Below are 72,089 nucleotides of genomic sequence, written 5' to 3'. Positions count from 1 at the left end.
CAGCTCAGCTCAAATGTCTGGGCTTACCCATAGTCCTTTTATAGCTCCTGACCCGGAAGTGGTTCTAAGCACAACCCACAAGTCCATTTCCTTCCGGGTCAGGGCAAACAGTCCTCTTCGTCATCCTGGGAGCACGTCGCTTCCTCCAGTCACGTGACTATGACGCACTCCCGGGTTATAGGGCATGCAAGAGCCCACTAGCCCCCTACAGCGACTCCCGGCAGCCCCCAAGGTATCCAGCAGGGCTGTGTCACAATACTACAAAGTCCATGAGGCCCTGCTGGAACTCGGGGCACAAATATGCTGTCCGGAGGGCTCCTCCTAGCGGCCTGGGGGTGGCGACCGGAGTCCATAACCGGTCGTCCATCACAATATATATATATATATATATATATATATATATATATATATATATATATATATATATATATATATACATATATATATATATGTGTGTGTATGTATATATATACAGTGGAACCTCGGTTCACGACCATAATTCGTTCCAAAACCTCTGGTCGTAAACCGAATTGGTTGTGAACCGAAGCAATTTCCCCCATAGGATTGTATGTAAATACAATTAATCCGTTCCAGACCATATGAACTATATGTAAATATATTTTTGTAAAGATTTTTAAGCACAAATATAGTTAATTACTCCATAGAATGCACAGTGTAATAATAAACTAATGTAAAAACATTGGATAACAGTGACACAGACACCCAGGCTCCCTGCTCAGCTGCACGAGCAGGCTCGCTCGCTCTTAGCTGCACGTGCCCTCTCTCTCTTTCAGCAGCACGCGAGCCCGCTCACTCTCTCTCTAACATTGCAGCAGTTTGCACTATAGCCTTGCAACTGATCGCTGTATAAACACTTTCTTTTAATGAGTTTTAAGCACAGGGGGAAAAAAGGAACATTTGAAAAATCTGTAATACAAAAACTAACCATAAACCACCAAGAAAACTAACCTTGCATGAGTCAAGGTCTGGCATGAAGTGAGGAGAAAATGGGTGGACAGGAGGTTACAGTTTTGAGGGAGATGGAGGAATGTTTTCTCTCTTGTGATTTCTTGGGTTTCTGGTGTTTTTAGCTGTTTAGCTGGTGGGAGCGAAAGCCTCGTGCAGCCATTCCAAAAACAAAGTCAGTGTGACCCAACCCTTCGTGTTTGCCCTCCATATCACTGGCAGTCTGGCTTTGTTTACATTGTGCTGTTTGAAAGCACGAGGGTTCTCAAATTGGTAAATGAGTAAACTGGTAAACAGTTTTTCCACCTCTTCCAGCACTTGAGGTCTCTGCCTGGTTAACGCTGTAACTCCTTTTGCAACATCAGCTGCTTTAATAGATTCTTTCTGCTTTAGAATAGTCGAAATTGTAGGTTTTGACTTCTTGTACTCGGCGGCAAGATCAGTAACACAAATGCCACGCTCATACTTTTCAATAATTTCTTTCTTTACTTCGATTTCAATTTTCTGCAAAACTTTCTTCTCACCACTCTTCACTTGCTTAGAAGCCATGGTTAACTGCAAAAGCACACAAAATACTGTAGAGCACAAAGAGTTCACAGGTAAAGCACGCACATCTGACTGAGAACAATGAACAGGGAGAGGCTGAACACGTGTTTAAATACAGTAATCAGTGCGTACGAACCGGAAGGGAAATGAAATAGAGCACAAAGAGTTCACAGCAAAAGCACGCACGCACGTCTGACGGAGAACAATGCAACACGTGCGAAAATCATCAGTGCACACAAAGCGAAAGGGAAACTGGCTTGTTCGTATACTGAGTGTGTGGTCATGAACTGAGGCAAAAGTTTGGCGAACTTTTTGGTCGTAAACCGAGTTGTACGTGTACCGAGACGTTCGTGAACCGAGGTTTCACTGTGTGTGTGTGTGTATATATATATATATATATATATATATATATTGTGATGGACGACCGGCTACGGACGCCGGTCGCCACCCCCAGGCCGCTAGGAGGAGCCCTCCGGACAGCATGATGGTGCCCCGACTTCCAGCAGGGCCTCATGGACTTTGTAGTTTATACACACAGCCCTGCTAAATACCTTGGGGGCCACCGGGAGTCGCTGTAGGGGGGCTAGTGGGCTCTTGTGTGCCTTATAACCCGGGAGTGCGTCAGCATCACGTGTCCAGAAGAAACGACGTGCTCCCGGGGTGAAGAAAAGGACTGTTTACCCTGACCCGGAAGGAAAACGGACTTGTGGGTTTTGCCAGGAACCATTTCCGGGTCAGGGGATATAAAAGGACTGTGGGAAGCCCAGTACACTGAGCTGAGCTGGAAGGTAGGAGGGCAAAGTGTCTGGGAGTGGAGGAGTGTATTGTTTATTGAGAGAGTTTGTAGTTGTATGAGGGTGGTGTGGAGAGTGCTTTGTGCACGGTACAATAACAAAATAAATAGTTGTTATTCTTTTACCTCGTGTTCAGAGTGGTACCTGAGTGTTCAAGAGGTGGACAAAGGGCTCAACTGTTACAATATATATATATGTATATGTATGTATATGTATATATGTATGTATGTATGAAGAAGAGAAATAGGATAGAGGAGAGTTAGTAATGGTTTAAACATATTGTATTACTAATATTTCTGCCGAAATAACTATCAAATAGAAATCTAGTATACATCGCTAATTAGTAACTCGGTATGCTAAACTGAAATAGAGAGTCTTTAGCCTGGATTTAAAACCTAAGACTAAAAGGGCATCTGTTATATAAGCAGGCAGATCATTCCCACAGCTTTGAGGCCCCATCCTAAAAGATACCACTTTTTTTTTATTAGTCCCTGGGATCTTAAGTAGACTAGCATCATGAGATCTAAATATGTAATCTGGTTTGTAAGTAATGATAAGTTCAGATAAGTAAGCAGGGCCTTGGCCATTTAAGGCTGTATAAGTTAACAAGAGGATTTTAAAATCAGCCCTAAGTTTAACTGGTGTTATGTGTTCATATTTTCTGGTTTGTGTAATAATTCCTGCAGCAGCATTTTCAACTAAATGAAATCTATATAAAGAGAGACTGGAACAGCCAGTGAGTAACACATTGCAATAGTCAATCCTACTGTGTGATTTAATGTTAGGATGTTCACAAACTAAACAATGTCAACTATCATGCATATATGTTAAGACATAGGCTAGGAATTGTGGCAATATCAGTATTTTGAAAAATTAGTACCTTTCGGCTCTCTTCGATTAATTCATTAAAGTCTTTCCTGGACAGAGTAAGAAATGTACACTAATGAATGAAACTCATTTGCCACCTACTGCCATGCCAAATAATTTAATGCTTGGACATGTAGCTCCAGGATACTGGGTTTGAATCACAGTCAGCGCAGAGTCTGTACTTTTCCTATCTGAGCGTCCTGGTTATCATCCCAAAGATCTGCATGTCTAAACTGGTCAGGTGTCATTGAGTTCTACATGTGCTGGATGGATTAGTTTCCATTTATAAGGTTGTTATCAATTCTGCTGGACTAAGAAGATCATAGACTAGATGGATTTATTTGTAATTTTATTTCTAAACGTTTTGGCTTTTAACTGAAATTAAAGAGTGACGTGCCTACAGTATATGGTGATGCCTCTTCTGTGTCACCTAAATTAAGTTTTTTTTGTTCTAGTACATCGATGTACATTATGTACTATTTTTAACCTGTTGTGCCATTTGAAGTCAAAAAGTGTGCAGAAATAGACAAGGACAGGCACATTGACAGAAGACGCGTTTTGCTTTTCATTTGATGGTGTATGAATAAGGCACCCTGTTGATCTGTTTCTGCCATCTACCAGATATGTAGTGGTATTAATTTAGTATTACTTCATCTGATAAATTCACTACTGATGGCGTTGTCTCAGTTTTGTTCTAGTTATTTATATAAAAATATCTGAAATAATTTTATTCTATATTTGAATTTAGACTAGACCATAAGTAACTGCAAAGTTTTGTACAAATAGGTGCAGTGGTTTTCATGTCATGCTCTAACAGACAGACAGAAATTCAATTTTATATACATAATAGCAATGTTTATAGAGTACAGCATCATCCAATCCTATACAAAGACCAACAATGTTAAGAGTAGTAGTTTTTAAATAGTATTTTTAACAGGATAGTGTCATTAGAATGTTGTACGGTTTAGAAAATACAATAAACTTCAAGCAACAATAGTGGGAGTAGTAGTAGTAGTCGTAGTCATGTCATATGCACAAAGTCCGGTGAATATCTTACTTGCCTGTCCAGCCAACGGGCAGTATTAAGGTTCAGTGAAACAAAATACTAGCAAGTAAACACAGATCACATGCTACATGTTTATTAGCAGCAGAGTAAAGGAAGACATTGCGCTGAGCTTCTTGGAAATTCATCCAGTGATAACTTCAGCCCTTATGCACTTATTAACACAAGCAATTGCTCAGTTCCATGAGATAGTGATTGAAAGTTCATCATTTAACCAGCGTGAGTGGGCCTTGATGCTTTAAATTCTCTTTTACATTAGTAAAAAAGTAATTGAATTTTAAGGCAGAAAGTAACCACAAAAGACAAAAGTGACATAACTTGATTTATCCCAGTTTCCATATAAAGGGCATTATAATTGCATTATCCATGAAGGGTAGGCTATCAAATAAAAATTAAAGGTCTTAGGCCATTGTTTTTTAATTGTAGTAGTTGAATAGAATTTCACATGCCCTTCCCAGAGAACTGATAGTTCAGTAACTTACTTGTCTTTTGGGAAAATTCTGTTCCATGATCAAACATGTGCCTTAAAATGATGGTTGCATCGTCATTGTGGATTGTTGTTGAGCACCAGATTCATTGAATGCAGGATAAAGGCTTGTATAAGACAACTTTTTTTTCTATGAGTTTACCTGTTTTATCTTTATAGGAAAAATAACAAAAAAAAGTTAGTGAGTATACCAATGGAGACTAGATAAAATCAGTGGTGGCAGTGAGACAAAGATGTAAGGGAATTTTAAGATTTGGTGCATCCCGATTATAGAAACATGGATTTAGGTTCTAGGCCATTGCATGTTCTTCAGTGTCTTTATTGTCTTGATTTCCCACATGGATCCTAAAAGTGGTCAACTTTTTGCTTTGTGTGTCAACCCACCCCCCAAAATAACCTATCGTCTCTGGGGGAGGAGCAAAAGCTTTTGATTCCTCAAAAATTTCCATCACTAGTTTTTGATAGATCTCAATGTTTTACAGACAGCTGATACCTAAAACATCGGTATCTTGGGTGTATGTGTGTCTGTATCTGTGTGTCACAGTTTTTTGAGGACGGTCTAGAGCTAAAATGGCTGGGTGGAAAAATATCAAACTCAAAACATAAGCCTGTTATGAGATGACAATGTGCTGATTAGTTTTTGAGCCAAATTGTGCAAGAGAAAGAGGCACTCTAGAAGATCCCTCAAATACTGTAATTGTGGAATTAATTATGAATTGTTTTTGTCAATTGCTATTGTAATGATCTATTTTATGATCAGAAAGATCAGCATCGGAACAGTATAGAATAGTGCGAGTAACTTAGGCACAAAGCCTAATGGCGCTCATGTCTGATTTTTTTTTTTACTTGAAACTAATCAGTTATGTGTTACTGTGGATATGTAAATAAATATTCTCTGTAATTGACTGGTCCTGCGGTGGGTTGGCACCCTGCCCAGGATTGGTTCCTGCCTTGTGCCCTGTGTTGGCTGGGATTGGCTCCGGCAGACCCCCGTGACCCTTTGTTCGGATTCAGCGGGTTGGAAAATGGATGGATGGATGGATGTAATTGACTGAATGCTTCCTGTCCCCTGGTTCAAAGGAATATGTGGTAGGGTTTGGCTGCCCTTAAGACCTATATTGGAATGTGGAGGTTCAGTTAATGAAAGATGTGTTTGTTTAAGTTAAACAGAGTATCATATCCTGTATAACTGGTGTTCCCCCATGTTCTAACCTGCAATACTAACCCAGGTTCACTCACAGGTTTTATTTCCCAGTAAATCATCTAGTCTCCTAGCTTCCTTGTTAGTTAAGCTTTTCTTCCAGCTCACTTTCCAATCCTAAATCCTAGCAGGAAGGGGTCTTTAAACGGTCCCAGCTAGTGCTAGGCAGTATGACCAAAATTCTGTATCATGGTATTTTTCAAAATTACACCAGTTTCACGGTATTCAACGGTATTTTTTTCCCATGCATGAGTGGATGTTAACCAGATTTTCCACTGCAATTACTGCAGTAGACTGGCTAAGAATAACCTATTCCACTGTCATGAGAATTGTACATTGTACAAAAAAAAAACATTTTAATGTGCGCACAAGTACTAATACAGGTTTGCATGGCCCCATAAAGTGATAGTTTTCAAGGGGGTGGCACTAATGAAGAGAAGGAATCACATTGCATGACAGATGCAGTCAAAATATAGAGCCTTTTTATTAAACAAACTTAAACTAAAATTTTGACAACATATTTTCAACCATCCAAAGAGACATTTAGACTTAGTAAAATATACATAGGTGCTTGTCAAAAGTTGTATTGCACTGAACATGTCTTAAAAAAGGAATAAATAGTAAATATTTTTTGTAAACCAGCTACACTTTCTGTTAATGTTAACAATCTCTGTCCACTGACACGTTAAAATGACTTTTTAAACAACTTTACCATCATTAAACTGCATAATATTTAAACTAATAAATAATAACAATAAAATAAATAATAGTGCAACTTCCAGTAATAATACTATTACTTCAAGACTTCAAGGCCAAATGCATTACACATCCATCCATTATCCAACCCGCTATATCCTAACTACAGGGTCACGGGGGTCTGCTGGAGCCAATCCCAGCTAACACAGGGCGCAAGGCAGGGAACAAACCCCGGGCAGGGCGCCAGCCCACCACAGGGCACACACACACACACACACTAGGGACAATTTAGAATCGCCAATGCACCTAACCTGCATGTCTTTGGACTGTGGGAGGAAACTGGAGTACCCGGAGGAAACCCACACAGACACAGGGAGAACATGCAAACTCCATGCAGGGTGGACCCGGGAAGCGAACCTGGGTCGCCTAACTGCAAGGCAGCAGTGCTACCCACTGCGCCACCATGCTGCCCATGCATTACACAGTATTCACCAAATAAAAATAAAAAAGTGCAACTTGGTGATGACATATTTACCAACTGAATCATCATTAAGGCAAACTGCATTAATATGGACCTTGCTTCAAGCTAAGCTATATACAGAAATAATAAAAGTGCAACTTGCATTTATAATGCTATTTGTGGTATAGCCCTACGGAAGCGTATTAGGGCCATGGTGAAGAAAAAAAAATACGGACACAGTGAAGAAAAAAAAACTATATGTCGAGAATAAAGTCGACATATTGACTTTATTCTCCACATTTCCACTTTAATCTCAACTCTTATGTCAAGGTTAAAGTCGACATTTCCACTTTATTCTTGCTGTTTATGTCGAGATTAAAGTCGACATTTCCACTTTATTCTCAGTTTATTTTTTCATTAAAGTAGAATATCGTAAACTAAACTTCATCCTAAAATCAATGTTTAATTTACTAGATTTTCTCAAACCCCGTCATAAGTTAATGTAGCACATTAAATGCTTTGTGTTAAGTGTTCCCCGACCCAATTGTTAATCGCTACACGCTTTTTAAACTGACTTCCTCTTGCACTAAGAGGAGGCGCAGGCAGCGATCGCTGCACAGAATACATTCACTTCATGATATTCCTGCTCTCTGAAAATTTAGAATGCTAAGATAAATACTTGATGTCATTTTCATGATTAAATGCATTAAAGCAGGTATTAAACATGCATGGTAGGTGTGGCGGTAGTGATGCTCCCTCGCAGTAAGGGGTCCCCAGGTGTACGTTCAGTGTAGAGAACTTTATGGCAGGTGTGACAAGGCTTCAAAAACCTGGATGTATGAATGGGTATCGCACAGGTCTAACTTAAATATTGTGTAAATTTTGGGTTCATGATCTGGTGGTCGGAGACACAAACACAGAATTCAATGGATGTTCTTCTGAGCAGGCTTTCTTTATTTCATGCGTGCCATCTCTGTCTGACATACCAAACCCTCAGCTCCTATCCTTCCTTTTTCTTCCTCCACATAACCAATCACCACATGATAAACGTCTTTGTGAAATTAAAACTAAATTTAGTTATAAACTTAGACCACAGAGTGTTCAGAACTTTAAAAAAATCTTCATTATACATATTTAATTATACCATCCATTCAGGGTTGCACCCATCCCAGCAAGCATTGTGTGCGAGGCAGGAGGAAATCCTTAACGGGGCGCCAGCACATCGCAGGGTGAATACGAGCAATACATACACTAGCAGGGTTAATATAGCATAACAAAACCCCACATCCTATATGACTTTGAAAGGAAACTGAAGCACGCCAAATAAACCCACGAGAAAAACATGCAAATTCAAGGCAGGGAACACCCGGGACGCCTTTGCAGCGAGGCAGCAGTGCAACCTCCATGCCACTGTGCCCCCACATGATTAATACATGCTTTAATACATTTCATCATGAAAATGATATCAAGTATTTATCTTAGCATTCTAAATGTTCAGGGAGCAGGAATATCATGAAATTAATGTATTCTGTGTGGTGATCGCTGCCTGCGCCTCCTCTTAGTGCAAGAGGAAGTCAGTTTAAGAAGCACGTAGCGATTAACATGGCTCGGGGAACACTTAACACAAAGCAATTAATGTGCTACATAATTTATGATGGGGTTTGAGGAAATCCAGTAAATTAAATATTCATTTTAAGATATAGTTTAGTTTACGATGTTCTACTTTAATGACAAATTACGAGAATAAAGTCAACATGTCGACTTTAATCTCGACGCTTATGACAAGAATAAAGTGGAAATGTCGAGAATAAATTCAACATGTCGTCACACTATTACATGGTACTGAAAAAAAATAAAACAAGTACAACTTGGCTTGCAGTATTATCCAGTAGTATAGAAACCGTATTCACACATTTGAACATAATGGTCCACATCCAACCTTTTAAAACCAAAGTATCTCCAGACAACAGACACGGCTCCTTTTTTTAGGCAAAAGTTCTTCTGTGTCATCATGTTCAACTTTATCATCTGCTACAGCTTCATTTTCGGAATGTCTGTCCATTTTCACCATTCAATACCTCCACTAACGCATGTACTCTGTTGCATGCGTGTTTAGCAATGCAGCAGTGAAAAACGTCCCCCCTTAAACAGTTTCCTGCTACGCCACGTTCCGAATGTTGTTTAGGCTATTTAAACCGGTGTTACGGTATAAGAAAAATCCATATCATAACAAAAATGAAAAATGGTTTTTGATATGAACCGGTATACCGCCCAGCACTAGTCCCAGCTGAATTCATTGTATCCCTGACAACTTACATATGAATTCAAGGACAGAAAATTAAATTAGTATGGATGATTTGCCCGATGGGTCATAGGATGACATTTTTGCAAAATTGGACTCCTAAGCTGTCACATATCTGCCTATAGGAATTTGGCTACTTGCTGTTTGTCCCACACAAAGTGTGGTGTCCCCACTCCATATTGAGTAATATTTTTCATTTTAACATTTGTGTCTTTCTATATACCTCCGTTTGGTCACAGAGTGTTGCAAAACTGGGATTGTTGACTGGGATTAAAGTAACTGCACTGGGCACCTACTTGAGGGTGGATATAGCTTGAGTCACAAGGGCAATGCACAGTAAGATATCTTTGAGCCTTTTCTGTAAATCTTGATCATAGTCAAATGCCACATTATTGGCTGATTGCCTGACCAGATTCTTAAAGAGTTGAACAGGTGGACAGAATGGTATTATTTAGTTAATAAGGAAGGGCAGAAAGCATATTTAGGATAAAGATATGAGAGACATGACTAGTGGGGACTAATAGAAAGAGTACAGTGGCTCCCACTCCAGATTGTCAATTTTGTCCTGTATTGACTAGAATTGTATAATTGCCTTTTGTGATTTTATTTGAGGTTCTTGCTTCTGTGCTTTTAAAAATGAAAGTGGTCTGATTGATAGAGAGAGAATAATTTTGGGACTGTTTAGTTAATGTCCATTCAATTTGAGGACCATGATCAGTGTTTCCTCCTTTGCCATCTTTTTTCTCATCTAACAGAGACAGCAGTTTGACAGACCAATGTAACCTGCAATTTTAAAGTTCGCTGCATCTTTGTCCAAAATATTTCAAGGGCAAGATTGAACCTGTGAAAGCTGCAATCTAGCTCCAGCCTTACATGGGCCACATGTTTTGGGCATGCACCAAATTAACAACATTTTGGGCAAAAATCTTTGTGTGCCTGTTGGACAGCCTTGTTGTCTCAATCTCTCCTAGTCCATTAACAGCTGTGTTTGGTGTACTCCAAGACGGCCTTAAAGTGGAGAAGAACAAACAAAATGTAATTTCCTTTACTACAATACTAGCACATAGACATATCCTGCTCAACTGGAAGATTCCTACCCTACCATTCTTAAGTCTTTGGGTAACTGATGTTCTATACTACTTGAAATTGGAAAAAAATCAAATTCTCACTTAGGCGATCTGTTCAAAACTTTTTAAAAATATGACAGGATCTAATAAATAACATTTTAGAATAAGCTTCCATTTCAAGGAAAAGAATACTCTTCTTTTCTTGGTCCTTTTATAGAGTAGCTTCAGTTGCTGGCTTTTCTCTCTCTCTTTTGGGTGGGGGTTGAATTTTGCTTTGCTTTGTTAAACTTGACTGTATGGAATGTTATCTGTTTCTAATTAAAATCAATAAATATATATATAAAAAAAGAATTAGCTGCATCTCTCACACTTCCTCACATATTACCACAATTCTGATTTGTGTACCTTAAACAAGTAATAGAAAAAAATATATATTTACTTTCTGAAACTGCATTAATGAATGTGCAGAGAAGGTAAAAATGTGTCTTTAGTTGTGTTATTTGAAAGCCTCTATTTAACATATATTTTGTAGCTTCTATACTATAACACATAATATATTACAAGATTATGTTATAAATCATACATATCTAAAGTCATTGTAGTTATAAGCTTGAAAATATAGATTTTTTTTTTTTAAATCTTGTTTCAGGACTTATGCTGTACAGTCAAAGATAACTACATTTTCTACTCCGATTTGACATCATAATAAAAACACTCCTTGGTAATTATGAGAGCAACCGTTTTGTCATACACAGAGTGCCATGATTGGTCTTGTTATGCCAACAGGATTAGTAGCTCATTAAGAAACAGTCATTGAGTTCATTCACTTGTACTCACTCTAGCACTCCTTTTCCTGATCCCACTAGATACAAATTCAGCATTTAAGATGCAAGGTGGGATGGTCTATGATGTTTTTAACAGGGGCACACTCAGGGGTCCTTAAAAGTAGTTCTTATTTTTGACTGCTAACCAAGGCAGACAAATGCAGTATCACTGAGGAGCATATGGGATCAAGGTGATTTACATATTCAGATGTTTCCCAGACTAAACCATGGAATTTTGCAAAAGGGGATCATAGTGCCAATCTGGCAGTGTCTTAGCAGTAGCTTTGGCTTGCTATGTTAAGTGAGCAAGTTTTGTGATCAAATTACTGCAACTCCTAATGTTGGCTGCAGTCCATTGTGGAACAATGCAGTACAGTGCAACGAAAGAAACATGTTGATTTTATTTCTTTATGAAAACAGCCATTAACATTTTTTTTAATTAAAATGTACTAATTAGCCGCAACAGCATGTATTGTGAGTAACCTAAAGGCCTATGTACATTAAAATTAGCTTATATATACTTTAGCAAAAATATTTTTGTTCTTCTACTATTAATGTTATAATGATCAAGGAAATAGTATGTCAATAAAATGGAAAATAAAATATAATGAGAATAATTATAAGACCCTGTAACATTTTAAACAGTTTACAATAAAACGTTTCCTTTTTTAGCATTCTCTGGTATGTTTTGCAAACCTGGGCAGTACTCACTTTTTCTTACTCAGTCCCGTCTGGTCTCTGATTTCATCCTAAGTTTGAAGTTTTATTAATCACTGCTGATTTCCTTAGGTATTCTGTGAGAAATTCCTAGGATAGATATGCTAACATGACATTCTTGCCAGCATGCCTGTTTTGTTGAATTTATTGGAAGAAACTAGCAGTTTCTCCTTGAAGGAATTTTGACTTCTGAATAATTGGCAAATTTCTAACTTACTCAGTTCTTACAAACAACTTGACCCAAATACTTAAAAAACTGTCCTGCGGCAGTTGGGGGAAAGGGTGATGTTGCAGATATTTCTGGCGCTTCACTCGATTTGTGCTCCAGTTCATTTCCTGACTGAGCTTAACTTCTGTATGGAAGTTGAATGCTTTTATTTGTATGTGTTGGTTTTTCAGGGATCGGTGGTTCCCAAGGAAATGCTTTTAGGTTGCTTTGAGTCTCTGAATTAACTGAGACTATATTAAGACTATATTGTCTATATTAAGTGATTATAGCTGTGTGCATGATTGAGTCCTGTGATGTACTTTGTCCCATCCTGCTGGGATTTGCACCTGCTAAATACACCTTTGACCAAGATGGATTTGGAGCAGTGCTCCTTTAAAGCATAAACCGGAATGAGGAATCATGCTTCAATATTTTAGAAAAGTGGAAAATAAAATGTTATTCAGAGTTTTATGTTGAGAACGTGCAGTTGGTAATTAGTTCTTTAAATAAAGACACAAGAAACTGACATGGATCAAATATAGGTCAGCAAGTAAATTAATCAAACCCAACTAGTAAAGACATTTTTGTCTGAAAAACTTAATTTTTTAGAGGGTGGTACAAGGTGATGGGTCCACGAGGTCTCCAATATCTATTTTGCAGGGGTTTCTACTTGTATCCCTAATTTAATGTGCACATTTAACAATTTTACTTTGTGTGTATATAATATGAAATTTAAAAATTTCCTCCATGTCCATGTAGCAGTTTATCTTAATACTGTTTAGGGTAACTTTTAAATTAAACAAATAGCATGATATAACAGTATAATAAGTCCTGAATCCAATAAGATTCTTGGAAATAATTAAGAAAATGTACATTATTAGAATATTGAAACTTAACTGCTCACCTAAAATAGTATGAAAAAGAAAAGATGTCTTTCAAATGACTAGAATGGTATCCCACAAGTCTTTCTGCATGATGTGTGGCTTTAGCTTCTTTTTATAGAAAGAGTTTGCTGGTGACATATACTGTACACGGAACTCACATTTTATTCTCTATAGTAAATAAAAACTTTCTTTTTTTGTGCTTTCATTAACTGAGGAGCAAATTGTTACTTTAACAGAAAAACAGTTCTGTCAAGAAATCCATAGAGGTGGAGTTTAATCCCGCAAGAGCAGACACAAAGCAGAAACCTGGTGTTATGAATACCCTGGATAATGCTGATTTCCATGATAATTTTTGGAGTGAGCTGGAATTTTATAAAGGGGTAAGACAGAATCAATAACAAAAAGGAAGATCCGTCAAAATCCAAGTCTAATAGTAACCACTGTAAAGTTTGACAGTATCTCGTAACTCTTTCCCATAACTCATTCTAGGTTGTTTTCTTTTAATTGAAAACAATACAGAATATGTACACAACCTTCTTATACAACTGGAGTACAACAACAAGTTGTATCACATGATCTCCATTTCAAATGACTGGCAACGAGCACAGCAACTTTAAATAACATGGCTGCATCCATGCAAAGATAGTCACAAAATAACAGTGACACTAAAAAAAGAACATATAGTGGTGTTGCCAGAATAATGGTAAAATTAATAAACCATTTGAAAAAAATACAAAAATTCCAAAATTAAACCTTTTGAATAAGAAATGTTAAATGTCAAAACAGTAGATTCCCCACATAGTGATTCAAAGCCAGCCCAACAAAGTGCACAGACGAATTTGATTAATGTGAATGTGATGAACAGAAGGGCAAGGAAGGATCCCAGCATGGTACTAAGAAATATCTGTGGTTAAGAAAGCACCATGCAAGTGAAATGAATAATTTAGATAAGTTAAAAAGAGTATATGTAGAGACATTATAGGGCCATTATTGTCACATATACAGAGTCAGTGAAATTCTTATTTTCTTATGCTAATCAAAACGCAACACATTACCACTTCTTAAGATTAATGAGTATAACTACCTTACCTTGGAACCTCTATCTTCCAAGCCTAAAACATTTCAGAACATATTTGTTATATGAGGTACATATACTGTAAGCTCTATACCACTTTTGCATTTGTTTTAGGTTTTATAGTAGCAAATCATTTAAATGTGAATATTCAATGATAAAGAGCTAAGTGTCATGTATTGAAATAATCATATCAGATTCTTGAAATCTCTGACCATACCCCCCTCCCCCCAAATTCATTTAATATGTTGTATAAAAGCCATGTTTAGTAGTAATGAAGTGACACATGTGTCTCTCATCCTGGGGACCACCAAAGGTATATTTGTTAATGATGGCCACCAAGAGACTTGCAGCACTGTATAGAGTGAAGACTCATTGTAATGTGGCAGAGGGCTGGAAAGAGTAGACATTTTTTAAATCTAATAACGGTGCGATCACAACCGGACCCAAAACAGGGCAGTATATTTTTCCTTCATTGTAAAATACTGTAATTTCCAACAGTCAACATGATCTTTAATAGAATTTAAGATTCACATACAACATGGTTGTTATTTCTTCTGTCTTTTGCTGTAGACTGGCCATTATTACAATTAATATACTTGCTGTAACTTTATAAGTGTTGTGCTACTCCTTTCCATTAATTATTGATTGATCTCTACGTTTTTATTTAACAGAAAGAGACCCTCCATTAAGCATTCCACCCTAATCTGTGATATAGACCAGAAAGTGGGGTCTCCCTTCCAGATTTTGAAACATACAGTTGAACTTTTGCCCAGTGCATCCAGTCTGGAAATGGTTTTCTCCGCATTATTACCCCATCTTGGATTGCCACTGAATCCAATATTGCTGCTCTAGATTTCCCTCTTTCCTCCTTCCTGTGTTACTAACTTGAGACCTTTAATTATATTTTAAGATGGTGTTATGGTGCAAGTTTGTAAAACTCCTAGATGATTATCCAAAGTGGCATTTGTACATCCACATCTTTCAACAGACATACCTACATAAGTGGTTATTTCATCTCCTTAGCCTCTCAAGGCACATTGACTCCAGATGACATTTTTAGCAAAGCAGACTCTTGACATTACAGTCACTGAGACCCAACTTGAAAATTCACCATTCTCTTTTCTTCTGCTTACAACTAAGGTCTGTCTTTAAGGTATGCAGTACCTTGCTATCTTTCACTCTATTCTATATTCTTACCCTGAGGCCAGTGTCATCACCATATGCTTGTCTATACATGGTTTTATTTTCAAAATTTTTGCTTTGTAACGGTTGAGTGATTAATTTTGCATAATTAATGCTAATATTGGTCTTTAAGTTATGTTGGATATGAAAAAGTTTAGATATATTTGTTTAGCTCCTTCTGTTTGCATCCATTAATCCATGAACATATTCATTTATCAGTTTATTGAACCAGCTTATCCATTTCAAGGTTATTGAGAGTAACAGCCTATCCTGGCAGCCATGAGCCCAACATAGGATCCAGCTCTGGATAGGGTGGTAGTCAACTTGCTCATACTGAACAGAAAAATCCACACAACACAGGAAAAATATGTACTGTACCCAGTAACCAAAAAAGTGAAGAGGTTAACTGTAAATATTTATATATTTTAAACTTTCCTTTTGAAATGTACATTTGCCAGTTAGTTAAAGACAAATTTGTTCTTAATGTGTGAATGCTTCACATAAATGCTATACTTTGAATTGTTCTCATACATTACTTATGGTTGATAATTCTTGATGTCTTACATTTTAAATATAATTAATAGATTCTGTCTTTATTTTCGTTTGTTCTCCTTTTTTAAGCATAGACAGTCCTCATCTATTTTTAGAAATTTCAGTTACTCCAAGTGTTTTTGTGTTTTATAGCCTTGCTGAAGCCAGACGTATAGGTGCTGGTCATAAAATTAGAATATCATGACAAAGTTGATTTATTTCAGTAATTCCATTCAAAAAGTGAAACGTGTATATTAGATTCATTCATTACACACAGACTGATGTATTTCAAATGTTTATTTCTTTTAATGTTGATGATTATAACTGACAACTAATGAAAGTCCCAAATTCAGTATTTCTTTTAATGTTGATGATTATAACCGACAACTAATGAAAGTCCCAAATTCAGTATCTTGGAAAATTAGAATATTGTGAAAAGGTTCAATATTGAAGACACCTGGTGCCACACTCTATTCAGCTAATTAACTCAAAACACCTGTAAAAGCCTTTAAATGTTCTCTCAGTCTAGTTCTGTAGGCTACACAATCATGGGGAAGACTGCTGACTTGACAATTGTCCAAAAGACAACCATTGACACCTTGCACAAGGAGGGCAAGACACAAAAGGTCATTGCTAAAGAGGTTGGCTGTTCACAGAGCTCTGTGTCCAAGCACATTAATAGAGAGGCGAAGGGAAGGACAAGATGTGGTAGAAAAAAGGTGTACAAGCAATAGGGATAACCGCACCCTGGAGAGGATTGTGAAACAAAACCCATTCAAAAATGTGAGGGAGATTCACAAAGAGTGGACTGCAGCTGGAGTCAGTGCTTCAAGAACCACCACGCACAGACGTATGCAAGACCTGGGTTTCAGCTGTCGCATTCCTTGTGTCAAGACACTCTTGGACAAGAGACAGCGTCAGAAGCGTCTTGCCTGGGCTAAAGACAAAAAGGACTGGACTGCTTCTGAGTGGTCCAAAGTTATGTTCTCTGATGAAAGTAAATTTTGCATTTCCTTTGGAAATCAAGGTCCCAGAGTCTGGAGGAAGAGAGGAGAGGCACAGAATCCACGTTGCGTGAGGTCCAGTGTAAAGTTTCCACAGTCAGTGATGGTTTGGGGTGCCATGTCATCTGCTGGTGTTGGTCCATTGTGTTTTCTGAGGTCCAAGGTCAACGCAGCCGTCTACCAGGAAGTTTTAGAGCACTTTATGCTTCCTGCTGCTGACAAACTTTATGGAGATGCAGATTTCATTTTCCAACAGGACCTGGCACCTGCACACAGTGCCAAAGCTACCAGTACCTGGTTTAAGGACCATGGTATCCCTGTTCTTGATTGGCCAGCAAACTCGCCTGACCTTAACCCCATAGAAAATCAATGGGGTATTGTGAAGAGGAAGATGCAATATGCCAGACCCAACAATTCAGAAGAGCTGAAGGCCACTATCAGAGCAACATGGGCTCTCATAACACCTGAGCAGTGCCATAGACTGATCGACTCCATGCCACGCTGCATTGCTGCAGTAATCCAGGCCAAAGGAGCCCCAACTAAATATTGAGTGCTGTACATGCTCATACTTTTCATGTTCATACCTTTCAGTTGGCCAACATTTCTAAAAATCCTTTTTTTGCATTGGTCTTAATTGATATTCTAATTTTCCGAGATACTGAATTTGAGACTTTCATTAGTTGTCAGTTCTAATCATCAACATTAAAAGAAATAAACATCCAGGCTACAAAAAGGACATAGCAGCACTAGAAAAGGTCCAGAGAAGAGCAACTAGGCTGATTCCAGGGCTTATGAGGAAAGATTAAAAGAGCTGAGCCTTTACAGTTTAAGCAAAAGAAGATTAAGAGGTGACATAATTGAAGTGTTTAAAATTATGAAGGGAATTAGTGCAGTGGATCGAGACTGTTATTTAAAATGAGTTCATCAAGAACACGGGGACACAGTTGGAAACTTGTTAAGGGTAAATTTCGCACAAACATTAGGAAGTTTTTCTTTACACAAAGAACGATAGAAACTTGGAATACGCTACCAAGTAGTATGGTAGACAGTAAGACGTTAGGGTCTTTCAAAACTCGACTTGATGTTTTCTTGGAAGAAATAAGTGGATAGTACTGGCGAGCTTTGTTGGGTTGAATGGCCTGTTCTCGTCTAGAGTGTTCTAATGTTCTAATTTGAAATACATCAGTCTGTGTGTAATGAATGAATCTTATATACAAGTTTCACTTTTTGAATGGAATTACTGAAATAAATCAACTTTGTCTTGATATTCTAATTTTATGACCAGCACCTGTATAATGCATATGTATAGTACTATATATAATATATAAAATGTAAATATATTACATACTGTATATACGTCTGGAGACAACCATAACTACATTTTGCTTAAAACTGGGTGGGAACATTCAGATGGCTCACTGAGTGTCACATTTTTATAAACCAATCCAATGCCTCGTGAAGGTAGTTTTTTTGAACTGGAAAAATCAGAGGTACTCTCATTAACTTGGTCCAACAGAGAGCAAGCTTCTGTTTAAGATGAACTGTCTACAATCAAAAAGTCTCCTAAAAAATCCTATCAGACATATAAATGTGTATTGCCTGTGCAGAGAGCACATTGCACATTAAGAGAAAATGAAGAGCCATAATGAAGTGGAGATGTCCATTTCAGTACTCAAAACACCTGAATCAACAAATCTGTCTAACAACACTAGTAGATGCACAGATGAGGCTACATAACATCCACCTTCTAAACGAATATTTAAAGAAATTTAACATAACTGTCTAATTGGAAATGCAAACATGCCACAACAAAATATCTAACATTTTAACATGTTTTATATCTATAGACCACCATGCTTATCTAAACTCTATTTGCTGTTTTTATGTCATATAGTAATGCAGTAGTTAAAATGATAGAAAGATATTGTAACAGACAGAGGCACTTCTCAAACGTGTGGAGCCCAGTAACTGTGGTAGTCTACATGTGTGTATGTCTGTCTCTTCTTTCACAGCGCACATTAGAATGTGTAAATTAATTATTAAACTTCAGTTACTTTGTTCTACTGAGTTCCAGTTTTAGCTTTTTATTTTGTCTCAGTGTCAAGTCTTTTTTTGCCCACTGTCTTTTGCTGTGTCCCTGATACCCGGGTGGCAGTTTAAAATGCATAGACTAGAGAGATTGCGGGCAGGTTTTTTTAGGAAGAAGCCCTGTGTGTGGCTTTTGCAGTGCAAATTCACTACACACTTTTTATCGGGTTGTCCTAGACGTGTATTCGCATTTGAAAATCACATCTGGCCCAGTGAGACTGTTTTTATGAATACTAGGGCACTCTGACCCCTGCTCACTTTTCTCGCCCACCCCCGGGTTTGGTTATCCGGATATACAATTTAAAGAGATTGTTATATTCATGGGAATTGTCTTGTACAATACAAGATTATTGTAGACTTGGATATTTTGCCTGTAGTGTTTGTGGATTTCACTTTCACCAAACAACAAATCTCTTTTTGCTGTTCCGTTATTTCACTGAGTAATAATTTCTGTTTGTTTGTGCTAATGTGATCTTTACTTTCTTTTTTTTTTTGATACTTTCAAATTTTACTACTTTCATAATCTGTAACTTGCTCTGCATGTGTATCGCACCGTTTTTTTTGAGCCTTTCGAATTCCACTGCTTTCATAATCACTATCTTGCTCTTCATGTGTATCACGCCAATGTTTTTGAACGTCTTTATGAAGTCTTTTATTTCTGACCCCGATTGGACCTATGAGGTTTTCAATCCCACTTGGTCCGGGTTGATTATTACTTTCCTTATTTTCAGAATTTGCACGTAGCTGCTCTTTCTTCTTCGCTTAGTCGTTGATGTGCCATCTAGAACGTATAAAGTTTTTAAGACCACAATTACTTGTTCATGTAATTGTCCACACACAATGGAAGCTCTGCCTGCTTTAAGAACCTTATGGCTTCTACTCATTTAACTTGCCACTTGCTCTTTTGCATACTGTTTCTGGAATTTAAAATGCATCTACTAATATTTCTTTGCCCGAATTTAATTTTAGAAGATTTAATTTGCTACTTTTTTATCTTCCTATAATATTATCATTGTTCTATAACTTTGAAAAGACAGTAAGAAAAAGATTCTAACCTAAACAGATTAGAGCTTAGCATGTATCTTCAGGGATGGTACAACCTGTATTGTATATACTTGTCCACTTTGTACAGTAGTCAACCAAAAACATATTGAAGAACACAAAATTGCTGTCTGTTCAGTTCTGCAGTTTTACTGCTCAAACGCTGTTGTTAATTACTGTTTTTATTATTATTATTATTATTGTTATTAGTAGTAGTAGTAGTAGTAGTAATATTAGTATTAGTATTATATGTTTATATAATGTATTGTTTCCAGTTGAATCAGACTTTAGAAAAGAATGAAATCTGCAACATTTAAGTAAGCTTGGCTTAAAGATTTATGTTGAACCAAGCAAAAACACAATTACCCATGTACTTATATTGGCAGTGTTATGAAATTGGGTATATTTCATCCTGAATTGAATGTTGCTGATGAAGTGGAAAAATTTTGGTAAAATATATACTATGTACCTAATTTTTTTTTATAGTTCACAAATCATTTGCTTTGAACACTTGAAAGGAGGGCACAACCTGTGTCTACAGTGTTGGTTGGTCAACAATTCATCACAGGGGGCATTTACACATAAGGCCAGCTTATTAAACTAATTAAACGTTGTGGTATGGGAAAAGTACCTGGAGAATATTAACACAGATACAGGGAGATTGGGTATACTCTACATGGTAACCCAATACTATTAAATTATTTATTAACTTTCTAACACAGAATTTAGTAAAATATGTAAGTCATGTAAACAAGGTAACTTTCCCAATGCTTCTGTTTAATTCTTATTCTCACCACCCCACAGGCTCCTTCCAAGTTTTTCTTATTAAGACATCTATGCATTCTTTGATAGTTGGAGCTCTGACACTTGTGGAATTTCTTTGTCTTTTCAATCATTTTCTTAACTTTTCTGCTTGTATGTATTCATACTATGTGTGAACTACAGTGGCATGCAAAGATTTTTGCACCCTTGCTTAAAATGTTTGCTACTGAGAATAGTTAAATGTGTGGAAGATAAGCTGATTCCCAAAAAGCATAAAGTTAAGGATGACACATTTTTTTTATATTTTAAGCAAGATTGCATTTTTATTTCCAAAAAAAATTAAAAGGGCCTGAAGTAAACATCTGGGTACCCGACATGGTCAGTACCCAGTAACACTCCCTTTAGCAAGTATCACAGCTTATAAACACTTTTTGTAGCCATCTAAGATTCTTTCATTTCTTACTTCAGGTATTTTCACCCATTCGTCCTTGCAAAAGGCTTCTAATTCTGCAAGATTCTTGAGCTGTCTTGCATGCAGTCCTTTCTTGAGATCTACCCACAGATATTCAATGATGTTTAGGTCGGGGCACTGTGAAGGCCATGGCAAAACCATCAGCTTGTACCTCTTGAGGTTATATCATTGTAGACTTTGAGATGTGTCTTGGATGGTTATCTTGTTGAAGGATCCATCCTCTTTTTTTTCAACAGACGGTGTGATGTTTGCTTCCAGAATTTGTTGGAATTTTTATTTATTTGAATCCATTCTTCCCTCTACAAATGACGTTCCCTGTAACACAAGCCCAAAGCATGATTGATCCACCCTCATGCTTAACAGTTGGAGAGGTGATCTTTTCCGCACTGTTTTTTCTCCCAACATATATTTTCACATTGTGGCTAAAAAGTTCTATGTTGACTTCATCAGTCCAAAGGACTTGTTTCTAAAGTGTATCAGGTTTGTGTAGATGTTCATTTGCAAACTTCAGTTGCTCAATTTTGTGGCTGGGATGCAGAAAAGTTTTTTTTTCTGCTTACTATGCCATGAAGGTCATATTTGTTTAGGTGTCACTGCACAATAGAACAGTGCACCACCACTCAAGAGTCTGCTAAATATTCCTGAAGGTCTTTTGCTGTCAAACAGGGTTTTGTATAAACTGCTAAAAATCCATTATTTTAACATGGCTTTCTCATTACTACATTTTATCTCTGTTAAACTGTATGTGCCTTGAATTATCTTTTTCATTAAGGCTCCACAGTCCGTTCTAATCCATATTATTCTCTGTTGTTCTTTTTCCAGTTTCCTGTGGTGGAGTACTGCACAACCACCACCTGATCAATGCAACATGCAGTCCCTACATTGATGGATTGAAGGCAGTACCCCAGATGGCCACATGACCATCATCATCAAATTCTTTTACATGAAGCCTGAAAGCCACAAAGACTGATTTAGACCACTTATGTTAGGTAGAATGCCCAGTGGGGTTTGGGCAGTCTCTTGGACATGGAACCTCTGCATAGTTTGTTTTTTTTTTCTCTGGCCCATCTGGAGTTTTTTTTTTTTGTTTTGTTTTGTTTTTTTCTGTCCTCCTGGCCATCTGAGCTTACTTTATTCTTTGTTACTTAGTAATGCCTAATCTTACTTTTTTGTTTCATATAAACTTTTCTTTCTTCATCTTCTAAAGCACTTTGAGCTACACCATTTGTATGAAAATGTGCTATATAAATAGATGTTGTTGTTGTTTATTTGCCTTTCTGGCAATCCAACGAGAAGTTCTTTGAGAAAGTTTTCTTGGTCTTCCAAACTTTAACTTGACCTCCACCATTCCTGTTCACTTCCATTTCTTAATAACATTACGAACTGAGGAAGCACCTACCTGAAAAGGCTTTGCCATCTTCTTGTAGCCTTTTCTTTCTTTGTGAGCATCAATTATTTTATTTTCAGAATGCTAGGCAGCTGCTTAAAGGAGCCCATGGCTGCTGATTACTGGGACAAGGTTTGAGGAATCAGAGAATTTTTAAGGCTTTGCAATTTTCATCACCTGGGGTTTACTAACGATGACTGTAAACAAGCACGAACAATCTGATTAAGGTCTGAGACCTTGGTAAAAGTTACACGAGACCTCAAATATCTTGGGGTACCCAAACTTTTTCATGGTTCTCCTTTCCTTTTTCACTGTACAATTGTACAAAATAAAAACAATACATTAATCTTATATATAAACGTCTACATGTGGAAGTGTGTCTGTCTGTCCGGACTGGAAGTGATGGGTGGTGTCGGGGTATGGGCTCCACCTCTGAGGAAACAGACAACTCGCTCAGCCACTAATAACACAAGCGAGGCCAGCACGTCAGCAAAATGAAACCTCAGAAGAAAGACAACATCGCTTAGCCGCTAGCATCGGCAAACTGGTATCCCTTTTACTTTTCCATCTATCATCCAACCCGCTATATCCTAACTACAGGGTCATGGGGGTCTGCTGAAGCCAATCCCAGCCAACACAGGGCGCAAGGCAGGAAACAAACCCCAGGCAGGGCACCAGCCCACCACAGGCCATTCACACCACACACCAAGCACACTCTAGGGACAATTTAGGATCGCCAATGCACCTAACCTGCATGTCTTTGGACTGTGGGAGGAAACCGGAGTACCCAGAGGAAACCCACGTAGACATGGGGAAAACATGGAAACTCCATGCAGGGAGGACCCGGGAAGCACACCCAGGTGTCCTAACTGTGAGGCACCTTTTACTTTTCTGCCTGCCTCTAATACACAAGTGATGCAAGAACGTGTGCAAAACCAAACCTCAGAAGAAAAACAAAGTCGCTAAGCTGCTAACATCAGCAAACCGGCATCCAGCATACCTTTTACTTTTCCTCCCGCCGCTAATGCACAAGCAATGCGAGCACGTCGGCAAATAGACGCCCAGAGTAGTTCCTTTCAATTACCTGACATCTCTACATTTCAATTTATTTTCTGACAATTTCAAGTTTCTAGAATCCCGGGCTTTTTACAGCATGGGCTTACACAGCTAGTCTTACGTAAAATGCTGAAAAGAAATATCATCTTTAACTTCATGCCTTTGGTGGTCGCTTCATCTTCTGCTCACTTAACTAAACTTAAACCAAACTTTTGCATGCCACTGTATTAAAGTATGTATTGTGATATGAATTGCTTTATGAAGCACATACATACTGTACATGAATACAAGTTCTATCTAGTTAAAATCATCAGTGAATTGCTATCAAAATGTTAGTGCTATTCATTAATTTTACAGTGAACATATCATATACAACAGTGGTCCCCAACCTTTTTGACAGCAAGGACCACTTTACTAGAAGCAAATTTTTCCAGGGATCGGTGGGGGCGGGTTTGTAGGGCAGTTTTATACACAATTTTACATTTCATTTCTATTATTATTACGTTATAATATCGTAATAGAAATTATACCACTTTCATGACAATGGCGGCGCGCTTAGACGCTGCGGCTGTGTGCTCTCCGACTCAGATTGTGCTTCCAGAGAACCGATTGGGAGGTTTTCTATCACCAAGACTTGGAGTACCACACTACGGCAGTCCTGGATTACATCAGGTTCTGCACGGACAACGTCACCAGGGACAGACACATAAGGATTTATCCTAACAGGAAGCCCTGGATGACGAGGGATGTCCAGAGTCTGCTGAAAGCTAGGAATACTGCTTTCAGGTCTGGGGATGGGGCTCTTTACAGTGTAGCCAGAGCGAACCTGAAGAGAGGCATCCGAGAGGCCAAGGCAGCATATAGAAGGAGGATAGAAGATCATCTGAGGAGTAACAACACCAGGCAGGTGTGGCAGGGTGTCCAGCACATCACCGGATACAAATCCAGCAACTCCTTGGCTGCTGAGGGAGACGCTTCTCTTGCAGAGGAGCTGAACATCTTCTTTGCCCGCTTTGAGGCGACACCAATAGCAGCTCCATCACAACAGCCTGTTCACAACAGCAATATATCACAGTGGAAGAGTGTGAGGTGAGGCGGGTGATGAGGAAAGTGAACCTGAGGAAGGCTGCAGGACCCGACGGTGTGGCTGGACGGTTGCTGAAAGACTGTGCAGATCAACTAGCCGGAATCTTCACCAGGATTTTCAACCAGTCCCTGTCCCAGGCCACTGTCCCATCCTGCCTCAAGTCCTCAATCATTGTTCCGCTGCCGAAAAAATCCAACACGAACAGTCTGAATGATTTCCGCCCAGTGGCACTCACATCTGTCATCATGAAGTGTTTTGAGAAACTTGTGCGGAGTCATATCATCGCCTGCCTGCCAGCAGACCTGGACCCATTTCAATTTGCTTACAAAGCAAAGAGATCCACGGAGGATGCTGTGGCCACAGCCCTTCATGCTGCCCTGACCCACCTGGAGCAGCAGGGGAGTTACGCCAGACTGCTCTTTGTAGACTTCAGCTCGGCGTTTAACACCATCCTCCCACAACGACTGGTGTCCAAACTGGCAGATCTGGGACTTCCATCACTCACCTGCAGTTGGATACTGGACTTCCTGTCGGGTCGCTCCTAGAGGGTCAGGCTGGGTCTCCACACATCCACTGCTCTCAGCCTCAACACTGGGACGCCGCAGGGTTGTGTGCTCAGCCCGCTCCTCTACACCCTCTATACATATGACTGTGTCCCCACTCACCATAGCAACAAGATTATAATGTTTGCGGATGACACGACGGTGGTCGGACTCATCTCGGGCAAGGAGGGTGAGCTAGCATACAGGGACGAGGTGGAGCGACTGTCAGAGTGGTGCACAGTCAATAACCTGCTCCTCAACACCAAAAAAACAAAGGAGCTTGTTATTGACTTTAGGAAAAACAAAACTGACATCCAGCCACTCATCATTGGCGGGGCCTGTGTGGAGAGGGTCCCGGTGTTCAGGTTTCTGGGTATGGAGCTGGAGGATGACCTGACCTGGAGCGCCAACACCAAGGAGCTGCTAAAGAAGGCGCAGCAGAGACTGTATTTTCTGAGAATTCTCAGGAAGAACCACCTCCCAAAAAATCTGCTCCTTGCTTTTTATCATTGTTCCATCGAGAGTGTGCTCACGTACGGACTGTGTGTGTGGTACGGCAGCTGCACTTCCTCAGAAAAGAAAGCGCTCCACAGGGTCGTCAGGATAGCGGAGAGAACAATTGGTTGTACCCTCCCCACTCTGGAACAAATCTACACCTCCCGAAGCCGCAAAAAAGCAATAGACATTTCACAGGACTCGTCACATCCCGGTCATTGCCTCTTCCAGCTTTTGCCATCGGGCAAGAGATACAGAGCTATGAAAACTAGGACAAACCGCCTTAAAAACAGCTTTTATCCGAAAGCAATCATGGCCCTGAACTCAAAATAAAACTGCTCCATATTATTCTTCCAATGTGCAATATAGACCTTAAGTCAACAAGTGCAATTTGTATATTTATTACTATTCGGTTTGTTATTATTTTCTCTCTTCTTGTCTTTTTAACTCTTATTCCTCACACTGAGTCGATTGCACCTTCAATTTCGTTGTTCCTTTGTAAAAGTGACAATGACAATAAAGATCTATCTATCTATACAACTTACCATAATGCAGAATCAGTGAGAGTCCTGAGCTTGTGTTCCTGCAAGCAGACGATCCAATTTGGGGACAATGGAAGACAGTGACACACGAAGTGTGTTGCTTATGTTCAGTCTACTCCGTAATCTTGTTTTGGTTGCTGTCACTGCAGAAAACACTGCCTTACAAAGATAGGATGTTGAAAATGGAAGCAGACTTTTCAGTGCTTTTGTGGCAACCTCAGGATATTCCGCCTTGACTTTAATCCAAAACATATGGAGATTTGAAGTTTTTGGTCACAGATCCATTCCTTCCCATTTCAGGGGTCTTTTATGGTTGGGAGTAATGCTCAAACTCTATTGAAAGCTGAGATAGGTGATCATACACCAGCTGGGAGAAAGAAGGCCCTGGCTTGGTATCTTTAACAACCTCTGCTAACGTTTGAAACATATCAGAAATCCCAATGTTCACTTGTCGGCCCCATAAATCAAATTTGGCTTTGAATGCAGCCACTTTATCTGCCAACTTGAACAACGGGTATCTTCTGCCTGTGCCCCACATGCTGCTGCTCCACTGCTGCCTCAGATTTTCCTCCTCAGGCTCCTCCAGCACTCCTCCAGCCTCGCTGGATACTGAGTCTGCAGAGTGGGTAAAGGTGGGGTGCCTGAATGCCAGTTCATATTGTGAGGTTTCTGAACTCTTTTGGGATCCCCCCCACCCAAAGGGAACATCACGCTGAAGTGCATCCCGAAGCACGATTGCTCCACAGTAGAGCTGTGAGCCTGCTGTTGCCCCAGCAACAGATAAACAGTCTTAAACAGACGTGGTGATCGCACTTCAGGATGCTCTTCGGCGTGTTGTCCCGTTGACGGAGGTCCCAAGAGAGTTTAGAAACCTCACATTTTCTTGAATGAGTGCCGCATTAATAGGAATGTTTCTTGAACGAGCATCACTGAACCACATAAAAATTGTCTTCAAATGCAGCAGTTCGCATACGTTTGCAACCTGAGATTTTTCTTCTTTTTTTGCATATAACAAAGACATATGCATTGCATTTGTCATTCCAACAGATTGCACATCACAAACATTAACACCGTTATTATTTTTTCGTGTCAGCCGTTTCTATAGGAGGGTGACAGTAAGTTAAATTCCAATGGATGTTTTTCAAATGCGGACAAGCAACAAGCAAAAGGTATCACTGAAAACCACAGAAAACAAAAACAGCAAACAAAAAAAAAAACAGTACGAGGAAAGTTCCAAGAAAGAAATTTTTTTTACAATGTTACTGTTTGTGGATCATTGTGCAAATGTGCACAACTGAGCTGCAACCACAGCAAACTGCTCTGTGGATGATTCATTCAAGCATTTCAAGGTCACTTCATTGTAATGAAAGTATCTGCTGAATGTACTTCGTAGTAACAAGATTTCTATAAACTCATGACATTTGGGGAAACTGTCAGGACCAAAAAAATACTTTTTTGTAATACTCTCTCACCTCTGTCTCTCTCCTCTGTCTGCGCCGCTGTAAAGCCCCACCTGCCAAGCATTCTGAAAAGTCTTGAGTGAGTCTCTGTTGCCAGCAGTTCTCTCGCGGCCTGGCTGTCAGATGGCTGCGGCCCGGTAGTGGGCCGCGGACCGGGGGTTGGAGACCCCTGATGTACAAGCACTGTTGCTGGAAACATTGTAGGGTAATAACGTACATTTTCTTTACATTCCATGATGATGCCTTCCTCAGCTCTCCTAGTCATTTTAGATAGAGATGGTGTGAAACAGTATATTAGTTTCATTTTGTTATTTTCTTGTATACTGTAGCACAGTGTTTGTTCTTTCTATAGTGAAGAATCTCCCGTCTGGGGGAGTTTTGGGGAATACAAAAAACACTGTTTTCTTTAAGATTGGCGTGAATGTTTGAGTGGAAGAGGTTAGTCAAAAATACAAAACAAGGCAAAAGCTCAGACCAAGGTGTCTTAGAGAGCTAGAGATCAGGAACACACAAAAGTCCAAACAAAACAATAAATAGCCCTTAAAGCTTATTTTTTGAGCCCCCAGCCTCTAAGCAGTCTCCTGGCTTAGAGGGACCTTACACTTCAGCTCTAATTTCTTGAAGATGAACATACACTAAGTTAAGTCTTTTTAAGTATGTCTTTTTACATGCTTTTTATTTAATTAAATTAGTTTTTCCCTTATATGTTATTAGCAACTCATATAGTCTCCTCTTGAACTACATGTACTTGTATATACAAAATGGCTGTGAAGTCACCTATCAGAACGAGTATGGAAGTGACGTGTGACATTTCACACTGCGGGGAGTACAATGACATGAAAACCCCAAGCACAAACAAAATAAGGAAGACAAACCAAGAAGGACAAAATAACTTAAGAAAAATAGCAGATAACATTACAAAACCAAACAGCCCAAGATTTATAAACCCTCAAGCTATGCTAGTTCTCAAGCTGTTTTGTTGATTTTAGTTTTATTTATCATTTGGCTTCCAAAATGGAATTATTGTGACAAATTTAATTAAATGAAACTGGCACACTACCCACATTGCCTAAAACTCGGATTAAGTGAATTTAGAAAAAGGAAGAGTGTATATCTAATTAAACTGACTCATTTGTTAGAGTGCTGAAAACAAATCAGTGTTTTTTTGTTTTTTTAATTTTCAGTTAGCGTGTTTACATGTGCTTCAAAAATGTGATTATTCACAGAAACCTGATTTCTAAAATGCCATGTAAACCCTTATTCTGGTTAGAGAAATCAGGATATTTAGTCTCTGAGAAACCTGATTAACAGAGGTAGATTTTTTCAGTGAATAATCCAGTTATGTGGCCATGTAAACCCTTAACCAGGTTATTGTTGAGGATTTTGTAGTCTGCACATGTCCATTGCACTCTGTCAGCAGGCACATGTATTTGCTTTGGACACGCTTTCAGCAGCCATAGGTAGAAGCATCCACAAAATACATTTCCAGTGGCAAATGTTCAGGCATTAACATTATTCCTCCCCCTAGCTAAATTTAATCAGGCTCAATATTTCAGAAATTGCTAAATTTATGTTGATGAGCTGAACATATAGTACTAAGGTCAGCAACACAATCTCGAGAACAGTAGGTTAACACATTAAAAGTAACAACCGTTAAGTAGTCCGATTACTTGTTAAAGTAATGAGTAACCTAATACATATCTCATCAAAATAAAACTCCTTGTGTTATTATTAATTCTAGCAGCAATGTGTACCTGGTAAGAAGCACACCTTTGCAGGACTCAATTCCATAGCCAAGTAAAAAAGAGTTTGCTGTGTGCAATGAGGTAACAGAATCATATAAATAAAGCATTAATTTGACTAAATATATTACATTTATAACACAAAATTATTACATGCTTATTTTAAAATTCACGGGGGCCAATGATGACAAATAACTCTTTTTTTGTGTGTGCATTTTAATTACATCAGAGCGTTTTGCCAAAGAAGACCTCCATTACTTGTGCATTTAAATGCAGATTATTAATAAACCAGGTTCTTGCCTTAAAAAGATTATACACCTTAACTTGATTGATGTGTGTACATGTACTGTAAATACACTAAGTGAAACAGGTTTGTGGGCTTAGTACCAACATTGAAGTGATGACTTATTATACAGTGGTGTGAAAAACTACTTGCCCCCTTCCTGATTTCTTATTCTTTTGCATGTTTGTCACACAAAATGTTTCTGATCATCAAACACATTTAACCATTAGTCAAATATAACACAAGTAAACACAAAATGCAGTTTTTAAATGATGGTTTTTATTATTTAGGGAGAAAAAAAAATCCAAACCTACATGGCCCTGTGTGAAAAAGTAATTGCCCCCTTGTTAAAAAATAACCTAACTGTGGTGTATCACACCTGAGTTCAATTTCCGTAGCCACCCCCAGGCCTGATTACTGCCACACCTGTTTCAATCAAGAAATCACTTAAATAGGAGCTGCCTGACACAGAGAAGTAGACCAAAAGCACCTCAAAAGCTAGACATCATGCCAAGATCCAAAGAAATTCAGGAACAAATGAGAACAGAAGTAATTGAGATCTATCAGTCTGGTAAAGGTTATAAAGCCATTTCTAAAGCTTTGGGACTCCAGCGAACCACAGTGAGAGCCATTATCCACAAATGGCAAAAACATGGAACAGTGGTGAACCTTCCCAGGAGTGGCCGGCCGACCAAAATTACCCCAAGAGCGCAGAGACGACTCATCCGAGAGGTCACAAAAGACCCCAGGACAACGTCTAAAGAACTGCAGGCCTCACTTGCCTCAATTAAGGTCAGTGTTCACGACTCCACCATAAGAAAGAGACTGGGCAAAAACGGCCTGCATGGCAGATTTCCAAGACGCAAACCACTGTTAAGCAAAAAGAACATTAGGGCTCGTCTCAATTTTGCTAAGAAACATCTCAATGATTGCCAAGACTTTTGGGAAAATACCTTGTGGACTGATGAGTCAAAAGTTGAACTTTTTGGAAGGCAAATGTCCCGTTACATCTGGCGTAAAAGGAACACAGCATTTCAGAAAAAGAACATCATACCAACAGTAAAATATGGTGGTGGTAGTGTGATGGTCTGGGGTTGTTTTGCTGCTTCAGGACTTGGAAGGCTTGCTGTGATAGATGGAACCATGAATTCTACTGTCTACCAAAAAATCCTGAAGGAGAATGTCCGGCCATCTGTTCGTCAACTCAAGCTGAAGCGATCTTGGGTGCTGCAACAGGACAATGACCCAAAACACACCAGCAAATCCACCTCTGAATGGCTGAAGAAAAACAAAATGAAGACTTTGGAGTGGCCTAGTCAAAGTCCTGACCTGAATCCAATTGAGATGCTATGGCATTACCTTAAAAAGGCGGTTCATGCTAGAAAACCCTCAAATAAAGCTGAATTACAACAATTTTGCAAAGATGAGTGGGCCAAAATTCCTCCAGAGCGCTGTAAAAGACTCATTGCAAGTTATCGCAAACGCTTGACTGCAGTTATTGCTGCTAAGGGTGCCCAACCAGTTATTAGGTTCAGGGGGCAATTACTTTTTCACACAGGGCCATGTAGGTTTGGATTTTTTTTTCTCCCTAAATAATAAAAACCACCATTTACAAACTGCATTTTGTGTTTACTTGTGTTATATTTGACTAATGGTTAAATGTGTTTGATGATCAGAAACATTTTGTGTGACAAACATGCAAAAGAATAAGAAATCAGGAAGGGGGCAAATAGTTTTTCACACCACTGTATATCACTTTTTTATGGTTGCATTCATTCAAAACAATCAGTGATTGTAATTCAATGATATTCCTGGGAAGTGATGCTTTCTTTGCTTTTTGTAAGCATATTCTTACACTGCAAAGACCTGTTTTTGGCACAGGTCTCAAAAAAATACACTTCCATCCAAGAAACTATGAGCTGAACTGATAATTACAGTGCTGTCATATTGTGCACTCAGTTATTCCCACTGTTGCTTCAGAAATGGCCCGTGTCACATGCTTCATTTAAAAGCTCCCACCATTCTACTGCGTATGACTGTCATCACATGCTTCATTTACAAGCTCCCACAATTTCTTTAGCATCGCCTGTCATCACATGCTTCAGTTGCAAGCACCCATCATGCATTTTGTCTTCTTTAGTCTGAGTCCTGCTTTTGACAGTAGTGAATCAGATATGACCTTTGTCAACACACTTTTGACCCACTTAAGTGGCTTAAATTTGTTGTGTGAAATGTGCAGACTGATTTAAAGCTATGATGTTTAGGTCTAATTCATTTTAAATCAAGATTTAAAAAAAAATCAATTTTATATATGCTAAAACAGAAAACTTATATATGTTATTAAATGAGACTTTAAATCAAAGCATAGATTCCATTGGTAAAGAAGTGTTTTTAATCTGTTTTAATTAACATCATAAAGTAAGCTTTAATTTTAAAGTTGTGGTATCTTTAATCTGGTGCCATAAGCCAAAAACTGATTTTATGGCATCAGCAGACTTTCATTAGGAAGAAATCCAGTGACAGAGGTTGGCCTCCCATGCAAAACCAGAACCCATCTCCAGTCCCAAAAATGTCTGCGCTCCTTGTCATTTATGACCATTTCTACCATTCAAAATTAATCATAATAGAGTTCTACTTTTTTTCTGTTGTCTGTAGCATTATTTATATCATGGTGTTCAATAAAGGTTCATATAAAAGTTTTAACATGTCGAAAAGTGTATCTATAGATTTATAGCAGATGGGAACATCCTGACTATTTGATCTCCTTTAGACTAGAATTTTAGTATGCAAAATTACTTGGCCATTTTAAAAAATTACCCCCCAGCCCCCAAAATGTCTATACATCAATCTGTTTACTGAACCCACATAATCCAATATTAAGGAAACAAAGCCTAAAGCTATCCAGCAGTCATCAGTTACAAGATGCAAACCAACTCTGGGATGGAGTGCAAGTTTTCCTAAATCTATATTATTTAAACATTTCATCAAACATTGCCAGAACATATAAAGTAATTTTCTTGACCTATTATCAGGCATATGTAATAAATTGGATTGTCTTACCCAATGCCAAGTTGCTGGACTCTAGTCAGAGCTGTCAGTTTAGACTTTTTTTATAAATGACTTAAGAAACTTGACCCGCCTGTATTCAAACTATTGTATATCCATCCATCCATCCATTTTCCAACCCGCTGAATCCGAACACAGGGTCACGGGGGTCTGTTGGAGCCAATCCCAGCCAACACAGGGCACAAGGCAGGAACCAATCCTGGGCAGGGTGCCAACCCACTGCAGACTATTGTATATAACAAATGCAATGTATTTTATATATAGTGCCTTGAGTTACAGAAAGGCAGCAGTCTGTAAACTACGTATTGTTCAGCATACTTTCAAAAATTATTTTGATCATCTACTTAACAGTAGAGGTGATTAGAAAGGTAACCACATAAGGTAATCATACTTAGGGGATATACTGTATATATTGTCACTCTTGGGCAATTGGAATACAATTTCAGAGTTCATTTGTGGGTAATTCTCCTCCAAACCAGGGGTTGACGTTGTTGCCTAATGCTTCTTCTCTTCCTTCCTCTGTAGAAAGTGTGACTGATGGACAGAACAATAGTGATGTCACTTCCAGTCCACAACCATTGAATATGTACAGTATATACAGTAGAACACAAGGGTTGGCAAAAGTAAACTTACAGTTGTGAGTACCCAAAACACTGAGTTTATTCTTGTGTCATTATTTATTTGTATTGGTCTTCTTATTTATCATCTTATTATTATTATTATTGTTATTAAAGTGTGCTTGAGTGTAGCAAATAGACTACAAGAATGTGTAAATAATGAAGGCTGGCAATTTAAGCACTTACGGTATGAGATTTTATCTAAGTGTACTATGTCATCGTGCCATTCTTTTGAATTAATAGAGCTGTTAAAGCTATTGTAGTAATCATAATCTGCATGTCTTTTTTCCATACAAACAATTGTATGCCTACTTTTGCCCACTTCTGTATATATACATATACTGTACTGTTGGTTACACCTGGGAAAACAAACATGACAAAATCGGTATAGTTTAAGGGAGCAACTATATACTGAGCGGATCTTGGCATAATTTCACATTTTAGATGCCAAGACTAATTTGTCAAACTGTAGACAGCATTCATTTTTCTTTTTAAATCAAAACAAAAAAAGAATAGCCAGTACTGTCCCTGTGCGATTGAGAGTATGACAAGACCCTATGAAGAGCAGTGTCATATTAAGTATTGGTTCCTGTTTTATGTCTGTTGAGGCTTGAATTGTAATTGCGTCTTGGCAATTCTATGCTACAGTACATAAAGTAGATTATGAAAATAGACTGATACCTAACAGGGACCCACAGTAATACTTTTCATTGCAAGAAGTTTTAGAATTGAAAGCATACTGGAGCACTATGTTGACATAAACACCAATTCAATGACGACCAACAAAGTCATCCTTCCATCAGTATTGCAAACCATCTTGTTCCAAATGAGGGTTATTTGGGCATCATGAACAAGGCAAGTGCCAAGCCTATGCTTTGTGGCATTCCAGTAAAGTTGTTCATTTTAAAAATATGACAAAACACATTAAGCACTGTTAAATGAGATGCAAATTCTGATCAAAAGTAGATAAATGTAATAATCAATAAATAAACATGTTTTATGGAAATTTCTGCATCCTGTGTGTAAACCATGTAAACCACATTTAGAGTCATAAGACATTATTGTCAGATTAACAAACAATTAATATCTCTACAGAGGCAGTCATTCACTTCCCAAGATTGGCTTCCTTGATGAGAAATGATGCAGTGTAGTGTGTGGGAAAATGTTAGCCACATTGGTTTTACAGATTGTCCATAATCTAAAAGGACTTCTCAAATATGGACAGGTCATGAGAAACATAAAAGAGACAAGAACAACATACTGTAGGTCTGTTTATTCATATTGCTGAATCCATAATTCAGATCCATATTCAGAAACTCTTGGACAAAACAACTAACTGGTTTTCACACTGGATATAGAGGCACAATATTGGAAAAGCCAGTGCTCCATGTTTATTACAATTGCCCCTTACATTCCTCTCTGCTCAGCATCAGTACAGCTAGATAAGAATGACCGAGGTCAAAGGAGTGGTTGGGGTAGTTCCCAAGCTCCAACCTGACATCTGTGTTACTGGCATAGAAATGACTACTTTAAAACATGAACTGCACAGCTCCTTATATTTCATGAATCATAAACTGATGAATTAAATACAGGCTGTTTTTCTGAGAGGAAGATAGATTAAATAATGTAAACAAGATTTAAAACTGTTTCAGTTAAAATGAAAGTAAACCCATATTTACACTGCTTGTTGAACATGACTGGCTACCTTCAAGCCATAATGAAAAGCTGCATATACTGTAGGTGAATATCAAAGAAGTTGGAAGAAACAGACTTAAAGCACTGTGACAAAAATCGCAAAGTGAAAAAAAAAACAGTCAAAAGAATACATAACACTGCAGTGATCTCCACCATATCAGCTTTTGGGGTTAAGTATGGAAATGGAGAAATAATTTAAACTGTCCATTTCATTAATTCTCCTCTTTCAGAGGGTTTGAATTTTACTATGTACTTTATGTAATTGTCACTACAAGCAACAATTCGGTCCACCTGTTAATTTAATAGCTAGTTCAGTGGCATACTCAGGGAGTTGACTTTTTGTGGGTCAGTACAAAGTTAACTACATTTATTTGCTATATAATTTTTTTTAGCATCCAGTTTAAAGCATCACTTTCTGATTCTTTTGGTATTCAGTTTACAAGTTCTTCCATTTATTTCAGCAGTGTGCAACTGAATTTGCTCAGTTACATTTTATACCTTAAACAGTGTTGTTATATTTAAGGAATGACTGCACTATCATTCAAATTTATTTGTTTATATCATGAAACCCCAGTCTTTATCAAAGTGTAAAATACATAATATATGCAGGGAGACCCAGGGCATACTGGAGGGATTATATCTCTTGGCTAGCTTGGAAACACCTGGAAAAGCTAGAATCTATAGTTGAGGACAGGGAAGTCTGGGCTGACCTGCTTAGCCTGCTGCCACTGCCAGTCTGAGATGGGGTGTTTGTGTATTTTAAATGATTTTGAAAGTAATAGAAATTACAAATTACTACAAAGCATAATATATACAGAAAGTTTAAACTTTTATCTAAGGTTTTAAGTATTGTCTTGTTCTTGGAGAGCTTAAGAACTTTTCCAAAACTGAAAACGTAGTCGATCTTAATTTGATTAAGAGACTGGATTGAATACAAGCAGTAACAGTAGTCTGCCAAGAGTGATGAATTTTTTGATTTTCACTGGAAAGTTCAAATATATTTCCTGCATTCCTTCTACTGTATGGTATATTGACTATCACATCATTGAACAGCATTTAGGGATATTTAAACCTTCATAAAATAATATTGAAAGGTACATTTTGCATTTGACATATTTAAGCACATTACATGTTACATACATAGGCCGAGGCAGGGTTGTATTGCAACATCTATCACACATTTGCAATAGACTACTATGATTGTGTGAGACAGTAATAAAATGACAAGAAACCAAATTGCACAATCTGCAGTGGATGCTCAGTAATAATAATGGCATAGCGTATTTGGTGTCTGAAATGGAGAGCTAACTTTGATTATATATAGTAATAAAAAAAACTATATTTACAGTATATACCTAAATGTGCATGGCCTGTCTCAATGATAATGCTAAAGTGGACTGCATGTCAAGAATTACAACTGTTATATTTTTTATGCATCAGTGCTGTTAATATATTGGAACAAATTACACTGCTGTGTCACTAGATGCATTTTTTGTATGTTGGTTAACTTGTGCTCACGAAACACATGGAGCCTTCATAGTGTTTATTACTCTTTTTATATGCTTTATAAAAGTGTTCTGTACATTCAACAGAAGTTAATGGCTGGGCTTGGTTTAGTGGAAGCATGTCAGATTAATGGGGAAAATTATGCAGATTACCAACCAATTTATGAGGCATAAAATATTTTCTCATACCAACTAAAATATGTGTAGTAAGACAAAAGTTGATTTTTTTTTTTAATTCTAAATTCTGCTTTATCCTATAACACTGACCCTGTGCTCTGATTCCCAAAGGTCATGCAAAAAGACAATTTCCCCTCGAGGGTTAATAAAGTATATCAAAATCAAAAAAACAAGCTGGTAACATAATGGAAGGATGACAATGTAATACCAAAACAATGATGACCAGCTCATTCTTTACACCTTTAATTGTGCAAAAGTCATCATATTAACAGTGCAGCTTTATGGTATTCGAGAAATTAGTCAGATTGTCAGTCATCCAGTGACTGATATGATGAGCAACAAAGATGAGATAATAAGCACAACACTTTTTAAAAATTAAAGCCAGTTTCTACATTTTGTCTTTTTATGATTTATTAATGGTTTAACAAAATTAAAATTTAAGATGAGTGAAGAAAATACCAATCACAGTTTCAGTCTACAATACTACCAGATGACAAATTAATTTATTATAAATATAAGGAGCTGTCTTATATAGTATATGATATGATTATACATTTAGGCTGAAATATGGAAAAGGAATGTTATTGCAAAAAAATTAAAATCTCAGGTTCACATACTTTCTCTATTCACATTTGTTTTAAGTATTCACATTTTCCATGTACTTACGCTTGTAATTTTTTTTAAAAAGTAACTATTTTAGACTTATTATTACTGGAATGTGCTCAGTGCTGTAGACATTTCATATGAAGCCTAGTGTCATCATTGATCTTGGGGTTCTTTTGCAAATGGCTGGTCAAAAAATTAGTTTTAGTTGGATTTGAGAATGTGTTTTCATTCTGGCTGCCCTTCTATAAATATTTGGATTTGTCATTCCTATATTTTAATAGGGCCATTAATTAGCATATGTGTAATTATTTTAACTTTTGACTAATTTATATCCTGTTTATTGATAATTGACTGTAAATGTAAGAATACTTTAAAGCTACTGTATTTGTCATTGTTTAAAAATCTGCAGCTTCAAAAAATATAAAAAATGAACTGGTGCCAGGTCATATATGTAAAAAATAATTACTAGGAAATTAATTCATGTGAATAAGTGGTTTTCATCATATTTTTTCAACTTTATATTTTAACTAACTTGTTAAAAATGTGAACAAAATTATAATTTAATTAAAAATCCATAAATATAGAGTTATGATTTCTAAACCAAAGAAGTATTTTAATTTTCTCTTAAGAAAGCAGAGGACATATTCCTGAATGATATTTAATGTTGGGTGCCTAATCTTTTACTGAGATCCAAAATGAAAATCACAAAAAATATAAGTTTAGTAATAATGATATTATTGTTAAAAGATATCAATTAGTTCCTCTGATTTGCTGAATATTTTAGGAGTGTTAAATTGGACATAAAAATAGTATCTCATCTTAGTTTTCTCAAAAAGACTCCATTCATTTATGCAGAAAAGCATATTTTTGTTAAAAGAAAAAATTTGAATTATTTAATATTTTCCTTTCATAGTATGTTTTTTATTACACTGTTTATCCTATAAATGTCTTAACAGTTTAAGATTCATAATATGACACCTATTCTAAAATAAAAGAATGTGATTCTGGTTACGGTGATTATCTAAAATAAATTATGAATATGATTTTTAGACAGAATTATATAATTTAGCAATACAGATAAAATCACATTTTTGTACAAACATTTCATACCAACAAAGCACATTACAATCTTTTCACTGAATACAAAGAGCCACATTTCTTTATTTGATCCCATAAATTACTGTATATTGTTCCATAATGGGTCTGAAAAAAAAGGACTGCATTACCCAAAGTTAAGACAAAGCTTCCAACAGTTAAATGTTTTTCACTCACATTTTATTTGCTACTAATACATGCCATACAAGAGTGGATGATGGACCTATTTTCTTGTGATTTCGTTTTCTTTTTTTAGAATTATTTTAAGCCTTAGTATTAGACATTTTACATGTCAGACGTACCTGACACTTTATCAGATTTATAGAATAAAAAATAACTTGGAGGTGGCATGGCAGCACAATAGACAGTGCTTTCATTTTACAGATCCTGCATTTTGGTTTGAATCTCATGTCTGTTTGTTATATGTATCAAACTTGCACATACTTCAACATCTATACAAGTTTTCCTTCAAGTACTTCGATTTTGCTCCCACAACCTCAAAAACCTGCTAGACAGCCTAACTGGCAACCATAAACTGGCTGTGGTAATATCTGGGTGTGCTGATGGCTGTGGCTGTTTCCTGTTTTACTAATGCTGCTGGTCAAGCTGTTACCCTCAATTGAATTACACTGGCCTTAGAATGTTATGTTAAATAACTTAGACTTCATACATAAAAATAAAGTTCATGAATATTTCTGTTTGAAAATGAACTTTAATTTGTTTTTCATCTATCTATCTAGCCTGTCAGGTACATCATCATTTAAATCCTTGAGAAGGTTTTTAAGGAAAGACTGACTTGGAGAAAATTTTAATATTTATATTTTATTAATTATGAACCTCTACAAATTAATGTTGTACATTTTTTTTACTGTTTTTTCTTCTCTACAACAATCATTCATTGGCATTATGGTAAAAGTATATGGTGAATTGTTCTGCAAAGAGCTAGCAATTTACTAAATAATTTGAGTGTTATTTTTAATAGTAAAAATTGTTGAAGCTCAAGCACTTTAGTAGAAAAGGAAGAATAACACAACAATTAATTCAGAAAGCAAGCACCTAATTATATCAAGCAAAAAGAACATGAAATTGTATTTATTCAATAAAAATATAGCTATTATTCTTTGCTACTGCAATGGATTAAGTTAAATAAAAAATGATCCTTATCTAAAATAATTTTAATCACACAATCAACTGAAAAAGGTAATGGAACAATAATTCTGTTAAAATCAAAATTGTTCTTCCTACATGAGATATATTGATACTTTGTTTATACTAAACTCACTTTTTAGAATCTAAATCTAACTGTGAAAGAGTTGACCAGAGGGCCCATTGGAAAAGGGCAGAGATGTGCATAACAGTATTAGCTTCCATAGCAGAAAACGCTGTCATTTCACCCAATCTGGGTTCAAGTCCCACAGGGCATGACAGGAATCCATTATGCTGCATATTTTATATTAAAAGCCCTAATTAAATTATTGTTATTTTCAAAAAGAATAGTGTAAATTAGTTGTTTCAAAAATTGATATTTTTGGTTTTAAAATATTTTCTTTTGTCAAATAAGGTACATTTCATTTTATAACAGCACCACCATGGAGTGTAAGGAAAAGCACTGCAGCATTTAGCTGTAAAGGTCTGGCAAAAAGTTAAGGAAATGAATATAAGTAGTAAAAGGTAACAAACTGTGACCTTTTTTTGGGTGACCAAAATTAGCACTTCTGTAATAAATAACAAAACATAATTCTCAAACCCACTTGTTCAAAATCAACACCGGACACAAAGCAAGATACAATGCTAGATACTGGGCTAATGCATCATAGGGCTCATGCACACTTTAACTTGAGCAACTTGAAACCCCCAGTTAATCTAACCTGTACATCTTTGGAAATGTGGGAGGAAACCCAGAGTACCTGGAAGATAACCTACACAGGGAAGAAAAGAATGTGCTAATTCAACACAGACAACATCTGGGCACAAGATTCCAACTGGGTCTGTACTGCACCACCTTACTGCTAATTGTAAATAAATATATAGGTAAATAAACTCCATGTAGTTTCTGTTCAGTTCATGTAGCTTCTGGCACAATTCAGTGCTACTTCATATTGAGAAGCCCCAGTGTGAGAGGCAGGTGTTACAAATGCAGATCCCTATGATTTAGTCCTTTGATTATGCACTGCTGACTTTCCATGAATTTTTGTGCATTTATTTATTTATTAATTGTTGAATTTATTAAAATCAAATAACATTCCATACAAGCAAGTCAAGTTTTACAAAACTAGGTTTGAAACAAATCAACCCCCACCCCTGAGAAAGCGAGCTAGGCCAACAGAATAAAACTTTAATAGTAGGAAAATTAAGTAGATAAATAAAAATAAATATAATAAAAAGGGAAGAAAATTCGCTTCCTCAATTTAAATGCTTATTATAAAATGTTATTGATTAGATCCTGTCAGGTTTTGAAGAAGTTTTGTACACATCCTCTAAGTGAGAATTAGATTTTTTCCAATTTCAGATAATATATAATATCAGTTATCCACTGACTTAAAAGAGGTGAATTTGTATTCTTCCAATTGAGCAAGATAAGTGTACATGCCAATAGTACGTAAATTGCCAATTGTAAAGGCAATTACAGTTTGTTTGTTTGTCCCTCTCCACTTTAAGCCTATCTGGAAGTACACCAAACACAGCTGTTAGTGGATTAGGAGGGATTGTGACACCAAGGCTGTCTGAAAGGAATTTAAAGATTTGGGTCCAAAATGATGTTAATTTGGTGCAAAACTTATGGCCCAATGAGGCTGGAACTTGATTGCAACATTTGCAGGTTGGATCTTGACCTGAAAACATTTTGGACAATTTTAAATGAGACAGATGTGCTCGATATATCATTTTAAGTTGAATAATTGTATGCTTTGCGCATATGGAGCTGGACTGAATTTTGCGCATGGCTGCCTTCCACACCTTTTTTGAAATGTTGAGTAAGAGATCCTTTTCCCACAGTATTCTGGGACCTTTGAAAGTGAGGGACTTTAAAAGGTTTTTATATATTGCAGTAATGCTGTCTGAGTCCTCAAGACTGATCAGTATTTTGTCCGGAATAGAGGTTGGTGGGAGGTGAAGAAAATTGGGCAGGTTTTGTTTAACAAAGTTTCTATTTTGAAGGTAGTGAATGAAATGTATTGCTGGAAAGTTAAATTTGGAGTGTAATTATTCATAGGATGCGAAGACGTTGTCTATGTAAAGATCTCTAAGTGATTGAATCCCAAATATTTTCCAGACAATAAAAACTTCATATGTTTGAGAGGGTGGAAAAAGGTGGTTATCGTGCAGAGGTGCCACAGATAAAAGCTTCTCTATCTTGAAGTACTTTCTATATTGGTTCCATATTCTGAGTGAATGAAGCACAAGTGGGTTGTTAGTATATTGTTCTTTGTGCATTTATTAATATAAACACAGTTGTGATTTTTTTTCTTGTGTCATGGGCTACCAGTGGAACCAAACATAAGATAGAAAATATGCATAACACTTTGTTTAACCCTTTCACTAAAATGATAAGTGTCAATAACAATGAACAATATATAATTTTAATGAAATAACATTGGCCTTAAGTAACTGGCAAGCATCTTGACCAACTTAGATAAGGTCTTTACAGAGCAAACATTTAGAACAGGAAGAAACCAAATATGTGCTTGCTCCTATGGAAAAATATATAATTTAGAAAATTTCTGACTTATTATAAATATTTGATAATGCATTAAATAGCATGTTTTATAATCTAATTTCAGTTTCATCAACAAACCTAAAGTTTTTTTTTTTAAATACTTTATGCATTTCTTACCACCTTTCACATGAGGTATTCATAATAAACATCATTGCAGAGCTTGTGCATGTAATGCAAGCACAGGAGTAAATCTGAAATGTTGCATTTAGAAAATTATTACTGTATAGTGTTAGCTTGAATTGCTTAATTTGAATTCATCATATATATATATATATATATATATATATATATATATATATATATATATATATATATATATATTTATATTACATTACAGTATTTACAATTACTTAAATCAGGAATGTTAAGTGGATATGAATAGTGAATTTGTGAAAGCTAAAAAAATCATATTTTCCCAGACCTGGAAAATGTTAAAAACATTTTAAAAAACAGTACATTTCAGTAACATGTTTAATAAGATAATGAGAACTCTGAAACAAAGATATTGCACAGAAATTTCTGATTTTTAAAATTTGAAAATAAAATCAAAATACAATCAAAACTTAAAACATTAAGTGGATATGAGTGATTACTTTTTATGTATTGAGAAATTCTGAGCAGGAAACTTTGATCTGCAATTGCTCAATGAAAAAGCATTAACCACTCGGCCTCTCGCAAAAGACAGCAGACTTAATCTGTGACTTACTAAAATTCCTTCTTACCTGTAGAAAACTAGAGATGTCTGAAATCAGAATTAAATTTACAATGCAAGGCATGATTTTGTTTTCTCCAATTGTCACTTTGTGATATTCCATTTTGATACACTCTTTGAGATTCAATGCAGAAATGAATGTCATATGTGCCACTCTGTTACACCCCCTCTTATTTCAACAGTGACGCTGTGCGTTCACTTAAATGGCACCTTGATTTCAACTGATTAACTATGGTAACAACTTTCGTATTTTTTTATGTGTGTATATGCAGATAATTATAGCTCTTTCTTTAGAAAGTAGTTGTGTTGTGATACAGTACTGTGAAATGTGCTATATGAAGTAAAATTTGATTAAACTTATACTTCTTGGTGATGCCATTAAGGAAGGTACTGTCATACAAAATATGCTGAAATGTTTAAGCTAGTTTATCTTTAAAAGGTGTATTTTATATGGTAGTGTAACTTCAGAAGGATTAACTACATGTTACTGGTTTACTAAATTTGCTAATTCAGGACTTATTTTTATTAATTAAATTCCATCCATCTTTCTATATTTCATGTTTGTGATGGATTATATTAACTTACTTACTGATGTACATGCTAGAATCCACCCCCTCGAGTTGAAGAGTGAAAGTAACAATTCTCATTTCAGGGCTTATTTAATGTTTTGTGCCATGTCAATGAAATAAATGAAGAAATAAATACATAAAGAAATAAGCAAAAAAAATTAAAAATTGTGACACACTTAATTGTTTATACTCACATTTCATGTTATTATTTATGTCATTTGGTCTGAAATATTCCTCCATAAGAGAAGACTCCACTTGCTCTTTTATCAGGCAGTGCGAGTGTTTATATGCATGTTATGTCAATTTGTGTCTTCTGATTATACTAATATATATAGAGGTGTCTTGTGAAAGACAGAAGATCCATACAGGATGGTTCCTGGCTCTTGATTAATGCTGATAGGGCCCTATCCTTTAGTGTATTACTCTAACTGGAGTATTTAAATTGTCCCATACGAGTGAATTTGCCCTGTGATAGGCTGTCATTCCCCTCGAGTGTGGATCCCAGCATATATCCCATGCCAGCAGATAGGAGTGCGGCACAATTTTCAAAAACTGATAGATAATGTGGAAGAGAAACCAAAGAATCTAACTAAGCAGACGTTATATACAGTACAGTATCTCACAAGAAATGCTGTCCATTTGAAAAGAAATCGTTATGACGTCAGCAATACATTGTAACCAGAACAGGAAAGTAACAAGTAACATAACCTCCTCAGACAAGAAAGTCTGAAGAACTGAGTAGGAGAGGCAGGAACCGGCTCGTGTATTCAGGGTGGCAAAAACGAGGCGCATGCACTGGGTACTTGTGACTTCGCGTGGGTTTCTCACGACTGCGTGGGGCAGCACACCGCCATGGAGTGTCAAGAGCAAAAGAGCACACAGCCAAGAGTAATGTGAGGAATGTTTTTAATACTGCACACGAAGTTGTTGATCGCCTTTAAGCCCTCGAATATCTTAAATAGTTGTCATATTTGTGGTTTGCTGCTCGCACAACGTGGTTTTGATACGATGGGAGGACCGCTGCTTCGAAGTTGTAGGAGGGGCCGCACGGGGTACCCTGTCACTGTCAGTGGCCCGTCCATCCAACGTTGTCCCCAGACCTGCTCTTTGCCTGAGGTGGGGGTGTTGCAGTTAGTGCAGGCGCAGCAGATTTGTATATTAGCGTTTGCGCTCCCTCGGGACATAAAGGCACATGGAGCTGACATGAAGAACGGCAGCCTTCTGTCTCATTGGCTGCAGAGGCAGAGTAGGCACATGTGAAGCATGGCTTGATCCCCCGCCCGCCTGCCTGCCTCTTTCGCTCGCTCGCTCTCTGCTTCCAGGTGCCAAGTGAGGGAGGGGGTAGACGGAGGGGGGCGGACTTTGACTAAAGCCAGACACACAGCTTGCAGCGGCGGCGGCAGCGGCAGCAGCAACGGAGGATCTTTTTACGCCATACTTACGGGGTTGGCGCTGTGGCAGTGCGGACACGGAGGCCGTCTCAGTTCTGCACGTCTCCCGGCTTTATTTTCTTTTTGTCGCCTGTCGCTCTTGAGGCTTGTGGCAGAGTGGGTGATAACAGAAGAAAACGAGAATCGACATTTCCAGTAAAGAAGAGCGTGCGCGACGTAGTGGATGCCGGCGGCTACATATGGAGCAGCCGTGCTTGGCGAGCCCGTGACCAGGGGATGCTTTCTTTTCACGGTCAGGTGGAGGTGCATATGGTAAGTTGATTCGGACGCAGGGATAATGTGCTAGGGGAAAACGTATGGCTTGTCAAACTTGAGACGAGACCGAGGCAGAGATTTGTGTGAAGCCGCGAGCCCGTCCTATGAGATCTCTCTTCTCACTTCGTTTCCTTCAGATCACTGAGGACTTCTGTGAAGTGTTATGTAAAGTTGAGCGACGTCTAGGTCAGACTTGGGTTGAGATGAATAGGGCTCTCCTTGGTCTTTGTTCAGAGGTTCTAACATATATTGGACTTTTTCCGGCAACTTCCTATTTGTATTTTTAAGAACGTTATTTTTGTAAACCAGGGTCCTAGGCGACATTTTATGGTGCTATGCGCAACTGGGCTCCCAGTCAATAGTGGTGGACGATCGAAGATGTGACTGGAAAGATGCTCGACACATGCCCCGGCTGTGAGACTTGTGGGCTGATGATGTAATTAAACTTTCACGATGGCCTCCATCACGAGTGGGCTTTAATGCTGCGGGTATTGCTGTATGACTCGATCGTCGTCCAGAATCGCGCTGCCTGCCTGCCTGCTTGTAGTAGTCATACTTTGAAGATTTGTCATGGGCATGAATATAGATCAGTGAGTCACCACTGCATTTTAGTAGGGAGGAAAACAAACAGATTTCAGCGCCCAAACAGCACAAGCTCAAAAATGACGCCCGTCTCAGTTAGTGGTTCAATTCATTGGACTTGTTATTACCCATATTGAGGAGTTACTTTTTCATCAAGTGTCCCAAACCATTTGTTCCTTGTGAAATAGTTTCGATCTCTATAGAACTTACGGTTTAAATTAAAACTAATGCCGTAAAACATAAACGGCAATGTTCTGCTAAATATTTTTTTAGAACACGACAAGAAAACGGATAAAGAAATAATAATTTTAGAAGGACTCCATTCTTTAATAGTTCAATTTATGATTAACTTGCACCATTTAATTATTTTTGGCCAGTAACATGTGAGTTGGACAAGCACTTGGAAGCTGTAACTGTAGCGGTGGATTAGGTCTGTCCATCCATTAATCAATATTTGAATCTGCAAAGACAGGTCAGTTTCATTAGGACCATCAGTCGTGAAGCAAGAACTGAATGGCAAGTTAATAATAATACATTTTATTTATATAGCACCTTTCCCATGCTCAAGTTAATCAACTACAGGACAGTCTTAAACACATAGTTATGTGGGCCAAATTTAGTTGTCAACCAAACTAATCTTTGAGTAAAATTGTGCTTTACTTATTATGAAAGACGTCATACATTTTCTAAGACACTGTTTAACTTAACATCACATTCTCAAATCTTTATAGTTCTATTCAAGGTCATCAGGAAGCACAGCCTATCCCACCAGCAGACAGCACCAGCCCATCACAGGGTTGCACACATACATACTCGCAATGAGACAATTTAGGATTGCAAGACACCCAAAAAGAAGAAAGGCTACAAAGACATGGGGACACCATGCATACTTCACACTAAATGTGGTATTTGAAGCCATGATGCTGCATGTGTGAGTTGGTTGTGCCAACCCCTGCATTACTGTTCCACCCACAGTCTTTTTTTATCATTTATGATCCATCTTTGTTCAAGTAGTGAAAATATGAAGCTAGTATTATTGTTTTCTGACCTAAAGAGTTGAAGCTGTGTTTACCAAAATAGGAAACTTTTTGTCATGCAAAACAGAAGTCCACAGCAAGAGCTCCAGCTGTTGCAGTTGGGGAAGATGTACATCCAAGATTTCTTTTTTTTTTGTTTTTCTTTGACTGTTAAATTTCAAAGACATTTTGTTACAGAACTTTCTGGACACTGCCATTTACTTGTAACGCAACCTTCTTGAACTGAGAAAAGTATGTTCATTTTATGTCTACTTGTGCATCCTGAGCCAACAGCCAGCATGCTGTTTGCATGATCTCTGTCTCTGAGGTTTTTATCCCCAAGGAGGAAAGTAACTGACATCTCTAAATTGGCGAGGAGTGAGTTATGGACTGGCAATCCTTCCACAGTGGGTTTCCATCTTGCAGTCAGTGCTGCTTGTATAAAATCTGTACCTCTGCAACACTGACTTTGTCATTTGTTCCTTATGTATAATTATCTTGAGAGGTCAAATAATACTGTATTATAATAACAAATAGGGGGAGTGGTGGCTCTGAGGCTAGGGATCTGCATTGGCAATCGTAAGGTTGCTGGTTCAAATCCCGTAAATGCCAATAGGTACTCTGCTCTGTTGTGCATTTGAGCAAGGCCCTTAACCTGCAATTGCTGAGCGCTTTGAGTAGTGAGAAATGCACTATATAAATGCAAAGAATTATTATTTTGTAAAATATCCATTCATCCCCATCCCAGCCTGTTTATCCAGGTCAAAGGTTGTTTTTCCCAGTAACACTGGGATCCCGTTCAGGATGGGATGCCAGTTTCTTCTGTAGAATAGAGTATTTGTAGCTCTTAGAGATGTCTAAAATGGAATCTCTGGTCTATTGATGAGTGTTGACAAAGTGTTCTTCATAGGCTGATTTCATGAGGTCTCTTAGCTTAGGTTTATGGAAGAGTGTTCACTGACAACTTAATTTTCCAGTGCTGCTGAATGTCCCCACATAACATCCAACTTAAGCTCTGCATTCCATACTAGTGAGTTAAGAGTCGTGTTTGAGTGAGCACTGCACTGTTTGTTCTGGAGAGCTTTGTGAAAATACCAGGGAGTCTAATGAATAGTTCCAAGTTTTCACCGGGCCTTAATTCATTGAGTTCAATATTCACCATCCTTCCAGTCTGACCGCTTTATTAAGTAGTTTTATGGAGTGCCGTAATGAAAGGCAAAGGCACTGGCTCCTGGTTTAAATCACAGTTAGTTTTTTCTTTTAAAAAAATAAATGCTGGAAAAAAATATGTTCTGTTAAGCCAGCCATTATAAACTCACAGTCATGCATCAGTATGCCTAAAATTATCATCCAACTTTTTGAGGGATTGATAATTGATATCTTTTGTTTCAGAGGTGTGCTTTGAAATTATAAAAATAATTTAATAACTCCTTCACATAAGTACACAGTGCTGGAATTACCATCATGGTGCTTTAACAGAAAAGACCAATCCCGCAAAAATGCCTGTGTTGTACTTTTAATGCTAATTTTTGCATTGTTTCCAATTTTTTGCCCAGTAGTAGCAGATTACATTAAATAGACAGACATAGCAAATGTTAACTGGTAAAGCAGCAACCTGTGAATACACGGTCCAAAGATCACATAGTGCATAAATTAGACAGAGCAAAGGTCATGCTTGTGTGAATCTAGTTTTAGTTGCAAACAGTTACAAGTATGAAAGCAGAGAGCCGTGCCTGTATGTAATGTGTGGACTGCGTTGGCCTTCTAATATATTAAAAATGTCTATTTCATACAGGCCTCAATTTTTTTCACTGATTACTGAGAGCATTTCAATTCAGGGTAGTTTTTTAGCTTCAGTACCCATTGGACATATCAGTGCACTTTTACTGTGAAAAACAGTTTCTTGAAATTCCCATTCAACTTCCACATTTGATTCTGCTTTATGGAGACTTGTAAGATTTTTGCTATGAAGTGTCTGTCAAATAACAGGCAAAATAGGAGAGCTCTTATGGGGTGTGCAACCTCTTGTTGTTTTCATTGTGACAGTAGGACGCGTGTTGCACAATACATGAAGTTATGCTTAACAGGCCATTCAAAGTATCTTTTGTTCATCTTTGGGACGACTGACAGCATCCTGATATTTCTGGAGTTTGTGCTGCTGAACAAAGTAGCTTTACCAGCATGTGTATTTTGCAATTTAAACTGTGCACAACTGAAGTTTAAAGGGCAGAAGTAGTACTACTCACATCAGACATCATTATTCTGTTTCATTGAAAGTCTAGCATTGTCATGTTGCATTTCTTGTTTTATTCAACATAAAGCAGGGTCAGTAATGCTTCTTTCTTTCTCTTTCTCTCTCTCTCACCCACTCCCTCCTCCTGTCATAGACAGACAGTTCTTGGTGTAGGAAGGTGGAGCCAGTGCTAGAATCAGAGATGCCCTGGGGCAGTTTTATGCACCACACATGTCCGTTCTTGCGCTGCCAGCTTGCCTTCTTATTGGGCTTTGTTTGTGTGCAGTTGTGCGCTAGGCTTTTGTGTTCACATGTGAGAGGATGATAAAAATGCCCCTCCTGGGAGCCGTAGTCTAACATGTGTTCAAGTTCACCATCTTTAAAGTACCGCATTAATTCATGCAAGGGGCTACTTTGAAAGGTTTACTGACAATGCCCTTTTTATCTTTAAAAAAATGCCCTTTAACATTTCAGAGTCTTTGGACAGATTCTTTAAAATAAATTCTTGATAGTTAAATCGACTTTCCTAAAAAGGCTTAAAACTCCATGCAGACACAATTTACAGTCCAATGAGTGCATGCATGATACTTTTTAATCTTAGAATGTAACATCAAGTAAATTTGTGTGCCTTTCTGTTTCTGAGAAAGAATGGTTAAAAAAAATAGGCCAGGGAGGACATGACATGGAAAAGTGAAAGCCCACAACAGTTGGTGAGCACTTTGACCCACGCACATTGTTGAATGCTCCCTGAAATGGTTAGTCAGCCACCCCCATCATTCTCTCAATATTTGAACCCTCTGTAGAAATGTCAACAAACGTGGAGTGGCCAGCAGTAAGAGCAGTGAGGTGATCGTAAGTCTATAGTGATATTAATAAAGATTAATGCCCTGCTATTATTTTTAAGAATTAAAAACGTATTTCAGTTCTGAAGATGCCTGAAGACTTTTTTTTGCTGTGTAATTTGACAGATTAGTCACATTTTTATTCATTATGTTTTACTTACTCATTTTTCTGTCTGTCTGTGTGTGCGTGTATATATGTAATATTATATATATATATATATTTTGTTTTTTTTGTTTTTAATCACACTTGTTGTCAGACAGTCATTTGAAAACACAGCACTGCTCTAGTTGTATCTCTTACAGAGTAACACCCATTCCTGGAGTTAACTAAATTGAGTCTAGCAATTCCTTACTCTGCAAACAATCTTGTAATTCAAGGAAGTAAAGAGGAATCGTCGTGCTGCACGTCAGAGGTTTGCTTCCGAGCAGGTCAGACCAGTTATGAAAGGAATGGAGCTGAAAGCATACTCCTGTTTCATTAAAACAGCTGGAGACAGAATGGCTTTTCAGCTTAAAATCAGTTATCATGTACAAAATGTTTATCAGTTTGTTTCTGCCTGTTGCTTGTCAGTGAGTACAGGTTATGCACAATTTGACAATCTATAATTTTGATTTAGCTTAATTAACAGGGAAAATTTTCAAAGTTTTTGTGTACTTCACCATCAATTTGTGTTGTGTTTGGTTATTTACAGAGGAATACCATGTAGACACAGTGTACAGGTGCATCAACATAACACCTACAGCATCAGTTTGGATGCAATTACTTTCCAAGTGTGTGCAGTATTTTGGAAGACATTCTCCTTCAAGAGTGTGCTATGTATTAGGGCTGGGAATCGATTAAAAAAAATAATCACATAAATGTATGTAATTAATTGTGATTAACCTTAAATCTGAACTTTTAACACAATACTATTTGTGCAAGTACAGCCTGAATCTGAATCCCTTCCTAAAAGGCAAGTTGAAAAGAAGGCAGTAAGAAATCAAGGCCAATGTATTATCAATTGGCATAGCATTTGAAAAATACACGTGTCAAAGTTAAAAAACGATCGAAAAGACTACTGAGCTTGAATGCACTGCTAAAGATGGATTTAACTGAAAGAATAAGCATCTCTTAAATGGGCTACATTGAAACATCTGTTAAAACTCTGCAGATACTATCCTCAATTGTTCATCACCATCAACGATTGAAAATTACATTCTACATAAGTGCTGTGTCTGCGAATGGCAATCTCCAAGCTGCTTTTTCTGCCACCCCCTGTCCCACCTTTGGACAGTTTAACATGTCTTAAGAGATTTAATGCTTTTGTGTTTGGTAGAATCGTGGAGTACTTTGGGATTTTTTGAGTTACAAAAACGTGACACCACAGAAAAACAGTTGGAAAACACTGCTTCTACGTGCAGCTTTGCTCTTGGCACACTAAAAAAGATCTATGTAGCAGCTATTTTGCTTAAAAACTGGCATAGTGCATTATTTGGATGGTTATGTTGCGTTCTTTGCATAAATTAGCAAAGATACTGCAAACTAAAGACATATTTTGGTTTTAGTATCACTCAAAGATAACTTATTCTTAAGTAATATGACATTGAATGGATCTTCTCACAGAACATGAAATGAATACAAAAAAATCGTAATTTTCACCTTCGCAACTTTTCTCTAGTATTCCACCAGAACTGCATAAACCTCACTCCCCTGCACCTGTGCCAGTATGTGTAAATCAAGAAAATGAACACCAGTGCTATGTATTGACATGTAGTGCATTGTTGTGAATGGTGTAATATGAAATTTTAAATCTTTCAATTAAAATTTTATTTCATATATTTTTAAAGGTAGTATATAAATATGGTACTGGATGTGTATGTAATTCTTTAGCTACACACTTTTTTGTGTTAGTGTTTCGTAATGTTAAAAAAAAAAATTACATGAAAATGCCACCCTGACCAAATACTGCCTAATGTGTTTGCCCTGTAGCCAGCCCCAGGTGCAGCAATATTTTTTAACAAGTTAAAAAGACCACATTTTTGGCAAAAATTAATGTGTTAACCTTCCCAGGACTAATATATATATATATATATACGTTCTCTACAAATTGAGCAGTCAGATGGCATCATGTGTGGATAGCGCTTTGAGTACTGAGAAAAGCGCTATATAAATGTAATGAATTATTATTATCATCACTCAAAATCTACTACTACCCATCACTTAATACTGATGCTCGATGAGTGTTCAAGCTGAGTATTCATGGAAGGTTTTGAAGTGAGGACAAAAAAAAAACACAAAAAGAGTACTTCTGGTTCTAACTCCAGTTTGAGCGTTTCAAAATAAAATCCCTCACTAAGCCCACGGTACTCCTGGTGGGATGCTCATATCTGGAGATGATACATTACAGTTGATTAAGACAAGTTGATGAGAACAAGCGGTTCACAGGTTGCAACCAAAATGTCCCCATTGTGCCTCCGCTCCACCACATTACTTGGTTTTGTGTGGCATGTTAATGTGGTTCTCTGAGTGAAGAAGAACTTACCCTTAATGAGTTTCCAACTGTGTCCCAATTCTGAACATCATAGACTTGAATTGAGTGTTAACTCAATGTAAACTAGAGATACAGCCAAAAGTACAACCACTTGTAGAGGATGGATGCACGTGACTGAAAATGTAAACAATAATAACGTGGGTTTTGTGCTCTGCCTAGCTTAAGACACACAATCTGACTTGCGCACTGCCGTGAAATTTGAAGTTAATGCTACAATTTTCAATTTTTCACTTTATTTAACCTACTCTAAGTGCCTTTTACAACATGCAAGAGTGATAGTTGGCCTTATTAGAATCCTAGGTCACAGGGATAAAACATAACATAAATAAATGCATTTTGTTGAAGCTTTCAGTTTTGTTAAATAATGACATATTGTTCTCAAGCCCAATGAATTTGTTTCAAGGCATCAGGATATTAAATAGTAGAAGTGACTAAAACATAACCAAGTTTCAGCCCTTTTCAAAGGTATAAAGGTAGCTGAAACATATAAATTATATGGGTATAGATAGATAATTTATACTGTATATACTCTAAATTTTTATATTTGCCATAGGGTGGCATGGTGATGAGGTGAGTAATGTTACTGTCTCAGAACTCCAAGAGGCTGTATTCTCGGACTGGTCACCTTGTGGAGTTTGCATGTTCTGTCTTCAGAACCTCTAACAGACTTGAGTTTAATCAACCATGTTAAACTGGCCTGGAATGAACAAGCTCTGTGATGGAAAGGTGCCCCATCCTGTGTGTTCGTTCCTGTCTTATGCCCAGTAATGTTGGGATTTGCTGCATTTACCTGCAAGCAAGCATTGGATTAAGTGGATTCAATAAATGGGATTTGGGCACTCTAAAGTTTTGCTTTTCAAAAGTATCATAATCCAAAATTTGCAGGAGCTTAATATTTGCTTCTCTTCGTTTGTCTTAATATATGTTAGTGTATGTGTGACATATTTCCGTCCAATTATTTCTAAATCACTATTTAAGTGGTGGATAGAGTTGGTCCATTCCTACAAGTACTTACATATTAATGACAGGTTGGACTGGTTTTTGGAACACAGAAGAACTATATAAAAAAGGCAGAGCCAGCTCTTTTTCCTTAGGAGACTGCGTTCCTTTAATGTGGGAAGTGACATCCTTCATCTTCCTTAATTTTGTGATGGCCAGTGTGATTTTCTACACTGTGGTGTACTGGGCTGGTAACATCACTTCAAGAAAAGACCACCAAATCAGTAAGCTAATTAAAAGCTCAAGTTCAATTATAGGGCACACTCTGGACCTCCTAGAGGTAGCAGCAATGGATACAATTAAAACAAAACTTAGTGCCATTATGAACAATGCTGCACATCCTCTTTCTGACACACTGAGTTCTTTTAGCCAACAAATTATTCAGAAGTGTGTCAAGAAACACTACTGGGGCTCCTTTATACCAACAACAATATGTCTGCATAATGCCTCACTGTGACTGTGACAGCCAAGTCAGAACTTTTCTTCCTTTTTAATTTTCTTGTTTTATAGTCATCTGGTGTGTGTTCAGACCAATGTATGTGTGTATATTTACTTACTTACTTGTGTACCTATTTATATATTTATGTATTTAAAGAGCTTTGGTAAAATGACAAATGAAGTCTATCTATCTATCCATCCATCCATCCATCCAGTATTAGATGCAAAGCATGAACTAACCCTGAACTAGGTACAAGTTCACCGTTAGGTGCACTCTCATAGACACTCATGGTGCCAGTTTAAAATCGCCTGTTAGCTTAATCTGTACGTCTTTAGGATATGAGAGGAAAACTGGAGGCCTGGAGAGAAACCCACTCAGACAAAGAACATGAAAAATCCACACAAACAGCAACCAGGAGTGGGAGCATATTGGATCTGTGACCGCTGTGCTACTTTTTTTGTGACCTGAATAGCAGACTGTTTTTAAGTAGACATGTGACCCTCACAATCTGAAATTGGAAGAGTAGGTTTAAAACTAGATGGATGGAAACATATCAGTAAGTGTAGTTGTTTGACTTGATAGTGTTAAAACTGGCCAGGAATACCAAATTAGTTGATTGCTTGCATTTGCCATGACTTAGTGTGTTTATGTGGAGTAATGGGACCAATTTTGCATGTTACATCTGCGTCCTGGTAAGAGGAAAGTAATTTCATGCATGGCACCTCCTGTTTGTAAAATGTTGGAGTTTAAGGTCTTTCAGTGTTTGCATTTGTATCACTCTATCCAAGGGAAGCTGGTGCTAACACTTTTTGAATTCTGTCGTATCATTGTCTCTGCTTTCAAGCAGTCTGTATTTCATAATAAGTGGAGTGTGCGGATGCCGTGTCCGACTGCTCATTGTTGTCAACCAAGTGCTGGCTGTAGTCAGGAGCTCATATTCACCATGAGAGAAGTGCCTTAGGGGTGGGGGTTTGCACAAAAAAAAACAGAGTGGAAACAGTGGCATCAAGTTACAGTGTCATAATATCACCGTCACACTTGGACTTACTGGAGCTATCTGCACTGGCTAATTGTGTGTTGCAGCTGACTTTCAAAATGCCGACGTAGTTGCTGCCAAGGAGTAGTTAATGTGCACCATGACGGAGATTCTTTCTTGTCTTATCTGCTCGCTGTTGTATCTTTATGTTTTTAAGTTGAAAATGTCAAAGTCCTTACCTGCTGCAGTTTATAGGTAATGACACTGTTATTTGACTGTATTTAGCTTTATTTACAGATATTTCATTTTTTGTTGTTTTTTGCTCTCTTAAGTTCTAATTCCTACGTCTTAATCAGATATTCTTTCTTCAGAAAGGTTATTTGCAGTTGGCACTGCCCATTGTGTCTGAAAATGTTTGTTTTGCATCTAGTAATGCCAGCTAGTATTTTTTGTTAGTTGTCTGGCTACAAGTCTCTCCAAGAAGTTGTAACCCACTACAATAAGTTCAAAGTCCAAGTCCACCTTTGCTTCCCCATTACAACAAAAACTTTGTAAAAGCAAGTCACACACCTTTGTAGCTAACGCATTTTATGTGGGTAGTGAGGAGCCACAGTGGTTAATACAGATGTTCTGAGTTTGCACATCCAAATAGTTTCTGTCTGGGTTTTTCTCTGGGTACTAAGGATTTTACAATATGTGCAGATTAGGTTCATTGACGATTGTAGACTGGTGCAGTTTGAGTGCGAGTGCAATGGACTGGCTGCCCATCTGTGATTGGTTCCTGCCTTGTGCCCATTCTGCAACCAAGAAACGAATGGATTGAATCAAAGAGTGTGTTTCTTGGGTTACTGTGAACAGCCGTTTTGAATGTTTTGTTTTCTATTATGAAAGCAATAATCAGACTCGTGGTTCATTTGTTGTATGGTCATCACATTAAAGTATGTGGTATGTTAGCCATGAACTTATAACCTCACAATGGAAGGTTAGTAAGTAACAGTGAATTTCTAAGTATGTATTTTAGGATTATTGTACCAGTACTGGAGAAAAAAAGAAACAAATTTTAAAATGGTATGGTATCAGCATTTCCCGATTATTAGTACCAGAAGTAAATGTCAGCTTTCCACTCAACACCCCAGTCACCAATCCACTAACCCCCTTCCCCCAACCAGCCATAACACTTGATAGAGTAGACATGGAAAAACGTGTTTAGACATCTTATAGACCTCATGAAACCACTGGCTTTGTTGCAATCAAGACTTCATGGGGGTTGCATGGAGCAAGACCATTGGAGCTCTGAATTATTTGTTACTGAACTGTTTTGGTACTGGTAATGAGGTCAGTAAGTTGGTATCGATACCAAAGGGAAAAATTTTAGTACTTACTTAACACTAGTGTATATCAGTGAACACCATGACATGGCCTCTGCAGTGACCCACAGTGTGTTCTGGCGGTTACTGACACAAAAGGGACATCCCCAGTGAAAGGCTTTAGTTGGTCCAATCTTTGGAATGCTTCACCATAAACTGTTAGTTTGATTGTGTGTGCGTGTGCCTGTGTTATTAAAGTGTATGTGTGCTTTATCATTCTCAAACCAGCATAATCCAATTCAAGATTGCAGGGAGCCTACCCTGACAACACTGAATGCAAGATGGAAAGCTGCACTACACAGGATGCTAGTCCATCACAGTAAATATATATGTGTGGTTAAAAAAAAAACGTGACTTTTGTGAGTTCTGTTCTAGAAAAGCACTGTTGTGATCCTGCACTCTCAGAACATTACATGGAAGCAACATGTGCATGGTGAGATAGAAACACAAGTATTTCTTTCTTGGGCTGAGTTTCCACAGGAGGCCAAGTGCGTTATATACACTGGTGGAGGGCACGTTTCTGAAAGGGGTTGGGCATACAGGATGTCACTCAGGAAGTAGGCAAGTGCCAGTCGCGCTTTTGGGCACACTTTGTACATTTGGCCCTCCCAGCTACGGGAGCAACCTTTGGACTTCCTCAGCCAATCACAGCTTTGCAGTGTATCTGACATTTAGAGTGAGTAGCTTCTTAAAAAAAAAAAGGCACAGAATGAATTCTGTGGGTGGGGCTTCACAAGCTTTAGGTAGATTATTAGTTTGCCCTGCAGTAAACTTGCAACACAAGGAACCAGAGCAGATTACAGCGAAGACACACTGTACTTTTTTCCTCTCTGGGGAAATTTTTTTTTCTTTTTTGGTTTCATTTATTTGTAACAGCTACTCTGGGATTGTTTCTAACAATTTGGGCTTTTACAGTAAGTGCTTATATGGTTTGCTTTCTTTACCATTTATTTTTGTCTAATGACAAAGGTGTTTGGTTTGTTACTCCTAGCCGAGGCAAGTTTTGACTCACAGAAGGTTTTAACTTCACCGTTTCTGTAGGTAAATTCTCACTGGAGTTGTTTGTCATGGCAACAAGCTGATAAGAGCCTCACTGGGCCGGGCAGTCTGTCTCTTGGGCCATTTCAGATTGCTCCTGCTAGAAAAACGGATTTTAATATGCAGGTTAAAATGATTTCACGAGGGATATAAAATGTGCTAAATCATAAACAGGCTAGCACAAGTTTATCTGTCTGCACATAATGGATTTTATTTAAATGAAGTAAGCAAATAAAATGATGAACAGAAAGAGTGTGAACAGAAAGTATGTCCACTCTGAGTTGTCCTGAAGGTGGAGGTGGACTGGTGGAATGTGTCCACATCAAGTTGACTGAGAGCTTGCCCTGAAACTCAGTTTACGATACCAATAACAATGCAGTTTATAGATATATAAATTGTGCCTTTCCCATGTTTAAAAATCACTTAATTGTTCAGACTGTCTTGATTGTTGATGCAGATTAAGGATATTTCTCATCACAACAGACAACAATTTCTCACATTCCTTTACAGTGTTAAATTTCGTATCTTTAAAGTTGTCAACCTGCAAAACATACTTGTATTGCAATTTCGTAGTTTGTATTTGAAAAGGAAGGTGGTTGGAGAGGCAGTGCAGGCCAGTCAGTGTCACAAGTAACGTGTGAAAGGCTTGATATTTAAAGCATTTCTCTACAGGAAGTTTTGAGTCATGTTTGCCGTTCAAGGAAGACCTACAGACTTCCTGGAAACTGTAGTCAAAAGTATAGACTGCGTACGTGCTGTTTAGAGGGGAAAAATTACGTATTTAGACCCATCTTCTATCACTCATAAAATAAAAGCTAGTTTTTGATAACAGCACTGAGAACAGAACTCTGTGTACCTGCTTAAATGCGTGTAAAGCAATCTCAGATACAAATCCAAAAAAAAAGTGTCTAATTAAAACTCTCTTGGCAGAATTGCCTGTGCAGTATTGCACAGAGAGTGAAAACATCAGAAAACTAGTAACACTTTTTATTAAAGTCGACAATGAACTTGCTGTTCTTTAGCTGGCATAACTTGATTTTACTGCAAAGTACAGGAAGAGAGTTGCTTGCTTATTTTACTGTGTTAGGAGGTGTAACTAACTGACAGTAAATGAACATGCCTGGCACCCTTTCAGTGAATTTTATTTTTTTTATTTTTGCTAGCTGATGAATTAATTTGTTGAAGGCACAGGTCTTCTATCATGCATGCAACTGTAAATAGGTACATTTTCAGCTCAACACATCCCCACAAGACTTGTGACAGTTCTTGTGCTTTGGAAGGTGGTCCCTAAATTTTTGCAATTGGCTTAAGCCTGTCCTCTTAAAATCATTAGCTCAGCTTTAAAGAAGCTAAATTATCCTGATATCTCAGAGCTCTCTTCCTTGCAGGAGTGCAATGTAGTCCAGTAGATGTGGTGGTTAGTATTATTTTATTTTTACCCTCTTCTTTGTTAATTTGCACTCACATCGTACATGACTTCTACTTTCAATTCATACATTTAATATTATTAGCATGTTATTAATAGCACTGAGAGCAAGGCAGCTTATTGCAAGGCCCGATTTGGTATTTCCAGTTTAACTAACCTCTTTGCAGATGTGGGAGGAAAACTAGAGCAGACACAGGGAAAACACGTGAACTCCAAAAAGAGTTTGTGAATGGAGCTCAAGACATTGGGGGTGATGATGCAACATCACTAACCGCTCTGCCACAGCAATATCAGGTCAGTTCAAATGAATATATTGTTATGATTCCTCATAGTACAACGTAAAGAATTTGTTGTTTGTCCAAGTGGTACAGAAAAATCAAAAGGCAGCAGTTTAGTGATCATTATAGCAGACACAGTTCACCGAACAAAGCAACATTGAAAATAAAAATCAAGAAATATCAATCTGAATCAAGTTCAAATGTAACCATTCCATATAAACATGGAGCACACAATAGTACCACTTGCAAAAATACAGGAGTATCAGAAGAGAGGTTGTGTGCTGGACTTGTTACTTCTTGTGGACATCTATTTTTAGCCTCTGCCTGTTGAATTGAAACATTATAAATAGATATTCTTCAAATGCATATTTCAAGTAAGACAGGATTTCAAGGTTAAAAATACTTGTTTCTGCAGTTTCATCAGTGGTGCACACTGTGAAGTTCTCAGTAACTCACTTGGCTACGTTACACAGTCAGTCAGGCTCTATTTTTTATAGCACCTTTCATAACAGCTACCATGGCAAGCTTCAATACAAAGGAAACACAATGCATCAATCAGTTCTTGTGGCTGGTTTATCCAGTTTAGTGTCATGGGAAGCCAGCGCCAGCATATTTGGAAGTATACTTGGAACCAACCCTGGATGGGATGCCAGTACATCACAGGGCAAAATCACACTGCTACATACTGGGCCATTATAGAGTCTCCATTCCTTACCCTAACCGTTGCATTTTTGTGATGTGCATGGAAGCCCACAGAAATGCAGGGGGAACATTCATACTCCGGACAGACAGTGATCAGGTCAAGAATCACATATAAGATTCCTGAGTGCTTTGAAAGAAGTTTGAGACAGAATTAAGTTTATTGAGTAAACTTGTGATAAAGATGGCAGGAGGTAGATGGTATGGAACAGTCAGCATGAAACGTTATAAGTACCAAAATAAAAGATTATAATAAGGAGCATTTAAAAAAAGAGGTAGATTAAAAAGAGGCAATTTAAAAAAAAAAGCAAGCTAGAACAACTGGGTCACTACATAATGTGCAGTTTGCAGCCTTCTAGAATGCAAGATGGTCAGTACAAACAACAGAAAGTCATGCTTCAGAGGTTGTTGGAATGGGAAGAAAAAAAATTCATACTTGTTTAGAAAGGTTGATAAGTTTCATTTTTGACATGCTACCTGTAGAAGGAAGTGCAGCAAGATCCTCACCCTAGAGGTGTAAGGTCCATCTATCGAGTTACCAAGTTTTAATGTGGGACCTATGGCCTCATAGCTTTGGCTGCTAGGGAGATACAACTTCTGGAAATGTTACTTAATAAAGGGAGTTGGAAGAGCATTGTTAACAATGGCATGACCAAGGCTGAACTTTTTCATTTTTTTATTTGACAACATAACGAGTGTCACAGTTGGCTGAAAAAAAAGTGATTAACTGTTTCACTGAAATGAAATGAATGTTCTGTGATAATTCTTTCAATTTAGGATTTTCTTGTTGCTATTTCTGTAGTGTAGTGGATAAGGCACTACAATTTAAAATACACTGTTGCCAGTTCAATTCCCACTACTGCCTCAATATTTGACCATGAGCAGACCACTTAGACTGCCTATACTTCAACTGTAAAATAAATACATAAATAATTGAAAAAATTAAACGGTTGTACTGTATCCTGACTTTATATGTCAGCTAATGATACAATAATAGTTTGATTTGTTCATATGAACATACCCAGCTCACTAAACACAAATACAATACTGCCTAGTTAGAAAATAGCCCTAAATGACATACAGCTAAACATAATGGCAAAACAGCACCCAATACAGTAATCCCTCCTCCATCGCGGGGGTTGCGTTCCAGAGCCACCCACGAAATAAGAAAATCCGCGAAGTAGAAACCATATGTTTATATGGTTATTTTTATATCGTCATGCTTGGGTCACAGATTTGCACAGAAACACAGGAAGTTGTAGAGAGACAGGAACGTTATTCAAACACTGCAAACAAACATTTGTCTCTTTTTCAAAAGTTTAAACTGTGCTCCATGACAAGACAGAGATGACAGTTCCGTCTCACAATTAAAAGAATGCAAACATATCTTCCTCTTCAAAGGAGTGCGCGTCAGGATCAGAGAATGTCAGAAAGAGAGAGAAAAGCAAACAAATCAATAGGGCTGTTTGGCTTTTAAGTATGCGAAACACCGCGGCACAAAGCTGTTGAAGGCAGCAGCTCACACCCCCTCCGTCAGGAGCAGAGAGAGAGAGAGAGACAGAGAAAAACAAACAAGCAAAAATCAATACGTGCCCTTCCAGCTTTTAAGTATGCGAAGCACCGTGCAGCATCTTCAGGAAGCAGCTGCACAGAAGATAGCAACGTGAAGATAATCTTTCAGCATTTTTAGACGAGCGTCCTTATCGTCTAGGTGTGCGAACAGCCCCCCTGCTCAATCCCCCTAGGTCAGGATCAGAGAAAGTCAGCGCAAGAGAGAGAGAGAGAAAAGTAAGTTGGGTGGCTTCTCAGCCATCTGCCAATAGCGTCCCTTGTATGAAATCAACGGGGCAAACCAACTGAGGAAGCATGTACCAGAAATTAAAAGACCCATTGTCCGCAGAAATCCGCGAACCAGCAAAAAATCTGCGATATATATTTAAATATGCTTACATATAAAATCCGCGATGGAGTGAAGCCGCGAAGCGCGATATAGCGAGGGATTACTGTGTACACAAAGCAGTATTCTGTACATGTACACAAGTGTGGGATGCCACTGTTTTTCATTGTGGAAATAACCATTACCTATTTTTACTATATGCCCAGTTTTTATAATGGTCTGCCATTGTGGCCAGGTACATGATAACTTATGATAACTTAACCTCACAGCTCACATTAGGAAATTTTGGTTGGATCTGCAAGCAAAACTGACAAGCTCAGTATTTCCAAGTATGTTTTACTTACAGCTGTCAGTTCTGCAACATGTAAGAAGTCAGGTACGTGAAAACGCATGCAGTTAGTACTGAGGAGACTGTCACAGGAATGGGTTCAAACTGACTATATGAAAGATTATCAACCATATATCAAAACAGTGAGTAGAGTCCAGTTCTGTAGATTTTAAATGATTTTTGACACTGCCTTTCTGTAAGAATTATTATTTGAAGTGTAACAGACTTTAACAATAATGACACATATTGAAAATGTTAATGGTTCTGTTTAATTTTTCTTTATAGTATAGTCTTCCAAAAAGCAGTTCTCCTGACTGGCTTATAGTGGAACTGTACTTAACCTTAGGCAACTTGAATGACCACCCTAAATTCTCAAATCCCGTTGATTATTTGTAAAATCAAATTGCAAAACACATCACATTCAGAAAGAATATGAAAACAGGAAGGAAAAAAAATTGAGGCACATGCTTTGGGTGGAACTGGATGTTGGTGTTCAGTGCCGCAGTCTTTATCTGACAAGCAAGAGAATTCCATAGAGGGGTGCAGTGTAAGCAAACACCTCAGCCTCTGTTGTCCTGCAACTAACAGTCTTCTCCTGTGTGAGGGAGCCTTGAGCTGGAGCTGCAAGTCATTCTGTCTTTCTGTCTGTATTAGCTTCACTGTCTCCATGTGTCTGTGAATGCCTTTCTAGTGGTTGGAGTTTGTGTGGTAAACACTTGGCAGTTTTGATGGTTGAGAGGTACAAGGCAGGCAGTCTGATCCTGGCATACAGAGGCTATTTGCTTTGTCTGTGAAGAAGATGAGCCTACAGACAGGCTATCCGACCAGAGGAGGAACTCTTGGTGGGGGCTGCCAAAATGTACGCAATTTTATTCTGCATACTATTATGCATGGTAGTCAGGCTCCAAAGCTAAGTTTACAAATCAATTTGTCAGTGCATTAGTCCTACTAATCTGGATTGAAAACTAAAACGAGTTCTTTTAATTTCCATATATAAATTATATATACAGTATAATACATATGTTTCTTAATATGAATAAAACCTACTGGTAAGATTGTTTAATGATAAAACAATAACTAATCTCCCAGAAGGCTCTCTGTTTTTATATCTTTTGAGCTGTTTTCTTGACGTACTGCACCATGAACAAGGAACAACCAAATAAAGAACATGGTTTTATTTCTAACACCTTTTTTCCTCCCAGATAAACTTGGAGCACCTGTGAAATGTTATGTCTTGCTTGATTCCAAATCTAATGTGCAGATAGAAGACCTTTAGAAACCTGCGGTACATCACAGTTACTGAGTGGCAGGTGACCATAGTCATGTCTGTTTTTAATTGTTATTCTTGGTGTTTGAATCAATTTCCTTCAGTGCAGTATCATCAAAAGATCATAAATGAAGTGCAAGTACTCAACTATCATTTGGGCAGATGACTGAAACTTTGATTTATAATAAGAAAGTACCATATTTACTCAATTGTAAGGCATGTGATTTATCAGTTCTCCTCTCTAGGCACAGGTCAGCTTGTTTCATTACTGTATCATAATGAAATTTTTGTGATGACATTCATATACAGTATTTGTTGACCTAAACTTGTTTCATTGTTGATCAATATACCTGTGTTGTGTGCAAATTTAGACAGAAATGAAAAGATTAAGAACAGAATTAAAAAACAGAAAGAAACAATTAGATTGCAGTACTTTACCTCATACATTTCATGTGGACAAGGATGCCAATGTCAGTTGCCTGCAGTTGTTATCACTGTACCAATTAACACCTGTTTTCAAGTTCTTATGTAATGAAAAAGCCTTGTTCTTGTTTCTGGTGTTTGTTGAAAAGCATCTTTAGACTAAAATTGTAGTAATTTATCATTTGTAAATATTCCTTGAATCAAATTATCAAATGTGTTTGTGTGTGCATGTATGTGTTTAAGGTCTATCTCATACCTGTCCACGTCACAGCTTCCTAGATGTTGTGTGTTCCATTCCTGAAACTGTTTTTTTTTTTTTTTCTTTACAGATATATGTTGGGTAAAGGGGCAAAGCGGAAATTTGATGAAAATGAAGAGGGGCTGGAAGGCAAAGCGGTGCTGGTGGGAGAAGGCCCCTCGAAGGTGTCCTACACCTTGCAACGTCAGACTATTTTCAACATCTCCCTTATGAAGCTTTACAACCACAGAGCATTGACAGAGCCAAGCCTGCAGAGGAGAGTGCTCATCAACAACATGCTGCGGCGAATCCAGGAGGAGTTCAAACAAGAGGGCAGCCTGAGGCCTATGTTTTTCACTCCCTCCCAGCCACAGGACAACTCATTGGATGATGGCTATCGGGAGGCCCAGCCTGCCTTCAGTATTCTTTCTAGCATTGCTCAGCCCTTGCCTCAGCCTTCTTCACTAACAAGCACTACGCCACTAGACTCCTGCCTCACCCCTGCCTCTCTGCTTGAAGATGATAGCTCTTATTGCACTTCCCCTGTAACTCAGACGGTCCCTGAACCCCAGACTATGAAACCACCTCTAACACTGATTACTCAAACCGCCAAGGATAGCTTCTCATCAGCATTGGATGAAATAGAGGAGCTCTGTCCAGCATCTACCTCCCCTGAGACAGCAAAGGCTGAAATGCCAGATCCCCGTATACAGTCTTCGCCGCTCCCCACTCCTACAGGAGACTGTAAAGACTCTGGGAAGGTCTGTCCTCAGAAGTTTGAAGGACTGGTTACACAGGAGACAAAAGTAGCAGCCATAACAGCCTTGGAGTCTAGACAAACGGATTCTTTATCACCCAGCAACTTAGAGATGACTGCCTCTTCAGGTTTTTTGACAGACCTTGCGCTGGATGATATTCTATTTGCAGATATTGACACTTCAATGTATGACTTTGATCCTTACTCGTCTGCCACAGGAGGAGCCTCCAAAATAGCTCCTGTAACAGCAGACGACCTCCTTAAAACGTTATCTCCGTACAACAATCAGCCAGTCCCTCCAAATCAGCCTTTCAAAATGGACCTCACAGAATTGGACCACATAATGGAAGTACTTGTCGGTTCCTGATCAAAAAGGGAGATTCTAAAAGGAAAAAAAAAAGTTTGTGGAAGTGTCCGTCATTTGGCTTTGTACAGATTTTTCATTATTATAAATGACCGTGAAAGCCAGCACATCACAATGTGCATGCATAGTTTGCTTGCCTTTGAGACGAAAAATGAAATGTAACCTAGGCTTCTACTAAAGTCTGAGTGCCTTCATCTCTATGACCACTTTGTAAATGGCCCATCGATTTTGGGAGCTTTATTTATTTTTGTTGTGTCCTGAAATTCTACATTGAGAAAGACGTGTCTACCTGTAAATTCAAAAGCCATGAGCTGATGTGCTGTGGCGAAAACAAAACTTCAAAGTGCAAAGCACAAAGACTACGGATCCATTATTTGCATGTGTGTTTCCTTTGGGTTCATTTGGGAGGAAGGGGTTTGTTTGTTTGTTTGTTTTGTTTGTTTTGTTTTTTTCATTTTGTTCTGTGTGTGAATTATTTTTTTTTTTTGTTTGTTTTTCGTCCTCCCAGGACTTTTCAACATCTGTCCACTGACTTGTCCGATGCTTGTCAGCATTATTAACTGTAACTGTTTTTAAACTGCTGCCCAGATTTGATTTTATATTTTTGTACAGATTCTTCAACTTGATGGTATTGTTTTCTAAATGAAACTTTAAAAAAATTAATTGTTTATACTCAAAAGTAGCTATTTTAATAGGATTCGCTTATGGAGATACACCTGTTTCAGAAGTACAAGTCACAAATTGTACTTTTCTACAAATTCAGAGATGTTTTTATATGTGAATATTTAAAAGTACTTAAGCAACCAGATCCGCAATAGATGTTTACAGGATGCAAATTCATGTTCATAACACGACGCCGTGGAAGGTCGTGGACTTGATTGAGATTCATGTTCTTCACAACTTGCATGCGCACACACTCTACAATGAAGTGGCTACAAACTACTGTGTGCATTTCATGGAATTGGTAGTAAATCTACTTGCTTTACCACTCACTGTGACAAAAGAATATTGACTGAGGACATAGTCGTTCTGATTTTAGTTTTTTCCCCACCTAATTATTCCTCTGAACCATAATGAAGTTTGCATTTATTTGATTTAAGTTTGAATTTCATACTTGGTACAGTATGGAACTGTACCCTGTAATTTGTGGTGGGTAACCAAAGGGAAGCAGCCAGATGAACAGAGTGTCCGTGGGTGGCAGGCTGGAACTGAGCTAGCCGTTGAGTATTGGGATCCATTTCTGTATTCGTGCATGTCACATCGCCTGCTAAAAGGTAATACAAGACATTTTTAAAGGGGGAGCAGGGGGCATGTTAGCAAAAGACGACAAAAGCCAGTGACATTAGGCTCCATTGAAAATAATCCACTTATCAGAGGGATGGGGGTGTTCACCTCTGTTAATTTGTATTTATTTTTGAAAATATATTTTTTATTTTTCTATTAATATTACAAAACAAGAAAGGTGTCTTAAAGTAATATAACAAAAAAATACAAAGAGGAAGTGTCTTCTTCCCAGCACCATAACAAGGCCTGCCGCGTGCAGTACTCATTAACTAACGTCTTGAGGCCCCACTTTTATTCAAGAGGGCAGCTCTTGTCATGGAGAGTAGCAAGTGTAAAAGAAAGTTCCTCTCCCTGTGGAAGAGAGAACAGGGCAGCTGGCAGACTGACTCGATGTGACCTCTGCCTTGGCTCCTGAAACACGAGACCACCCCCCACTGACCCACCTCCTTGGCATTACATCACCTGGCATTTTTATGTGCTTAGACTCCCTCTCTCTCCTCCTTTCAGCGTTACATTTTCACGCCACATGGCCCACGTTCGGGCTTTGTGAGCGAGTGGTCTTTGAAGTCAAAATGTGTACAGATTCATAAAGACTTAATCGCACCAAAACTTTAATTATTTTTCCTAAGAATATAGATACTATTGCAAATGTATCCATGCCTGTTGCCAAAACTGTAATAGCCTGTATAGCTTTAAATGGTACTTTTAGCTGTTTGTGTGCTGGTTACAAGCTATAGTATTTAAATTCATGCATTGGGGGAACGTCTGTGTTAATTTATTTAAAATGTTTTGTTTCTTTAGGTTAAATTATATTTTCTATCATCCAAAAAATATAATATGCATATTAATATATATATATATACACATGTGTATATATATTTGTATATTTAAATATCTTCTTGATCTCTGTTCTTCTCCTGTCATGGTTCAGATCTGGTCTCCTGTTCAAAGTTAATTGGTACTTTAAATTTCTGCACACATTTTATAAGGTAACTGCAATGAAGGAACTCCTAAGGAGTTAACAGGCACTCTAGTTAAGCAGCACCTTGCTCTCTTCAGGTATTGTTCTTTTAATCCTTCTCAAAATATCACTAATTTTCAACACACTCCTATGAGCCAAAAGGTGTAGTGAAGTTTGGGGACTCGTCTTTATCGGTTAGTATGCAGGGAGTCTGTATTGGGGGACCATTTGGTCCTTTTCATTTAAAGAGCTTGTTCCATTTCAACATCTCATCCTGCTCATTTGCTTTGAGCTGAGAACTTAATATTTACATCCCTGTGCCTGCTACCGATTTTCAAAACTCCCGTTTGTATGTTGATGTTGACCCAGTGGGCTTGCAGTCGAGCAAATGGCATCCTGACTCCGAAGACTGACAAAGGTCTCCTCTCGCATAGCCAAATATACACATGCTTGCATGTCACAATCAGGACATGTGGTTTGCTGTGTTGGCCTAGCTGGATTTATAGAGGATGGATACGTTATTGTCTGCAGTGTTCATATCCCGCTTGGCCATTTTTATTGAGTCAGAGCCTGGAGATTTGCATTGGAATGCACCAAGTTGTGTGTGTCTGGATTTACTTAATTGCTTATTTTTTCTAAAATTCCATCTTTAGTACTGACTATCAAATCAAAATAATATGGCGCCCTAAAATTCCAGGTGTTTTCTTAAAATCAAGCGAAGACATTTGCATTTATTTGCTGTCTTGCTCCTCAGAGCCTCCTTTCCATTTAAGGCGTGATGTGTGGCACAGAACTATTGAAATAACATCATGGGGCAGGCTGGTCGCACCTCTCCACCTGGCCACGTACCTTTGCTGAAAGTTATTGTCATGGTGCACGCTTTACAGTCCGAGTGGGGGGGCTTCACTAGAGTGGCCGGATCTGTGGAAAACGTCTCTGCTTAACGTTGAACAGATCAGTACCTATAAAGGGGGCAGTTGAAGTGACAAGGAGGGAGAGACGGGAGACCAAGAAAAACAAACAGCTTTGGTTTTGAAGTGAATTTAACTTATTTATTTCTCATTTCCTTTTGTAAATATATTTATTTTTTTTTTGTGATGATATATTCTTGATTGTAATGTGTATAGAATGTATGGTGGGAATGTACTCTCCTGTCAGAATGTATATTTTGTTTGGGTTGGGGGGGAAAAAAAAACACGGGAAGCCATTGAAGGGATGGGGTGGTGGGGTTGAATTGGTGGCTTGCTTATTTTTAATTCATTTTTTATTTGTCTGATCTTGGTTCACATGTGATATACCCTTCCAGCCGTCACTTGAACTTCAGGGACCTGTGTCTCCAGTATTGTTTCACTCTGTTACACTCTTGTGTTTTTTTACACATGGTTATCATTAAGAAGTTTTCAATCCCAAGTTTGTCCAACAAAATAGAATATCTCTTGAAAACACTAGACAGTGTCAGCCGGGGCAGGTTTTATGTATTTTTTTAGCTTCAGCTACATTTTTTGGTGGCAGCTTTTGTTCCCTCTTTAAACTGTATGGCATACATCCCTTAGATTATAGAAGAAAGGGTATTAGTGATGTGACCTGGATATCAGACACCCCGCGCCCCGAGAGTGGCTTCATGTAATTTCTGAAAGGAAGGTGGATTTTTCTCACAGACCCAAGCGCTGTGCCTTTTCTATGCAATTTTACCAACATATTGTTTAGGGGGTGTGGGGGGGACACTCTTCACATCAAGGTTAGGACTCCAGATACAAAATGGGCAAAATGTACATCCAGTTGAGCAGTCTTACTTTTGTAGTTTTATATTATACAATAAACTGTTATAAAAGAAAATGGCTCCGTGTAATCAGTTGCTTCGATTGGGCTGAAGAGGTGCTTTGGCAATGCGCACGTTCCCTCCATCTCCACCTGTTTGGGTTTCTCTCCCATGTCCCTAAGATGTGCGTGTTACAATGAATTGGTTATTCTGTGATGTCTTGTTTCATGTTGTGCTGCTGGGCTTTGAAAAGGGTGATGTGAGATTTATTTTTTTGTAGAAGTTTCAAAGTAAAGTAAACTTGTTGTGACAATTTAGGAGTTTCACTGTACACAGTTTATGAGTGAGTGGGTCCCCTACAGTGAACTGGTGCCAGGTGAGAAGGTGCCCAGTGCTGTTGGACTGGGCACTGGCTCCACGTTACCTTGAATAAGGTAGATGGGTTAGAAAATGGATAGAAGGTCTTTTCATTTTCAGGAGTTACTGCTCACTTGGTATGTACTTGAATTTGGCTCACTTAAAGCAACTAACTGTGTGAGAACCAGGAGTGGCGGTCAATTGTTTTCCATAAGCCCTCTTCATTATAACTGACTTCCGCTACTTTGAGTACAAGTGTTGACCAATAATTACAGTGTTTCCAACTTTTGTGTTTTACCAGTAGTTAATTTACAGCCAACCGAAGATTTAAATAAATGCTAAATTTTGTTATTGAACAGGGCTGAGAGTTATATTTATATTTCCATATTTATATTCTTGTGTCACTAGCATATTTAGGCCAGTTCTATTGGACATGGGGCAGCACGGTGGTGCAGTGGTAGCGCTGCTGCCTCGCAGTTGGGAGACCTGGGGACCCGGGTTCGCTTCCCGGGCCCTCCCTGCGTGGAGTTTGCATGTTCTCCCCGTGTCTGCGTGGGTTTCCTCCCACAGTCCAAAGACATGCTGGTTAGGTGGATTGGCGATTCTAAATTGACCCTAGTGTGTGCTTGGTGTGTGGGTGTGTTTGTGTGTGTCCTGCGGTGGGTTGGCACCCTGCCCGGGATTGGTTCCTGCCTTGTGCCCTGTGTTGGCTGGGATTGGCTCCAGCAGACCCCCGTGACCCTGTGTTCGGATTCAGCGGGTTGGAACATGGATGGATGGATGGATATTGGACATGTTAGTTGGCCACACGTGATGTTTGTTTACGGAGCAAACACTAAATAGATCAAAATCAAAACTGAAGAAACCCTTAAACCGGGCTTTAGCATTGAACTGGCTGTCTTTAAAAGTTATCAAATGGGTACCAGGTCACTGAAATCATGGAATATAAAGGCTAGGGGACCCCGCCAAAATAAATGTGGCAAAATTCAGGTGTTTTGTTGTACAAGAACCTGAATTTAAAATGGCAGACTGAAACAGGTTTTCCTTAAGAATTGCCCTGTATTTAAATTTTATTACCGTCCATCTTTCCTTCAGTCCTTATCAGTTTTCCTGCCCCTGCCAATGAAAGGTATCCTCGCAGCATGCTGCAGTCATCGCCATGCTTCACTCTGGGAGTGGTGTTCTTGGGTGATGGGAAGTGTTGTGTTTGCACCATTCATGGCATTTCCATGATAGCCAAAAAGTTCAATTCCAGTCTTATCTGACATGAGAACCTTATTCCACATGTTTATGGAGTCCCACCACATGTTGGACGAACTATTTTTCCTGTTTTTTTTTTTCTTTTAAGTAATGGCTTTTTTCTGACCTCTCTTAGTTGTGGTGGGCAGCCTTCTCTGGTCAGGTCTGTATTTCTTTCCATTTTGTTGTAATGGATTTAATGGTGCTCCATGGGATATTCAAAGTTTGTTATGTATTTTTTATAGCCCGACCCTGATGTACAGTATACTTCTCCACATGTTTGTCTCTGACTTGTTTGGAGTGCTTCTTGGTCTTCATGTTGCTTTTCAGAACAGGTATATTTACACAGACATCACATGATAGATCATGTGACACCTTGAGGGCACACAGGTGGACCCTTATCAACTATTTATGTGACTTCTGAGGGTACTTGGTTGGACAAGATCTTACTTAGGGGATGAATATATATGCACTCACTACTTTTCTGTTTTTACTTTTTTTTCATACAGTATATACAAGGTATTTTGTTTTCATTTCACTTCAACAATTTGGACTATATTATTAAGTCCATTACCTAAAATCCATAAAAACATTTATTTCAGTTCCAGATTGTAGTACTAGGGTGTTGTACCGTGTTAGCCATTATGAATGTAGAGAATTATTGGCTAACTAAAAAGATTACAATATGCAAGCTTTCGAGGCAACTCAGGCCCCTTCTTCAGGCGAGATGTAATCAATCAATTCCAGATTGTAATGTGAGAAAACAGGACAAACACTGAGAAGGATGAATACTTTCACACGGCACTGTATTCCATTGTGTCAGGGTACCGTGCAAGTCGACTGATGCAGAGTTGGGAGAGGACTGTACCTTCAGTAAAGACAAGACCATGTCTGATGTCTGACTACATGATAATCATATGTCAGTATTTTCTAAATGTTACATTTTCCCCATCCCACACTGCTACACAAGACACGGGGTTTTCAAATGTATACACTTTGGAGAGCATTTATGGTAGTCATGTGGATGTTTCAGTAAGGATGGAAGGCCAAAACACAAAAAAAGGTGTGTTTTCAGATATACACACATTAATGTAGACCAAGTCCAAGTGTGGCTGTTCCCTTTTGATTTAGAATATTCTTACCAGTAGCTCGTTTTGACTGACTATACACATCCTTCCCAAAGATCAACTTCTGTGATGTGTTTAAAATAGGATATAGTGGGTTGGATAATGGATGGATGGATCATGTGGAAATTATTAATGCACACCAGAAGTGTACATAAAAGCAGATAAAGAAGGAGATTTAGTGAACTCGATGTCACATGTATGTGAGTGGGTTGTACAGTCACAGGGTTTACTGTCCTGTGCCCAGTTCTGCTCCCTGTGACGCTGAATTGGATGAATCAGGTTTGGGAGCGTTAGCTCTGATATCAGCGGGGTGAAGTTTCTTATTGCTCTGCTGCCTCCCGGCTCAGAGTTCCATTCCTGTTATCACC

At 38.1% G+C, this 72,089-nt stretch overlaps 1 protein-coding gene across 2 annotated transcripts; it reads left to right on the top strand.

Annotated features, from left to right (window-relative positions):
* The first annotated feature begins 44,960 nt into the window (after positions 1-44,960).
* sertad2b (SERTA domain containing 2b) lies at positions 44,961-69,075 on the top strand. Of its 2 annotated transcripts, none has more exons than XM_028820309.2 (2): positions 44,961-45,291; positions 63,965-69,075. In XM_028820309.2, the coding sequence occupies exon 2, from the start codon at positions 63,969-63,971 to the stop codon at positions 64,995-64,997; it is 1,029 nt and encodes a 342-aa protein (XP_028676142.1). In that variant the 5' UTR covers positions 44,961-45,291; positions 63,965-63,968; the 3' UTR covers positions 64,998-69,075. The 2 variants fall into 2 exon arrangements, with proteins under 2 accessions (XP_028676142.1, XP_028676143.1); XM_028820310.2 differs by lacking the exon at positions 44,961-45,291 and adding an exon at positions 57,060-57,193.
* The last annotated feature ends 3,014 nt before the right edge of the window (positions 69,076-72,089 follow it).

The sequence above is a fragment of the Erpetoichthys calabaricus genome, chromosome 15 (genome assembly GCF_900747795.2).
Source record: "Erpetoichthys calabaricus chromosome 15, fErpCal1.3, whole genome shotgun sequence".
Taxonomy (NCBI): domain Eukaryota; kingdom Metazoa; phylum Chordata; class Cladistia; order Polypteriformes; family Polypteridae; genus Erpetoichthys; species Erpetoichthys calabaricus.
The sequence above is the reverse complement of the archived record's forward strand: the minus strand, read 5'-3'. Positions and strand labels throughout refer to the sequence as shown.

Coding starts and splice junctions, on each gene's coding strand:
- sertad2b (XM_028820309.2), top strand. CDS start 63,969: ATGTTGGGTAAAGGGGCAAAGCGGAAATTTGATGAAAATGAAGAGGGG.